This window comes from Triturus cristatus, chromosome 6, assembly GCF_964204655.1.
Source record: "Triturus cristatus chromosome 6, aTriCri1.1, whole genome shotgun sequence".
Classification (NCBI taxonomy): Eukaryota; Metazoa; Chordata; class Amphibia; order Caudata; family Salamandridae; genus Triturus; species Triturus cristatus.
The window spans coordinates 794,059,709-794,131,797 of NC_140589.1; positions in this window are offsets into that span (position 1 = coordinate 794,059,709).

A 72,089-nucleotide genomic window follows, 5' to 3' on the forward strand; every position below is an offset into this window, starting at 1 on the left:
TATTCAATTATTCAAAATTTCATAAAACAATGAATGAATGATGTAACGTATTAAGCGCACGAATGCCCGGAGGCGCCTTAGCGTTATGCAGAACAGAGAGGAGCCAACGGTGTTCTGGGTAGTGTTATAGAAGATCATTAGTTAAAAAGCCAGGTTTAAGTTGCTTTCTGAAGACAGAGAGTGGAGGTGCTATTTTCAGTTGAGGTGGCAAGCGGTTCCCATGAAGAGCAGTGGCTCTGAAAAAGCCTCTCACCCCCCCATGTGGCGAGTTTATAGGGTGCAACTTTATGAGTTTGGCTGTTCTGGAGCGTACAGTTCTACCTGGTATATACCACACAAGGATTTTCCTAAAGTAGGCTGGGGCTTCCCCATGGAGTGTTTTGTAGGCTAGGCAGAGTGCATTCAACTAATGTTACAGCATGGGATGACAGAGCAATTTTTTTAATAGAAAGTTGTAAATTAGAGAAAGCATTTAGAGGAATATTATTTGGAAATGAATCAAGGATTGAATTATGTAAAATTTCATATTTATAAATATCTGACAGCTGCAACTTAAATCTTTGCTTTAATTCATCAAAAGTTTAAAAGGTATTGTTATGATAAATGTCTTTTAAATAAAAAATGCCAGCCTTAATCTAGGATTGCCAACATTTTGAGTGACAAGCTAGCATTAACACGTGCTTATACATTAACGACACATTTAAGGTAAGTGACATAGGGAATTGGAAAATCGATTCTAAATCTTGTAATGTTAATTTTGTAGACGTTAGTATTACTGATCTTCATATCAAAGCAGCAGAGGGAGCCATGGTGAGCAATGCAGGTAAAGGAAATGGTTGTATCAAACTTTGTTCAATACAAAGCCATGAAGGTGAATTAGTAGACCCTGTATGCTGGAACCATAACATGTTTGTTTTAAAATAAACGCTTTATGATAATCAAGGAAATCTGGTAAACTAAATCACCATTGCCATTTTTTTTTTTTATAACTTAAACTAGGAGATTTGCTATTCAAAATAACTTTGGAAAGAAATGTGTTCATATTTTTCTAAACTTGAGAGGAAGTTGAATGGGTATCATAGAAAGAAGATAGAAAAAGTTTGGAGCAATAAACATTTTGACAGCTTCAACTTTTTCCCACCTGCATAAAATGTAGGGCGGAACATTTTTAAAAAGTATCAATAATATGAGCAAAATACAATCACAATTTAAGGACATGGATGGATTTATGGTGTGCGTAAGTAATATTCTAAAATGTTTAAGTTTATCTTTTCACCAGATTGTGCCTTTATTTGGGAGCATATCTGGGGTACAAGGAACATGTAGAGGAAAAAATTCAGTTTTATTAGTGAGTAACGTAAATCCTGAAATCTGAGTGTTAGCATACATTGAATTTAATAATAGCGTAATGAAAGATTCAGAATAACCAATACATAGGAGTACATCATCAGCATAAGCTGACATTTTAATAGGAACATTATTTATAACGAGGCCCTCAATTTCTATCCAATTTCTGGTGGCGATTGATAAAGGTTCAATAGCAAGAAGAAAAAGTAAAGGTGATATGAGGCAACCTTGTCTGGTACCCCTAAAAAGGAAAATATTATTAGAAATTCAACCATTAATTCTAAAGTTTGGCAGACGAAACAGAATTCAGAGCTCAAATCATATGAATAAACAAAGTGCTAAAGTTAAATGCAGATAAGTTACGGAAAAGACACTACCAATGGTGTTTATCAAAATGCCAGGACATCGTCTGGTAGAGGTAGTGATGATCCAACTTCAATCCCTTGAAATAATTATTTTACATTATTTATAGAATGTCTATTTTTCATAAAACAACATTGGTCAATATCCATGATAGTAGGAAGCACAGAGGCCAACCTGGTTTCAAGATTTTTTGCATAAAGCTTGCAGTCTTGATTAATTAAAGAAATGGGGTGATGATTTGAATCAATAGTGGGAGCTTTGTTAGGTTTTAGGAGAACTATAATCAAAGCTTCAGTAAAGGACCCAAAAGTTGATCCTCTGCTATTAAAGTAAGTAATTAGTTTGAGTAAATAAGGTAGAAGAAGAGAAAAACATTTTTATAGCAATTCAGCATGGATACCATCTAGACCTGGAGATTTAATAGCTGAATGTACTTCAACTAAAGTGAATATATATCCAATTTATTTCTAACTGACGGAGACATTTTTGGTACACCACCCCTCTCTAAAAAGTTATCAATATGCAACATATCATTAGGAGGAGGTTTATTATATAGAGTTGATTAATAATTTATAAATTCAACTATTTCATTCTAGTATTAAGCAATTTGACCATTAGAATTATGGATAGCATTAATTTGATTTTTATCATGCTTAATACGATGATAATTAGCCAAAAACCTTCAGATCTATTAGCACTAAAATAAAATTTAGTGTTGTTATTAGAAATTTGTATGCCCGCCCTGTAGCTTAATATGGAGTTTAATTCAAAACAAAGTTTTTGTAATTGTATCTTATATTTAATGTGGTTAGATGTGATAAAGAGATGTTCATGCGTTGCTATTTGCTTATCTAATTATTTAATTCTAGAGTTAAAAGATTTAATATTATGTGCATAATATATATAGTCACCCCTCTGACATATGGCTTGAATGCATCCCATCGATTAACAATTGAAGTAGAACCTTCAGCGTTAAAATAAAAATAGTCATGTATTGCCAACAACATTTTTGTTTAGTTTTTTCATTAAGGACAACATCGATATTCATGTACCATCGACCTTGAGATTGTTGAGAGGAGTTAGACACAAAACGCGTTAATCATGACCATGATCGGAAATATCAATATTTTGGATAATAGGATCAAGAATTTAATGTATTAATTAGTGGGATATTATTAAATAATTAATTCGAGAATAAGAATTATGAGGATTAGAAAAAAAAGTAAAATCTAGTGACTGGTACAAACACCAAATATCTTTCAATTTGCTAGTTCTAAAAAGGATTTAAGAGTGAAGTAAGATTATGGAGGATGATATTAAGCTTTGGAAGTTCTATCCAATAAAGAAGTTTAAATTCGCCTCCAATGACGAGTGGAGCATCACCCAATTTTAGCACCTCTGATGTACAAAGAGACCAAAAATTGGGGTCATCATTTTTTGGGACTATACACAATATTCAGGTTCAAAACGGTATTATCGATTTAAATTTTAACTATGAGAAAATGACCATCAGAATGAGAGCATTTGTTTAATATTTCAAAATGTATTTTTTTTTGCAAAAAGAATAGCAACTTCATTTTTACTGTTGACTGCAGGAGAATAAATATTATTATCAACTCATTTTTTCATGTAAGATAAAACAGTATCATCTATATGGGTCTCCTGAAAGAAACATATATCTACTTTATGTCTAACTAAATAATCTAAAACCTTAATATGTTTAACAGGGTGTCGTAAACCTTTAACTTTAAAAGAAACGATTTTAATAACTTTAATATTAGTCATCATCATAGAAGAGTGAAGACAGTAAAAAAGAAAGAGCCAGGTAAGCTGAAAGAATAAAAAGTAGATCTAACACTAAGGGCCCGATTACGATGTGGTTAAGAAAGCATTCCCAACTAGGGCCCGATTACGATGCAGTTAGGAAGGCCTACTAACAGCATTTGCTCCTTCCGAATCAGATCGGGAACATGTCTTCCTGACCGAGGGCCAGGTTATGATGCGGTTAGGAACATAAGCTCCCATAGAAGTCAATGGAGTCCAACCAAATTGTATCTGGAAGCATCCAGATGCATTATACTCGGTCGGTAGGACTCTCCCGACCCAAGTCGGTCGGAAACCATTTCCAAACTGATTAGATCAGGGAGATTTCCTAACCACATCGTAATCGGGCCCTAAGTGAGAAGAGAAAAATGAAAGACGAAGACAAATGCAAAAAAGACAACATATAAACATAAATAGTACTCTTGAATTGCACAAACGCAAGACAAGAATGACCTGACCATGAATGCCCTTATAATAAACTCTACTAAATAGGCTAGTTATAAAGAAATTAAAACACAGTGTTCAAGCACCAGTCTCATGTGTTTCCATGGAGAGCTCTGAATATTGATCTAAGAAGAGACAAAATCATGAAGATGCTGAAAGGACTTCGAGAAGCCATCTTTCCAAATTCGCATAGTAGAGGGATCAAACATGCCATATTTAAAACCATAGCTTCTGAGTCTTGGCTAAAGATCAGTGAACTCTTCACCCACAGTCTCCTTGGCAAAGTGTTGATGGATGAAAATGTTATTCCCAGTAACCATTAAAGAAGGAATCTCTCTTGCTGCCTTCCGTATCAACACTTGATGGTGATGATGCAGAATTTAAATATTATTAGGCAAGGTTTGTTCTGGCTTGGACTACAAGGTGAAGGAATTTTATGCACCATGTCAAACTCAAATTTGTATTTACAATTTTTGAGGTGAAAAGCCAGGTAATACATTTTCCAAGTACTGCCTGCAGTCATTACCTTTTACACCTTCTGGCAAATTAAGTAGTCACAATTTGTACTGTGGATTAAGATTTCAATTAAGAAATTAATGACTCAATTGCACTATTTTTGCTGCTATAGGCGTGAGACTGTCAATTTTGGCCTTATTATCGTGAATTTTTATAGCATTGTCAGGTACTTTCATAAAAGAATAGTCATGTCTTTGCATATATTTTTGATTTCTGATGCAATATCTGTGTTGGAGCCAACTGCTTATATTTTGTAAAGTAATTTAGATAAAAAAGGCTCATTAGATTCCACTCATTTTAACTTGACGGGTGGAGGTGAAGTATTTTGTTTACGTTTGTACTAATAATTGAAGAATTAGGCAAGTAGGAATACAAGATTTTCCAATATGAGGCTGTGAAACAGCTAAAATCTGTTGTGGCAGTGGCCTAGGCCTAGGCCTCAGCCGCACCCTTACCTCAGAGTGACTCTGCCCTTCTGACAGCAAACTTAGCAGTACCTGATGTGAGACACTGGTGAAAGGCTCGATGGGGAAATCTCCTTGGAACAGCAAAATCAAGCGTTGGTCGTGCCAAGCTACCACAGACTGAAACAAGCGGTAAGACGAGCCAAAATGCAGCATAAATTGTTGATGAAAGACAGGCGCCATGGTGAATCAGTGGGAGGGGGCCATCTTGATTTGCACCTTTGCGTGACTCCAAGTCAAGATTCATCTTGCAGATTTTTTTAAACTAATATCCATCTGAGGTGGTAGAAATAAAAGGAAGGACAAGTCGATAGAGTTAAATCAGCATAATGGAAATGTGAAGCTTTTGTTAGGACCTCACATGTCAAAGGCATATCCAGCAAAAGTGGCACCATCATGTCATGCAAGACCACTTGGGAAAAAGGAATAGGTTAGTCAGTCATAAAATCTCTATTCAGCTATAAATAAGCCATAAAATCACACAACAATACATACTGGTAATACATGAAAAACATATTACCAAAAAGAAAACAACAATAATATTCGCTTACACAGATCCAGATAAAAAATTGCCCGATCCATAAAATTTATGATTTTTAAAAACAAGATGAATAAAGCTAATAACTGCCATACAAACATTTTCAAAATGAAACTACTAAATAAAAGTAATTTGCGTTTATGCTTCCTAATGTTAAAATCTTGAAAAAGTGGAGCAAGGAATCTTTTTCTCGGAGAGCTGTACAATGTGCAACATAACATAGTAAGTAAAGGAATTTGTTTAGACACCTGATCACAAGTGCAAGCAGGAAGATCGGGAAATCAGGTGCTGAAATGCAAAAAGCAAATACAAGGAATTCAGCCTAAGGCGTGTTAAATAAAACCTGTTCTGGGCATTGTGTGTAAACAATAGAACATACCAACACAGAGTGTTCCCTCATCCCTAGTTGAGTGTTTTCCATTAGCCTTCATTTAGCCTTCATAAAACAAATGCTTTACTCTTGATTTCCATAACCCCCTATTAAGTTCAGGGTGTGCAGACAACTCTAGGACCTCCAGGGTTGCTAAGGTTTGTATAGCATAGTCAGGGCCACTGGAATTATGCAGCAGGAGAGGACCAAATTATGCAGTAAGGAAAGTCAAATTATGCAGCATAATGTGGCACATTATGAAGTTTTACTTCATTTTTTTGTCATTTTTAAACTTAGTAACGCTGACTGGGCACTGGTTGCACCTCATTAGTACCAGTTGAACACCCAAATATCGCAATAATCAACAGAAAGGTGACCAGTCACGCTTTGCAAAGGGCCTTCCACTGCGCTGCAACACATTTTGTTGCATTTTTGTAACTTTTAAACCATTTGAGATAGAAACCAATTATTTTTGTTAAAATTTGCAGATTATACGGCAGAGGCTGGATTATGTGGCAAATGCTTCAAACCTATAATTATGTAAAAATCACCGCTGTCACAATCGCACAGTTCCGGTGGGCTGAACATAGTTAAGCCAGGGGATAACTTTCATAATATGCAAAGACATGCAATACTTGATAACTACCTTGGCGAATTCTGTTTCGGGTCTATCCCAAATTTACACATTCAACAAAATTGGTCAAACTTTGATGAAGTCAGTTATATAAGGTAGGCCTATCTCAGAATGGCAAATGGAGTTAGGGCATAATTTCAGTACAGCTCATAGGCACTGGTGTAACAAAACTCGAGGGCGCCTCCCTGCAAGGCACGTGGAGGGGCCCCCTCCGGTCTCAATCAGCAGCTCTGCAGCCAGGGTGCTGTGCTGAGGGGCCCCCCTTGAGCTTGGGGGGCCCCCCCAAACTGCGGGGTCTGTGGGGGCCTGTTACGCTGGTGCTCATAGGCGACATAAAAGGTAATTCTCAACCTTCTGGTGGGCCTATGAAATGACAAAGCCTTGGAACATGAATAGGTCGAACTATGCACAAGGTGGGAGAATTGATGTCTATCAACATTATGTTAGGAATACTAGGGGAAATATGGGAAAGACTAATGTTACACGAGGTGACTGTGGGGCCTGCTCACTTCAAAACAAGGAAAATCACAGAAAGTGCTACAATGTTAATGAAGGATTCGAAAATATGGAGACCAGGATAGTGCAGGCCATACATAATGAAGGACATATTATCACGGCAAGGATGCACTAGAGACAGGTTTTGCTCTAGCTAGCATGAATAATTCTATTTCAAATTCAAAATGCAAGTTTTGATTGTGCTCTATAGAAGACAAGGCCCAGGCAGTGCAGCCGATCTGTCTTCAAGTTGACAGTAGTTAAGGTAGAGGGGCGTTGTTTGGAAGACCCCTGGGTTTTTTTTGGGGGGGGCGGGGTGGGGGGATGGGAGTGGGGGTTAGAGGAGAAGGGTAGAGAAACTACTCAGAGGTAAATGGAAGTTGCACTAATGGAACGAATTTCCAGACCCCTTCTGTAGTTTCAAACCTCTTCCTAGAGCCATAAATGACCCAGGCGAGCTCTGCAGCTTGGCATGTTTACTAAATGTCACATATGATTAAAGTCAAGTCCATCAGAAATGATGCCACGTTTGACCTGCCTCCACTTTCTTATCATAGTTTAACACAATGCTCACGCTCCTCTCTATTATTAGAACGCTGCTCACGAAAAAATGTCATGCACAATATATTTTTCATAAGTATCTTCTGATTAATAATAACAGGTGGATGATCAAAAATGTAAACAGCCATGAATCTAACCTGTAGGGACAAGTACATTTAGTTTGAAGCGGATTACAGCGTTTTAATAAAAAATAATAATTCTTCGCCCTGCACTGGTCATGATAATATTGCAATGCAAATATCACAGAAAGGTCGTCTGTATTCAGATGCATGGAAGTCAATCATAAATATGTGTATTTATACAAATGACCCAGAACTCTCAAGCAAGTTCATTCACCTCAGTCACCCTGGAGTGAACCAATCCTGGAAAGACAAGTGATGTAACATTCCTTTAATGATTTTTTACTTTCATCGCAGGTTTACCCTCTGATAATCCCATGGTAGGATTATCCTTTAACAGGATCAGAGATGCGGTTGGTATTAGGGACATCACTGCCAAAACACACACTGTTGTTTTATGAAAGACATGGCAGTGCACACAGCTAGGGGAGAATCGCCAAAGCAATACAACCTTTAATGCAGGACACAAATGAAATTGTTTTCAGGGGCCTCACCTTTTTTTGCGGCACTCTTTCTCGCCAAATTAATTTCACCTGTGAAATCTATGTTGTATGCTAATTTAGCACAACAAAAACAAACGTCACTAGATCAAAATTAAAATCATAACTAATATCAAATACATAATAAAAGCGAAAGCTCATCAGCTGCACATGTGATATTTCCACTCTAAAATTGTGCCTCTCTAAAATGACAATGTTTACTTTTTTTCTGTTTGGCTTTTGTACATAGCTCAACTGTATTCAATGCGTATGTATTTTCTTTTAAATTATACTTAACTAGTTTCTAATTATTGAATATGTTTGTTGTACTATCAAATATTTTTGCTGTATTTAGTCAAACAATCAATCGATCAGCGGTCTTGTAGAGCACGGTTTGTTACCAGTGGGGTCTCCAGGCACAGGTGGGTGGAGTGAGCCTTGCTTGAAGGGCGGTGGTGGTCGAAGAGCCAGATCTTGTGCTGCTTCCTGAAGTCCCTCAGAGATGGGGAGCTGCGAAGGTGGAGGGGGAGGTTGTTTCAGGCCTTGGCAGCAAGGTGGGAAAAGGAATGGACTCCACGGTGGCTACGGCGGAGGAGGAGATGTGGGATAAGCGAGGGTGGAGGGTCAGAGCTCTCTAGTTGGTTGGTTGGATGTAGGCGGGTCTGAACCTGTGGAGGTGAGGGGTGTTGCTTGTTCTTCTGGGGAGGTCGAGAATGAGTTTTGCTACCAATTTCTGGATGGTCTGGAGGTGGCTTAGGAGTGGTTTGGTGGTTCCAGCATAGAGAGCGTTTCCATTGTCAAGTCGACTGCCAAATAGGACCTGGCTGACTGTCTTCTAGACTAAGACAGGAATCCATCGGCAGATCTTTCAGAGCATGCGGAGGGTGAGGAAGCAGGCAGAGGAGAAGGCATTGATCTGTTGCTTCATGGTCAGATGGGTGTCAAAGATGATTCCAAGGTTGCGTGCGTGATCGGTGGCGGGTTGCAGAGGGCCAAAATGTATCAGCCCAGGGGGAGGGCTTCTTCCAAAGATGATGACTTCTGTCTTTTCTGAATTGAGTTAGAGGCAGTTGGTCTTCATCCAGGAGGCGATGTCGGTCATGGTGTTTTGGAAGTTGGTTTTAGTGGTGTCGATGTCTTCTGTCAGGGATAGGACAAGCTGAGTGTCATCGAAGTAGGAGATGATGTTGAGTCTGTGGGTGCGTGCGACATCTGCCAGTGGCGTCATGTAGGTGTTGAAGAGGGTGGGGCTGAAGGTGGATCCCTGGGAGGCACCAGATATGTACATGGGTGCGGAGATGAACAGTGGAAGGTGGATTCTCTGGGTTCGGCCAGGGAGGAAGGAGTGAATCCAGTTGATTGTGTTGCCATGGATCCAGAGGTGGTGGAGTCTGGTGACTAGGTTGTGGTGGGAGATGGTGTCAAATGCAGCTGATAGGTTGAGGAGGATGAAGGCCGTTGTTCGTCCTCGGTCAAGAAGGCGTCTGATGTAATCGGTTGCTGCAATCAGGGCGGTCTCGGTGCTGTGATTGGGTCAGAAACCGGATTGAGGTCGAGCAGGTTGTTTCCTTCTAGGTGGCCCATGATCTGGCGATTGGTTGTCTTTTCCAAGACTTTGGTGGATAAGGGTAGAAGTGAGATTGGTCAGTAGTTTTTGAGTTCATTGGGGTTGGCCGAGAGTTTCTTCAGGAGGGGCTTAACCTCGGTGTGCTTCCGGGTGTCAGGTATGATGGCTGATGTGATGGAGGTGTTGAGGAGCACCGCGAGGGGGTGTACAATTACTTCTCTTCCTATATTGTAGATGTGGTGCAGGCAGGAATCTGAGGTGGATCAGGAGTGTATGGAGTTCATGATGGAGATGGTATCTTTGGTAGAGAGCTGCTTACAGTCGGTGGGAGTGGGAGGTGTTGGTTTGTGAGCAGAGGGGGTTGGGATCAGTGGGTTGGGATCAAAGTTGCTGTAGATGTTGGGGATTTTGTGATGAAAGTAGTCGGCAAGAATGATGCAGAGGACTTGGGAGGGGTGATTGTGTTCTCTGCAGTGGAGGAACAGGAGTATTCTTTGATGATGCAAGTGTTGAGGGCTTCTGTCTTGATTTCTCTGAGACTGTGATTTTAACTGTTGAGGGTGGATCTGTAGAAGGAGAGGTTGGTGGGGGTCTTGTTGGAATGCCAGTGTCTCTAGCTACTTGGAGTGTCACTTGAGGATCAGTAGCTCAGGGGTGAATCATCTGGTGTGCTTGCCGGGTCTGGTGGTGGTGGACTTCTTCAGAGGGGAAATGGTGGCAGCTGTTGCAGGGATCCAGCAGGAGAAATTTTGAACCTCTCGTTCAGGGGGGGTCGAGAGGACGGGTCTAGCTTGTTTGATGGTGGTGTTCCAGAGGGGTTCGGTGACCTTGCCCCGATTGCAACGAGGGTCGGTCTCTCGAGGGCTATTGATGGTGAAGTGGACAATGCTGTGGTCGGTCCAAGTCAGCTCAGTGGTGTGGGAAAATTTGACTCTGTTGAAGGTGGATAAAATGGGGTCCAGAGTGTGTCCTGCTCTCTACGTAGGGGTGGAGACCAGTTGTGAGAGGCAGATGATGCTCGTGTTCTCAAGAGGCGTAATGGAGTTAGTGTTGTCAGGGTGTTCTAGGTGGAAGTTCAGGTTCCCCAGGAGGATTTAGCAGTTAGAATCGATGTCCTGGGGGGCGATGAAGCCTGGAAAGGAGCTGCAGAAGCGGGGCTAGGAGGTCTGTAGGCAAGGGTGCCTCTAATGGTAGAAATTGCGTCAGGCTTGATCAGGATGATGAGGTGTTCCATGATAAGTGTAATGTCATCATTGGAGGTAGTGCAGTTGAGGAAGTCCTTTGTCGATGATTGCGATGCCTCTGCCACATCTGTCGGGGCAGTTGTAGTGGATCATCTTGTATCCTGGAGGTGTCGGGTGCTGATGAGGGGCTGAGCCATGTTTTGGTTCTCAACATTACATCTGGGTCGAGAGTGGTTATGGTGTCCCAGATTTCCGTGGCATGCTTCAAAGGGATCTCACATTGAGGAGGGTGCAATGGAGCTGGATGTTTGTTGGGTGGTGCTCAAGGGGGTGCTCACATCGCAGGAGAAGTGGCAGTGGTGGTAGGAGGAGGGTCCTTCTGTGGTGCATGGAGAGGTGGCATTGCAGTTGGTGTCATGGGTCTTGAGTTCAAGGTTTAGGATCTCGTCAAGCAGTACCAGAGGCGGGCTGTAGATCCAGGGGCCCTGGCCATGGGTGCGGTCCAAGCACAATTGGGCCCAGACGGGCTTGCCTTTCGCACGACAGCAGCGCGGCCATGCTCCTGCCCCCATTAGGTTGCCCAGGGAGTGGGTTGGGTCAGTCTGGGCAGCAGGAGGGTAGGACGGGAAGTGGTGAACCGGTGAGAACCGGTAGAGAATAGGCAATGGCAAGGGCGAGCAGTGGCAAGGGGAGCAGGCGTCCTCAGAAAAAGAAATATCCAGGAATAATCAGGGAATGGAATTGTACAACACACACTAAATTTACACAATAAATGCCCAAAATGTGCAGGCCCCCCTTGTTTGGGTGGGGTGTTGCTGCACAGTGGGTTACCCACGGTACCCACCTGCATTTCCCTGCACTGCCTGGCAGGCAACGAATGCAGGGAAATGCAAAGCATCACATTTTAACATTGCGTACGGTGCTGCAGCCAGCAGCACTGTCCGCAATGTTAAATGCCCTGGATGCGCCCGCCAGTATGGCGGATGCATCCTAATTGCAGTGGTGGGACGGCCACATGTCTGGCGGGCGGTCCCAAACACCGCCACGATGGCGGGCGGACTCAGGTCCGCCTGCCATCGTAATGAGCCCCTTAGTCAGGAAACACAAGAAGAACAGCAAACCGATGACATGCAACGATCTCACCCCATCAGTCTGTCCCCCCAAAAAATAATGTTTAAATCTCTATCGCTTGTTTCCTCTTCTCCGGCAGTCATTTTCTACATTGTAGTATTTTTCCCACTGAGCGCCTCTCTGCAGAGGAAGCTTCCCTCCACGTTCATAACATTGTCCTTTTCATTCAGATCTTGGCAGGCACTCAGTATTTTGAAGGACAAGTAAGGTCCATCTTTCTCTCTTGCTCACATTTTCGATTTATCTAGGATTTAATTTTCAGCGCGGCTGACTTTTAACCCTTTATCTGTCATGCAGAACGAAACCCATACTTGTCTCGACAATGAACAAAACACAAACATTTATTCTTATTTAAAATACATTTTTCTACACACCAACCCATTTATCCCCACGCAAACCCGTATTAATGTTTGCATTACATCTGTTATTACTAACATGCACTAAAGCAGCATTAGTCCTCTGTTTTTTCATTAGTCAGAAGGCTTTTGCAGCCTACTTCAGTAATTTAGTTCGCGCTTGCGCAGAAGCATTTTCCCATGTTAAATTTTCTCTTTTATTATTTCACTGCAAATGGTTAGTAAATGTTACTGAGGGTTCAATCCGAGCAGGTTTTATTTTACATGAAAAACCCTGCCCCATCAATCCCCCCTTTGATGGTGTTTTAAGCCATCACCAAAATACCCACCAATACAGGTTATCATTTCTTAAAAGGCAGATGTTCTCTTACGCTTAATCATAATTCCATCTAGATCCTTCATGACTTCATAATAATTCCCTTTCATATCTTCTAATTCTATTTCTTCTCTCTTTCTTTTTCTTGTTCTATGTTTATTATCTGCAGTATATCTTTTGCATCGAAAACATTTATAAATTAAGAAAATCACTAGTATTGCTATAGCCACTGCAACAATAGGTATTAGGATTCTTCCTAGAACACTATTACCAAAAGTAGAAAACCAATTACTCACTGAGGAAAAACTCTTACCAAATTTCTCCCAAGTACCATCAACCTTCAATTCAGACAAATCTTGATAAAGATTTGTAATATTCTTAATATACCCTTCAAGACTTTAACTCTTGTCAGGGATATAAGTGCAATATTGTTGTATTTTCAACATATTGCAGACTTCATCCTCTTTAGCCAAAATTACATCAAGTGCAAGTCGATTTTGCAAAACCATAGACCTCATTGCAACCATTTCAGTATCAACCATTAAGAATCCTCCAGCAGTGTCTGTTAATAAACAATCAACAACTGTGGACAATTTTCTAATTCTGTGTGAATTCAGAATAACTCCAACTGAAGGTATCAGTGCTCCAAAAATATCTCCTGCTATTTCTGAAAAACTCACTCTCCTATTGCGTATTAGTCTATTATTTACTTCATTGATCCTATGATCCTTATCAACATGGTATATCTTTGGAAAGACCATACCAAGATAACAAAATCCATACCAATGTGCAGGCAACCTGTAATAAGCATTCTTACCACACACATAGTAAATTCCTGGAAAAACAGATCAGTTCTTCCTTTTATTCCCCACCTCATGTGATTAAAAATGTATGATCACATTCACTAGAACCAATTAAATAATTATTGAAATCAGTCTTTTGTCTAAGTGAACAAAGCTTCCCTCTAAAATACCAATCTAGAGACATTGCAGAATAAGTCTCGCCTTATTTATAATCTCCTTCTCTAAAAGCCCATGGAGGTACATAAGACTTTTGCTCAGCAGCTTTTCTCTGGAATTCCTGTCTTCTACCTTCTACCATGATAATAAATTCTATCTCTTCAAACCATAGGCTACATGTAAGATTGTGTCTATGTGCATATACTGTGCCATTGTTTGTGTAGTATGACAATTTTTTCCTATGTATTCTGCATTTCTAGCACTATTTATTTTATTCATATTCTTCCTAACAGGAACTTCTGTAAACACTAAGGGGTATATTCACAAGAATGTGTGATACCTACCGCAAGAGTAGCTTAACGCAACTCTCAACATCGCAGCCCATCGTGGGAAAATAACCCCGTGACAACGTGGAATTCACAAGGCGGTACCATGCGATAGTCTGCCTAAACCACGGACAATGTCCTCAATACAACCACCTTGATGGAGATAAAAACACAAACCACAACACAAAAAAACCTGCGATGGGCCAAAGCGCGATGAGGAAATCAGCAATAAGCAGTGCCAGGCCTGCAACACTCACCTTGCAGGCGGGAAAAATCACCATAAAAGTAGAAAAAACACCCAAACACAAACTGACCAACACCCAAGCACCATGGAGGCAGCCGGAGCAGGCGCAGAGGACAAGCGCAACACCACAAGCACCCTGGACGACCAGCCCGGGACCTCGGGGACAGGGAAGGGCAAGGACAAGAAGAAGAGGAAGACGAAGTTCAGTCCGTAGACGAACAGGATCATATGCACGAAGGTGATGGAACACCATGGACAAGGTGAATGACGTTGGAGAGCACAAGAGGACAATGGATGAGGTCAAGAGGCAATGGAATGACATCAAGAGAAAGACCAAGGAGAAACTCACAGCCAACCAGAAGGCAGCAATGCAGACGGGATGTGGGGGCCCAGTGCCACAGCTTGTGCTGGATGACATAGAGGAGCTGGTGTCGACAGTCATCAGTGTGGATACTGTGGCCGGACTCGGGGGACCGGACACTGCTCGACAGGACACAACACAACCGCAACAGGGTGAGTGACCACCAGGTACTGGGGGTTGGGTGGAGATGGCCACGAAGGCACACATGCACAAACAAGCAGAGCACAGTGCACACCCTCAATGACTCTGGGTCATCGCCCAGATCTGTAGACTGTCACAATGTACAATGCCATGCTGTCTGAATGTCAAAATGTACCATGCGGCTACATATGTAGACACATTTCAACACACCATCTCCCCCTCACATTGCAGGGCCACCTTCCACAACCCTGCAGAGCAGTCCCAGCCACTCTTCACTGATGAGGAGGAGGACAACCCCAGAACCGATGCACAAGCCCTCCTAGACATCATTGACACCATCCGCGACTCACCTCCAGGATCAGGGCTGACCAGCTGCATCAAGGAGACCCCACCCACCACACAAACTACACAGCAGGAGGCCCCCACGGCCCCAGCAGTGTCCCAAGACCCCCAGGAACAACACAAAGCCTTCCAATGCCGTGTGCTGGAAGCCCAGTGGGAGATGGCCGGGCAGGTGCGGTGGAGTTTGATCTCCAGGCCACCAAACTGGACGCCATCCATGGGTGTCTAGGCTCGCTCCATGGTCTCCAACGAGCCCTGACTGACATCCCTTGAGTCCTGACGTGGAGAGAAGAACACTTGTCCACTCAAAGGGGCACCAGCGATACCAGCCATGAGCTGGCACACATGCGAAGGCTTATGGAGGACATGGTGCGGATGGAGATGGAAAGGATGGCAGCCACCGCTGTACATCAGCGAAATGTAGCTGGGATCTACCATGCCCTGCAGATCATCATCATGGCATTGCTGCTACAAGGCGTGGTGCAGAGGGATGCTGCTGACCCCACACCATCCACATTTCCGCCCCCTGGTGTGCGATTGCCTCACAGTGCGGCAGACGCATTCACTCTGGCACCTGATGTGTCAGTGGCACACAGTGCCTCAGCCGATACTGCAACACCCACAGGGGGGGCAGAGCACACATCCAGGGACAAGAACATGGATGGGTTTGTGATCAGGAGGCACTAGCATTCATTTCCGCGACCTCGCCTGTTTCTGCTTGTTGCTGCACATGGCCTCATGACCGTCCACTGACCCCAGATACACTCCGATGCACTCACCTTGGACAGCGACATGGACTGCCATATCCTGTTTGATGACCAATGACAAGGTGACCAGACTGCGTACTGTACCCTTCCTCTTCCACAGTACCTTTCATCCCCAGATAGACTCTGGCTGGCCCTCCACGGGCCCATATTGTGTAGTGTGCTCGGCATTACCCTGTACCGCTCCAGCTGCAGAACTGCACTTGATGCGCAATAAACATCCAGTGACACACTTCTGTGTCATATCTTTCATCATTCATGTATGAATGTGTGGATGAATGTAGGGACAGTGATTTCCCTTGCGTCAATGATGCTCATCCTGTGGGATGCCAGTAAGAAGGTGCTGCATTGCATATTGTGTACCGGGTCCCATGAACACTACAACAAAGACATATGCATCAGTCACTTCCATGTCCGGACATGGACTGAACCACGCCCAGATCTCACGAGTCATTGTTGCAAGCCCTGTGCTGGTATGGCGTACAGCAGGCCAGACCACTCCTCTTACGCCACAAGGGGGCCCTCATTGCTACCCATCGCAGGCATAAACGCTGGTGGTGTGCCCGTCACTGGTCTAGTTGTCCGCATGTCACCGGCACTCCCTGAGGGCAGGTTTGCACACACACCACACCCATCTGGCCCAGGCGTCACAGGCTATGTGACTCCGCCAACATAAGGGGCCGACGACATCACATTCCCCTCTGCCGGTGTTGACTGGGTGACAGACGCTCCATGGTTCTCAATCATAAATGGCGGCCGACAGCCTTCGCTCCAGGCATTCAACACTTGCAGCTCTCTGAGAGTGGAACGGTGGGCAATTACCACCTATCTCACAGCCGGCCGCTGCGTGGAGGACTCTCCACCTGCTATCCGTCGCACTCAACACGTGACTGAGGGGTGCCCGAGGTCACTGCGCACTTCGTCGATTTTTGCCATCGGGATCCTGCAGGAGGCGGGAGCAACTGTAAAGCGGATCGCGCACCTCGCCCTTCCATTATCGGATGGCGGAATCCGGAGTTGGTGCACCATGTGTTCGGAGGTTTTATGGTCTGCACATCCTGCACATATGTTCCTTGGCCTGGCCCTCCTTTGTGACATTGTGTAGTCTTTATTGATCCTGATCCTTGGGCTATCTGCAGGTCTGTGAAAGGTTTATCTTAGGAAGCAGAGAGCATTTTGCAAGGAGGTCCTATGTTTCGGCAGTGAGCTTTGAGCTGGACGCCTGACTTTAAAATGTCGCCTGCTTGTGACACATCTAGCTAGGAAAAAAAAAAACGGGCCCCTTGTCCACACTGTTAATAAACAGTGAAACAGGACTGCACTCAATCTGACTGTCTCTAAAATGGCGCCTGCCTGAGACATTCTATAAATTTGACTGTCATTTGAAGTGCCTGGTCTATGTCAATGAATCAGGTCTAGGTCAATGATATCTTAAGGGAAAGGTAATAAGAGGGACTAAACTGCAGAGCTTGAGTGAGGGATTCCTGGGTAGCTCAGTGTTTTTGATCATATATTAGTTTAAATCTACCCCCAACAGTCGGGGGCTGGCTGGATTGAGCGTTAGATTTAAAGAAAGTGAGAGAATGGTAAAGAGGAAATAAAGTTAAAAAAATATATATATATATATATATATTTAATATGGCCATTGATCTTGAACCTGCTGGCCACAATACCTACTCTATTGTCTACCCACCCAATCTCTCTAAAAACGCTACAAAGAAGTTCAAGCACAGGCTTTTGTTAAATCATCCCGAGACTCTTGTGTTAGACACATACTTCTGCACTAACAAAGGCATTATTTCCAACGACCTTATCTTCCACACGAAAAAACGTGCCCAATGGAGAAATACCTTCTTCGCTAAGCTCTGAATTTCCACTACGAAGAAATCCCAGCATGCTCACAAACTGACGGTTACTGCCTCGGACCTTTGCCCAGCGAATGTCACCATTACTATCTACAACAATGGTAATATTCTCATACAAGCCTCTAACGAAAATCTGGAGATCATTGACAGGCTCTTCCCTACCATCAAGAAATCAGTAAATAATAAGATTAGCACATTTACTGCTTTCTCGCATACTCATGATTTAGAGGCCTCCCTTACTCCTCTCCAAAACTCCACATCAAACTTGCACAATCTGACATATGTCGTCCCTGTCATTATGTCCAGCCACCCAGACACGCCCGACCCAAGTATGCATGGGCCCCCTTGCCTAGGTGCTACTGGGTTGTACTTAGCCTCTATCCTCAACAGTGCAGAAATGACCAGTAATCCCTACCACTTAGTCCGTTTGGGCGAGTCCACTCCTGGACCGCCCAGACCAGAAGAGACAAGGTTAGGCTGTGCTACCAATCCCATCATATCTGACGCACCACTGCCACCCCTGGCGTCCTCGCGGGATGGCTCTGAAGGGGATGCCACCAACATCGCTCCCCTCTCCCCCCCTCATTCAAAGCGGATCGCTTAGACCCCCTTCACCCACTGTCCTCCTCGATATCTGAGGGAACCTTTCCACCTGCTACTCTCACCCCGCCCATCCACTCACAGCACACAGTGTCCTCTCCCCAACTTCTTGAAGAAGCCCCCAACCGGCTGTCTAGCCCCTATACCACTCCTCTCACGGACGCGGATCCCACATTAAACTTCCTGGTTCAACCTCCCACATTGATGCTTTCCCAAAGCAAATGGAGAACGTGGCTTTGCATTCAGAACCTACGGGCAGATCGCCCTCTATAACTGATCATACACCTTTACCTAATGTTGATATCCCCAACCATTTGGAGTCCATGCACTATGACTTCACGGGCGGATCACCCTCCATAAGTGATCACTCGCCCACACCCACTTCCTACTTTTCCAATTCAGTCTGGAACACGCAATTTAAGGAGTTAGCCAATGGCCTATCCCATCTCAAGGACGAAATGCATAACCTTTCCACTATCTCTAAAAAACTTCTTATCGTACACAGAGCCACCAATGACACCGTGAATCCAATCAGTCTCCAATTGAGTAACTCCATCCACACGAAGGCTCACACTGAGAACTCTACTCAGTATAACCAAATCAACGTCCAACCCACTAGATACATATCCAAGTCCACACTCCCCAAAAACACTAACTCGGGTTGTTTACCTTCCCCTTTGTGGCCTAGGAGGTCATGTGATAAACTATCCGACAGAGACATTGACGACCTCCTTACTTCTTATGACCGGGATTCTGACAATTGTAAGTCCCAATATGACACTGTTCAAACCATTGTAACTAATCCCCTCAGAGAACCAACTATCAACAACAGATCTGGAAATAGTGATAACCTCACAAATATCAACTTAGAACAGAATACCTTAAACCACTCTATTTACAAGTTGAAGTGTGGGCTTATTAACTGCAGATCTGCTAGCAAACATGCTACTGATATATTTAACCTCATTTTAGAGAATGATTTAGACATCAGGGTTCTCACAGAAACTTGGTTAAATAGATTCTCCTCACCCATCCTCGACTTATTTGCTCCTCCTTCACATGACCTAATCCGAATAGATAGAATTGGGAAAACTAAGGGGAGGGGTAGCCTGCATTTATCAGAACTCAATTTCAGTCAAGCAAGCGGAGGCCATCGGGCTATCCTCTTGTGATTACCTTTGCATTAATATCTCTGATGCCAAGTGCATCACCAGCAAGCTACATATATTCTACCACCCTCCAGGCGATAACTTGACCTGTATGGACGAGATAATGGAGATCATGGCATTCAATGTCAATTCACAAGTCCCTCATATTTTCTTGGGTGACTTTAACCTCCATTGGAACAACGCAAATGATCATATTGTAGGCTGTCTTAAAGAGTTTCTGTCAGAACAGGAGCTATATCAATTCTGTGACAGCCCAACTCATATCAAGGGAGAGACTCTGTACCTCATTATTGCAAAATCAAACATCGTCCTACTTGAATCCATCACCCCATGCGATTGGTCTGATCACTATTGCATTCTCTTCTACATCAACAGTGAAGCTACTCAAAAAAGGGGCCAACCCGCAAAAATTAGGCAATGGAAAAGGAACTTACAAAATATCAACCCCATCACCTTGGTAAATCGCTGTAACTCCGCTCTGACCCGCATGGGAGACATGACTGATGTACATGACCTCACAACCTTCTACAGTTCTTCGTTACTCGAAATCCTGGACTCTACTGCGCCCCTCCAGGAAAAAAACGTCTCCACTAAGATTTCCAAATCTTGGTTCAACGAGGGCCTGAATTTGGAGCGTAGACATCTAAGAGTTGCAGAGCGTCTATGGAAATCGGCTCCTACCACTGAAAACCTTGAGCTCCTTAGAAAGCTAAGGAATTCTTACAATAGAAAGATTCTTAAGGCAAAGGCAGACTTTTTCAGAACTCAGCTGAATCAAGCTATCAACCGTCCAAAAAACCTCTTTGAAATCGTCAACCTTCAATCATGCAATACAACTAACTCTAGGGAATTAAACGACCTGGCCACACCTACCTGTGATGTGCTTGCCAATTTCTTCCACGAAAAGACTAATAACATCGAGCTTGACTTACATTCCAGGATGTCGCTGCCACAATCTATGGCCCAAGATCCTAACTGTGGCGATCTATTCAAAGCTCATTTTAATAATCCAGGGGAAATGACTAAAAACAATGCCTCATGGCACACCTTTTCGCCAATCTCTCAGCAAAGCATCGACAACACGCTTCAAGCAATCAACCCTTCCAATCATTTCTCTGACCCCCTGCCTCCTTCACTGTTCAAAACTTTAAAAACATCGATCCTACCATTATGGGCTAAAATTGTAAATGCTTCCCTGAGTCAAGGTGTCATTCTGGACTGCCTTAAAATAGGGCAGGTCACACCCATTCTAAAGAAAGCAGATGCCACTCCATCTGATCTAAACAACTACTGTCCAATAACCAACATCTCCACTCTGGCGAAACTTTTAGAGAAATGTGTACAAATTCAACTTTGCAACCACATTGAACACTACAACCTCTTAGACAGTCACCAATCGGGCTTCCGCCAAGGACACAGTAGAGAATCTGCTCTCACATATATTATGGATGACATACTAAAAATGCTTGACCACAATGAATCATGTTTATTGATACTTCTTGATCTGTCCTCCGCCTTCGATACGGTTAAGCATGACAACCTTCTGTCCCTATTGGAAAGTAGGATGGGTCTCTCAGGCACAGTGTTGCAATGGTTCTCCTCCTTCTTGAATAACAGAACTCAAAGAATCAAGATGAAGAATTCACTCTCGCTACCCTCTATGGTCACCCTTGGTGTTCCTCAGGGATCTGCCCTATCTCCCATTCTTTTCAACCTCCTAATGGAGCCTTTGGCGAACGCTCTAAATTCAACGAACATCCTATATCACCTGTACGCGGATGACACCCAGCTGTATCTGAAAATCACCTCTCCAGAAGACCTCATTGCCCTCAACACTACTCTACTGAACACGCAAAACTGGCTCACAAACAACCACCTCATGCTGAATACTAAAAAAAATGAATTCATTCTCATCTCGCCACCGAGCCACTCACCAAAGCTAGACCTATGGCTAAAACACCTAACCTCCTTCGATTGTGTCCCCTCATCAATCCCTAGGAATCACTATAGACAAACATCTGAATATGCAGTTGCACATTTCTATCGCCACCAAGGGTGCTAATCACAAGTTGAGTATATTAAGGAAACTCAAACCCTTCCTCCCTCAGGCTGATCTAAAAATGGTAGTTCAAGCCTTAGTGTTGCCAAGATTAGATTACGGAAGCACCACCCTCTGTGGTCTTCCTAAATACAAGCTGGCGCCACTAAGAGCAGCACTAAATGCCGCGGCCAGACTGGTAGCAGGAACAAAAAGAAATACTCACATCTCGCCAACCTTGAAAGCCCTGAATTGGTTACCTTACGAGGCAAGAATACATCTTAAAGTGGCTTGCATGACACACAAAGCAATTCACAACAACACACCCAGCTACATGGTTTTAAAGTTAGGAAGGTCTGGAGGTTGTAGACAACTGCGAAGTGTGAACACTTTCCTTCTGAAACCTCAATCCTTCCACAAGAAGAGAACCGGCTGTAGAGCCTTTTCAGGGATTGCACCTAAGATTTGGAACTCCTTACCTCCAGTAGTGCGTGGAATCACTTCCCTTACCGCGTTCAAAAAAGAAGTAAAAATACATCTAATGAAGAAATACTTGCCTTAATTTTTCAACTCTAGGATGTCACTGAGTCATCTTTATGACCCGAATGTCTTTACCTATCTCTGGGGATTGAACGAGTCTATATATTTTATTTTAAGGCTATTAGCACAGCTCATACTGCCCATCAACTGTATGTTATGTAACGTTTAGCTGGCGGTGGATCCCTTTTGGTTTTCCTATACACTGTGAATAGATTGTGGTATTAATATGTATGTTTGCTAGCACAATTGTCTAATGTTTACTGTCTATTGTACAGCGTCCTGTAGTTTCAAGGTCCTCTATGTTTGTTATTCATATATTTTGCAATTTCTTATGTACGAATTGACACTTTTGAATATGTGCATACCAACTCATCCATTGATGTTCGTGATTGTAAAGCGCTCTGATACCCTCGTGGGTCACGTTCGCGCTATATAAAACTTTATAAATAAATAAAGGCCACACGAGTTGTTGCGCACAGGGTTAGTGGCACCCGAGGCCTTGCGCCCATCATGAGACTACCACCACGTGGTGCTGACTGGCGTTGCACAGGGTTAGTGGCACCCGAGGCCTTGTGCCGGCATGGGCCTACCACTACGTGGCGCTGACTGGCGTTGAACAGGGTTAGTGGCACCCGGAGCAATGCGGCCAGCACAGGCACCCCACCACAGGACGGTGACTTTGGGTTCACTGAGTCAGTGGCACCTTAAGCTGCTGAGTGGGTGTGCAGCCTGCGATGACGCCCCTTCCCGGCAGTCTGGACAGCTCAGGTTTTGTGTGCCCTGCTGTACCGCAGTGTAGGTCAGAGCCTGTGGGCAGCGATGACCTACCACCACATGGCATCGCTTCCGGGTTCCCAGAGTTAGTGGCACCCATTGGGCTAAGCAGGTGTGCAGCCTGCGATGATGCCGGGTGCACTGGTATGTCCTATGCCATGGAGTAATCAAGACCCAGCACCAAACGTGAGACCTGGTGGCCTGCGGAGCGGGGCTGCCTAGTGTTGAGGGAGCCATGTCTGTGGGCCCCGGGCCTGTGGCTTGCAGCGGCACGTGGTGGGACCTCCTGTCTACGCGCCAGTGGTGGAATGTGAGCAGTTAGGTCTGGGTGTGCATGGGTGGGCATGCTCCAATGGGCAGCGGGAGGGGCTGGGGTGCCTCTGCCTGGGTGCGCATGGGCGCAGGCGATGGTATCTTGTGCAATTGTGTGTACTGTGCCAATCGTGTATCTGGACTCTGTTTCAGATGACGGCTCTGTCTCAGATGTGTGACCTGGTGTACTGCTATACATACCGGCAAGTGGTTGGAGACACACCAGTGGCAGCAGGTGAGCAGTGTGGCCTGGGTGCGCAGGGGCGGCACTCTCTCTCTCTCTCCCCCTCTCTTCTAATCTCTCTCTCCCCCTCTCTTCTTATCTCTCTCTCTCCCTCTCTTCCTCTCTCTCTCCTTCGCTCTCTCTCTGACCTTTGATGTGTGCAGGACACACCTTCTCATCGTGATTTTCGTCTTGCAGGCTGTGACCTTAGGATTGTCCCGAGGGGAGCCGCCATGTGTGTTCATTTCATTTCAGTGTTCATGTTAATAAAGTTTCATTTGTTGCTTCGAAAGTGAATGTGTGATTCTCATTTTTGTGACGATACATGCATGTCACCAGTTGTGATTGTGCAACAACAAGCGGATTATTTTGGACGTGTTTAGGTGTAGCTGATGTGGCATGTCTTTTGTCGGGGGGTGCCGGGGAATGGGGGTCCTGGGTGTGGTGGCGGCAGGTGTTGTTGCCCTTTCGGCCCTCTGGGCTGCATGTTCAGTTGCCCAGGTGCATCTGTTGCCCTTCCGATGTGGCTGTGGGCTGTGCTCCCTTTTGTGGTGCAGGCTGTGGCCCGACTCTGCACCAGGTCAGAGCAGGTGTTATTTTCCTGCTGCTAACGCGCCTTATCCCCTGTTTTGTGCTCTTATCGCAGTTTTGTCTGGTCGTTGTGAATGTTGTGGAGTGGTGTTGTCGCGGCTTTTGGTACGGGAACGCATCTCTGCATCTCATTAGTGATAGTTGCGGGGGTCATCGGTGGCGATGTTTTTTGCGGCTGCAATCGCGGGTAAACTGGTGATGTGGGCTGTTTGCACCGGCTTGTGAATGGGGAGGTAAATTTATCACGACTTTGACTGCGCTAAAGTGCCATTAAATCGGAGATAGATCCTTGTGACTATTCCCCTAAATCCACATTCGAATAAAAGTATTGCAATCTCCCTATATTGTTAAAGAGACTTGTTAGTACACTACAAGACACACGATACTTTAAAGGTAGTTGATGGTAAGTCACCCCCTCAGATACAGATGATGGTAAATGCATGCACACATAACAATCTCTCGCATCCATTGTATCCACATACTCATACAATAATTTTGTGAATACATTTAATGAAAAATCATTAATTGATTTATCAAGATGATAGATACTGTCATCTTCCATTACTATATTAGTATTTGGATTTTCTTTATGATTTTTAATATCTACTTTTTCATTCAACACACCATTGGTATTGGTATTATTCTGATGATTAGTTACCATTAAGACAGGCACAATAACAATTAGTATTAACCATAATATCATTTGTAATAGAATAATAAATAAGGACGCATTAATACATCTATGTTAAAAACTACGATGTTGTTGTCCTGTCATTTCTAGTGTAAAACTAATAAATAAAGAAAAAACTCAAAAATCTAATCTATAAAAATCTAATCTATAAAATGTAATCTAAAATTTTGTAGGATCTATCCAAAATAGTGTATCCAGTGTATCTTAACACTTTATGACTTTCTTCCTTACCCCTCTTTTTCTTTTTTTTTATATCTAGTTTCTTTTCAATCCTTAAATGAATATTCACATTTTCTACTTTCTTTGCACCTACATTTTACACAGTTCTTTTTAAGGTGGTTCAAAACTGTCTCCTTCACTTTGCCTTGTACCAACTTCTTGTTCGATCCAAACCGAATCTTTAACTTCTTCTAGTACTATATATGTCCATTCCGGAGCAGTATACTTTTTATTTGGAACCCTTAATCTTTTTGTCTTTCTAACCATTTCTTCTTCTGATTCACTTTGTTCAACTTGATCTGTTACTTCTGTTATTGTCTCTGGTGATTTCTGTTTCAGAGTCTATTTCAGTCTTTTCACTCCTTTAGGCCAAACATAATTTTTCCTCGCTCTTTTAGCATGTACTGCTTCTTCTGCTTTGTTGTCAAGATCGCAAGTCCTTTTACTAAGTTCTTTTTCTTGTTGCTGTACTTGCTCTTGATTTTCATTCAACACTTCTCCATTGTCATTTTCAACAGTAGTCTTAACAGACCCAGTAGCTGGTGCCCACTTTATTTGACTTTTCCTCTGTCCAAGCACGTGTTTCACAATTTTGGACTCTGCAACTTCAGACCCTGATGTTTCACGTTCTATAGCTTCTGGCTCTTCTTTTCTTGCCACCAGTCGCTGTTCTTCTTCTTGTCTTTCAAGTGGACTTGGGACTCTTCTTGTATGACTTGCGTATATCCAATTCGGCAAGCCACCACACTTTACTGCTGTCGTCATTACCAGTATGATCTGATAAGGCCCGTGCCATCTACGTTCCAAACACGATTTTCTCACATGTTTCTTCACCAGGATCCACTCACCTGGACTTAAATCATGTGCTTGCTCTTGCTGTGTTGTGGTTGCGATTTCTCCTACCTGATAAGACACAGAACGCACCACATCAGCCAATCTTTTGCATTAATCAAGCACTAGATCATCAGTAAAATTCATTAGTTGATTTGCTGGTACAATCTGCTGTCTCATTGCACTTCCCATGAATATTTTGTGTGGGGATAATCCAGTCTTTTTTTATCAGGAATGCTTCTTCAACTCATCAACACCAGGGGTAAAACATCTGCCCATTTCAGCGTTGTTGATGCACATACTTTAGACAGTCTAGATTTAATAGTGCCATTAATTTGTTCGACCTCACCTGAGGCTTCTGGTCGATAGGCACAATGCAGCTTCTGTTCAATTTGTAATGTTGCGCAAATCATTCCAGTTATTTCATTATCAAAATGAGTACCTCTATCTGTTTCTAAAGAGACTGGATCTCCAAATCTAAGAATAATCTCTCTCAAAAGCAGTTTAGCAACAGTTAAACTATCACTCATTCTTGTTGGATATGCTTCTACCCAACGAGAAAACAAACAAACAACAACAACACATATTTTAGTTCATTACAAGGAGGGAGCTCGATTAAATCAGCTTGCAACCTCGTGAAAGGTCCAGCCGCTTTTCCAATTCTGCCCTAACTAAAAATAGTTTTCCTCCCTGGATTCTGCTGCTGGCAAGTTGCACACCTTTAACACAGACTCTCTGCAATGACCCTAAACTTAGGGTTATACCATGACTGTTGGAAGAGTCTGATCATAGCATCTCTTCCTACATGTGTAATTCCGTGGTAAACCCTAGCCATCTGTGACAGCAAACTTTCTGGCATCACTACTCTGTCATCTGTATACACCCACATTTCATCTTCAGGCCTCTATCCACAACCTGATTTTATCCAGAGTTCTTTTTCTTCCTCAATAGCTTCTTCCTGCAACTGTCTAATTTCATCCCATGCTTCAATTGAAGAGAACATCAAATGACAATCTGTATTTTTCTTTTCTGATCCTTTGTTATTTGAAACTGAATTTTGTGCACAGAAATGTGCCCCTTGATCTGCGTATCTCTTCCCACTAGTCACATAATCATTTCCTGATTTATGTGCTGGACATTTGACTACTGCAATCTCTTTTAGCAATTGTAGTGCATTCAACAAATCTTTTACATCTTTATAATTTCTTATAGGCGATCCTGAAGAAGTCCGAAATGCCCGTTGCTTCCACAATTGACCAAAATCATGCACCACTCCAAAACCATATTGACTGTCCGTAAATATGTTTATTCTAACATTTTTGCCAATTATACAGGCCCTGGTCAAAGCAACCAAACTCAGAAATTTGGGCCGAACTAATACCTCTTATACAAGATGCTTCAAGAACCATGGCCACTGTACATACAGCATATGTAGCACGCAAAACACCTCTTTCATCCCTCAAACAGGAACCATCCACGAACATAACACAATCTGACTCTGACAGCAGTGCATCTTTTATGTCAGGCCATGGTTTCATGCTCAACTCTGTCGCATCCAAACAATCTTGATCTGCTTCATCTTTCACTTCTTCACAACTTGAACTCGGCAACAATGTTGCTGGGTTCAATGTAGTACATCTTATCACTGTCACATTTTCAGCACCAAAGATCACTCTTTCATATCTAGTCAAACAACTACTTGTCATATGCTGGGTCTTGGTGTGCGTCAATATAATCTCAACAGAATGTGGCACATACACTCTCAGTGGAGGTCCCATTACAATCGATTCGCTCTGCTCCAAACTCACACAAGTAGCAGCCACTGCTTTCATGCAACCTGGCAACGCTGCAGCCACTGAATCCAAAGTAGCAGAGAAATATGCCACTGGATGACGTGCCATTCCATGTGTCTGTGTTAAAACTGAAAGCACACACCCATCTCTCTTACAACAGAACAATGCAAACTCTTTACCATAATCTGGCATTCTGACAAAACTCTAATTTTGCTGGTGACACTTTATGCCCACCTTCTGCCAAAATGATTCAATAAAGCAATTGTATCTGTCACACATGCCTCTCGTGTTTTTGATGCCACTAGTAGCTCATCAATATACTGGACCAAAACTGCCACGTATTACCAAGAGCTCCCGGTAAGACCAAAACAACAACATGTTATTTATTGCCTACCTTCCACATAACCTTATTCTATCGCAGGTTGTGAGCAACAGGGTGCTCTGTTGAAAAGCTCCCGTCAGTGTAGACCTACTAATAAGGGATGAGTGTGTATCCAGCAGTCCGGTTCGGACATTGCTAAGTACGTGCTCACTTTATAATTTTTATCTCCACATGCCCTCCACTACGAGATTTTTTTCCTGACAAAAAAACTCGCTAATTGCTGGCACTGCGTGTGTGTGAATATGGGTGCACTTGTCTGTTGCACGAACTATGGGTTAGGTGGCAATTTCCGTTTTTGCACATAGACAAGTTCAAACATATACTGCAACAACTTAGTTGCTTCTACCCACTATTTGGGTTTGTGTGTCTTGTTTGTGTCTGCATGTTTGGCTCCTCAATGAATTTACTATTGGAGTAAATCTCGCACTGTGTAGAAACATGGACATCAGTAATCTATGCCAACAAAAACTAGCCAGATTCTTATAGAGGACCTTGAGCACCTCAACCTTAGAGTAGTGAATGGCAAGAAGACATGTGACAACCCTCCAGCAATCACTCACTACGCATCAACCAAAAATTCGATACTATATTATGCTTTTGTGTCCTTAACCCTGTTCAATGAAATTGCCACATTTAGCATGGGCGATAAAGGGGACAGCGACCATCGGCCCCAGGAACTAATTCTCCTCACAAATATGCCTACGTTTTCTAAAACGAACGTCCCACAAGGATTGAATTTCACAATCAATTATAGGAAAATAAAATTCGCCCAAGCATCTCAAGTGAGCTTCTTGCAAACAGCAACATTTTTATTTGAAGCACAGGAAGGGGGCAACGAAAAAGAGAAATGGGTGAACTTTACTACTTCAATGGCGGAGTCTCTTGCGGCCCCAATTAAACCAAGAATACAGCCGTGCAACAGCAGCACAAATAATAAATCAAGATATCCATAAAAAACCTATCAATCGTATGTTGGGGCAACTTTGACGAAATCCAACTGACACCACAAGCCTAGCCGCATTACGATCACAGAAAGTACACCTAAAGCAAGTCACATGGGCAGCCAAGAGAGCCTCTGAGGATGCGCTATGGGCAAAATTTCACGCCAATATCACACAGAGCAACAGCTCAAGATTTTGGGGGACAATAACCCGTTTTATTCGCCCTGCACATGAGGGATTATCATCCAATACATCAGAAGAGGACTGGGCAACCTACCTTGGGAATCGTTTCCATTAAGACGAGACCTCACTTCGTACAGGAGCCAGGTTGGACACAACTCAGAGAAAAACTACACTTGTGTACCAACCCGACGAGGAAAGAATAACTGCACCGGAAGGGGAAGAAGGCACAATTCCGGGAGCTACACCTCCAATCGACCAACTTAAAACAATCAAACGACAAATTGGGAAGGGAAGAAGAGAAGGGGCACCTTGCCCCAACGGAATCCCGCCAGTGCTATATAAACAAGAAACACACTACTGGGCAAAAGCACCCCGCCTTCTCTTCACTGAAATAAGGCAGACAGGCCTACTACCCAGGTCCTGGAGTGCTTCGATAATCTCGCCAATATTCAAATCAGGACATAAAGCCCTGCCAAAGAATTACTGTTTAGTTGCTCTTCTTTTGGATAATGAGGCAAAAGAAATTGCAGGAACTCTTCTGGACGAACTACAGAAATGGGCAGAAGATAACTCGATTATTCCTCTTAATCAGACCAAGTTCACAAAGTCTGTTGGAACTGTAACAAATATTGCGACGATGGCTCTGCTTATTGATAATGCAGAGTATACAAGAATGCCACTACACTAATACTACATTGACTACAGGGCTACCTTCGACCACGTAAACCGTAACAAATTATGGGCAAAACTGGCCAACTGGCGCATTCCACAGCCATTGCTCAACTTGCTCATTAACTTGCACGTCGACACCTGGATCCCAATAAAACTGGGCGACCGGTCAACCGTTTGGAAACTGATACCAACAACGAAAGGACTCAAGTAAGGCTGTGTGCTACCACCAACTCTACTCACTATAATAACCAATGGCCTGCTCGACGATACACCAACTCAAATATTAATCAATCACCAGAGTTTCCAATCTTTTATAATTCCCTAGTGTATGTTTCCTATCACTATTCATATGTTTGTGGTGTATCAATTTAAAAGTGTCAAAAAACGATCAGACCACCAGTTCTACCCCAAAAATGAATAGAAAAAGGTGAGGAGGGAGAGAGAGCACCTCACGGTAGTAACACCAAGGTTTTTTTTTTGCTGGTTGGTACTCACCAGTATACCCACTTATCACCATCGGTTGCTCTTACTCCATGTGAAAAACAAAGAAATTATAATATATAATTTCAGTGTATAAAAGTGGTGAAAATAATAATAGTGCCAAGTGTTTTTATATAAATGTGTCCAACAAACCCAGTGAGAACATAAAAATTTTTTTGTTAATTCTCACCATTAAAAAAAACGTGGTGCTTACTAGCTTGTCGTGACTTTATTGAATACTGCAAGCTCCCACAATAAAAATGGTTTCAATCAAACCATACCCAGTTCTATAATCCCAACATGTTTCGTTGCCGACCCATCACGCAACTTCTTCAGGGCTAAGGGGTTCCAAATCACCTTCACAAATGGTACACCTACAACCTCAGAGGGTTGCGAAGTCTTCTCATACCCGCAACCGTCTTCAAAGTGGAACACGTGTCTTCAATTCACGTGCCCCTGGGGTGACTACCAAATAACTCATCCCCCGTGCCGCGTCCCTCCGGCGTGTGTGCAGCTTCCTCCAAGTCTACTCAATCTGTTCCTTGCAGACCGTGTCCCACTACTAAATGCTAGCAATTCACACGCCCCTAGTTTAGGGACCCTATTGTTACCATGTCTACTCTATGCAGACGATTTAGTCTTGATTAACCAGACGAAGGTGGGTCTGCAACATCTTCTTACTACCACATTTGAATACTCCGAAGCTAACAGTCTTAACATCAACCTGGAGAAAACCAAGACCATGACAATTAAAAGGAACTCAAAGAAATCACCGACCTGGTTCCGGGGGCACACCCTCATAGATTCTGCACCAGACTATAAATATCTAGGAGTGGTCATCGACAAAGGCAGCCACTTTACTGCTCAAAGGGACTCAATGAGGAGGAAGGGAACAGCCCTGGTAGTTTCAATAAGAACCCTCAATTCCAAATTGAGCGGCCAATCACTCCTACCTATAGCTGAAGTAATTTGGTCAAAACGCCTACCCACAATAGCTTATGGGTGTGAGGCACAGAGGGGCAGGGATTCCAAGCTACTAGACAGGACGGTCGCAACAGCATACAGAATAATCTTTGGTTTGCCAAAATTTGTCTCTCCAGTATTCTTGGCTGGAAGGTGGGGATCTCTAAATATGGTGTGTGGTCCTTCCACAAGGAAGAAAAAACCATACAGTCAACGAACTCGGTGGGATATTGGGTTGCCCTCTATACTCTAATCAAAGCCAGAAGTATTTTCTGATTGTTCAGGGTCATGGCAGTCCCCTAACTGAATTGCCTGAAGTATCTTACACTTAGTGTATGGCAAGGCCCAAGGAGGAATAAAGGAATCAGACTACTTTGCTATGATAAAAGATAGAACTGTTCTTGAAATTTCTGCCCCTTTTAATATTAAGTTACTTCCCCTTTCCAATAGCTCTCATGTTGCTGATGCTGCTGAAAGTGGGTGAATATGACTATGATATAATCATATAGCGAGAATTACGTCTACAGATTATTGACAATAAAACTGGTAATTGTATGCCGAGTTAAAATGGTGTGGTGAAGGGCCCAATATGATGTGCAGAAAAAATTATTGGGTACATTTTCTCTGTTTGTATTTTTGGGAAAATAATCCAATTTATGAAACTTTAGCTCTTTTCCTATTTGATGATTTCAAAATGCCAATGGACCATGTTACTGGTGCTATTCTGACTTTTTAAAGTTGTTTCATCTTAAATGTACATTTGTTTTGACATTTGGTATGATTTTGAAACTATTTCAGCAGCTAAAGGCCTATGGTATTTCCATTCTTGCTTATATCAATAATTAATTGAGCACATTGTTACAAATAAATACATCTATTTTGCAACCAAGTAAATTGTGAAAAATAATGAATAAATGAAAATACATGCAGCAGGTTCTACACACATTAGGGAAAATCTATTCTATATGTAACTTAAGAAAGACCGATTTCCCAAGAATATCCCAATGACACATCCCACATATAAAAATGAAGGTCTTTGCTGTATCCACAAGAAAGCAGACAATAGGAAACTTTCCTATCCCTGTACCGTTCAAAGTGTGACAACAAGGTTTGCTTACCATAATTATTGAGTGGCCAGATACGAAACCATGTTCGAAGTATTTCTAGACTCATTTGTGTCTTTAAAACGAATGAGCTAGTACTTTGTGAAGATCTTACTGTTTGCATCAAGCACCCACATTGGGAACAGAAATTATTATAGTTTACAGCATCTGTAAACTGCTTATACATCTCTGCATTAATATCACTGCCAGCTTTTTAATTAATTTCTGACTCAAGTGCGGCATTTTGTGAGGCATTGAGGCATTGAGCCCAGGGGTTTAATGTAGGAAAGATAAACAGTCGCCATTTTGGTGTACAAATCCGTTATACTCTCTAAAACTGTCTCAAAATGTTATATTAACTATGTCCTGTAAATTTACAACATCTTCAATGCTGGAATCAGTCTGTTTTGCACTAGACTGAAAGGCCAGTATTTGCTCAACGTTATATGCAAGTATACATTGTATCATCACATACACTGGGAAGAAATATACCTAACTGAGGCCTTAATTCTTTATGAAATCCTGGTAAAAGGAAGCTTAATTGGGATCAAGTACTTTTCAGATAATTCTTTGTCTTGTTAATGAAAAATTCCTGTCAGAGCTTGAACTGTTTAAAATAGGAGTATTGTATTCAAACTAACCACTCCATGGTAGATAATAGGCTGACTATCATAGGAAGACGTTATCAGGAGGTAATATGAAGCTAATGCACCTCCAGATAGCTGGCAGGGCCGGACTGGCTGTAGCTGGCACCGGGCATTTCCCCGGTGGGCCGCCAGGGTCGGAGCCGGTTTTGGGGCCCTGGGGGGCCGTTTTTGTTACAGGGCCATTTTTGCAGCATAGCTGCACTATCGGCCCCTGTAGCAAAATCATCCAAAACCTGGCAAACAGCTCATCCGCACCCCCAAACCCCCGGGGCGGCCAAGCACTTTCCCAAGGCAGGTTTTGGTTCCCAGTCCGGCCCTGATAGCTGGCTTTCAGAAATGCCCCACCCAAACTAAACACTTCTCAGTATGGGCCCCTTGAAATCAAAACTATACCTGAATGTCTCCCAATGAAAATGAAAAAGAGAACAAGGTATTTCCTGATCTGCCATCACCTCCTGACACCGCTGTACTAAAGTACATTCACTGCACCTCCTCGACAGGGCAACCCCATTCCACATATTGGCTCTTTCCACAGATAGGCACTTTCCTCTGACTGTTTTGAAGTTTACCTCTATTGAGAATGCAATGTTTTCTCTATTTATTTAATAATGTGTCAGCCTTTTAGTGGTCTGTGCTCCTTATTTTCTAATACTGAGAAACTGTATAACTGTGGATACTAATCGTATACTTCTACTTTGGTTATGATTTCCTAATAAGCACATTTTCAGGTAGAATCTAAGCATTCCCCACTGCCATGGTAGTATTTCCTACTGAGCTTTCACCCTCCCAAAGTGGGTACTCTACTGGTGGAAGCAGCCTCATCAGAGAAAAGATCTCGGCCAACATTGCAGAATACTTTTTGTACTACAGATTTTCGTTTTTTACCCATATTTAAAAAAGGATAAAGATTTGGAAGTAGACGATTTTCATATTTGTATTCATCTGCCAAAATAGTAAAAAATGGAGGATTAGAAATAGTAATTAAAATGGAATCTTGGGAAGCAATCATTGATATTACAACTTAACTTATAGGTAAAGCAAAGTGATTCAGATCAGAATCTTGTCTATTGAATTTGATAACCAGACACAAGAAAATAAAATCTACATGAAAATTCATAGACTGGTGCTTGTAAATGGATAAATGTCTGAATTTTGATGGGATTGGAAGTCATCTATGGCTCTAAACACCACAGATGGGATGCCTGAATGACTTATTGGCAATGGAAGATACTGGAGACACTGCTCTGAGAAACATGAGGAGACGACAACATGAGAAGTACATAGAATCGGGTTGTGTGCATAATGACATGGACTGAGAGTAAATCAGATGACAGACCACATAGGTGCAGACAAGGATTTACTCTCACACTCAACATGGAGAATAAGATAGCAATGGTTGAGAATTAAGACCTATTACTACATGTAGACTCAGACATGAAACATTATTGGAAGAGAATATTTAACTTTTACGTCCATGCTCCACAATGTAACAGCTTCTTTCATTAAGTTCTTAGCTTACAAGTCGCAAATGCATGTGGTTTCTGTTGAGTCTTTTCCATTTGTAATATTGTTACATTTTCTTTGCAATTGTACTGTATAACATATATTTAATTACTGTTATGTGGAATGTGCTCATTGGCAATGAAAATTTAATTCCTGAAGAGCAAGTCCCCAATTAATGAAACTTTCTGTACAAGTAGGTGTGTCTTATTCTAGTCTTAAGTGGGAATTACACCTGTATATCCAACCCTGATTCACAAATCATTCTTAGGTCTTGGCTAGACAGAGCATGTTCTGCCTCGAAGAGACTGTTGTATTCAATATGTGGGCTTCAGCCCACCCATAGGCTTCCCATTTGCTGGCTCCATCGTTACTCTCATATTCTTCCTCCACATTTTACCATGACATGCATGCTTTATGCCTCTTCCTGTGTTCAGCCCTCCCCAAGAGCATGGAACAATTACTGCTATCCAACCACTGCTCCTATTTTAGTAACTGTTTTAGGAACTACTTTTTTCTTTATTTAAGAGCACTTCACACAAGCGCCTGTGCTTTCACTCGCTATGAAATTCGTTTCTGTAACCAGGCCTGTAAATCTTGTACTTATCTTGTCACATTTGCTGTGCATTCAAAGACCGATGTCAAATGTCAGACGCTGTTTTCCGAGGGTGCCTGTTTACTTTTCTTTCTCTGACAATTTTTTAAAATTTATGTCCAAGTGTCGCTTGCTTGTCTCCTCACCCCGTCCCGCATTGCTGCTTGACCCATCTCCCCACTCCCTCCCTCATCGCTGCTTGCTTATAAACCTATTGAAGAGTATTGGCTGCTGTGCTATATAGCTTTTTTTTTCTTTAAATCGTTATGACGTGGCCAACGCTGGCCGCACCATGGCGCTTTTTTACTTTAACCAATCTTGCTTGTTAATATATAGTGGAATCTCAGTCCTAGGGACATTGTCGTGCTTTACATTTAGCAGCAATTACAGGATGTGTGTAGAATCACAAGATGTTGAGCAACATCAGACTCCCACACTCAAACTATTTTTAATAGCAGGAATCGGCCCAATGGAATACTTTACAATCACCATCTGTCACATTGAAAACAGTCACCTTCATTTTTTTTCAGGATGTGCCCAGAATAACACATTGTTTGGCCAATGCCAGGACTCAAACTAGGGTCTACAGTTCCAAAGTCAGCAGCCACACCATAAAGCTACATCTTCTGCCCTCCATCACTCCCCCTATTCTTCATTTTGTCCTTCACTTCTCCCCGCCCTCCTGTTTCTTTGATCCCACCCGGACCCTCTTTCTAGTTTAAACTGCATTTGTGTCCCTTCATTGCTTCTTTTGTGCTCATAGAACACACTGTGGAGCAGACTGTGGTAACGTTTATCAAAATCTTGTAGTACATTTCTTTACTTGTTCGTCCTCAGAGACCGTACTGCCTTGAAGTTTCAATTAAATTAACGTGCAATGTAGTGCTTGTGCACAGTGAGTGCCGAAATTATATACTAGTAAAGAAGCTACACTCTGTCATCCCGTGACTGCCGCATTTAATTCTTGTGTTGCTTCAATTGCTTTAATAAAATTGTTGTTTTAGTTTAATGTTTAGTTTGTCTTTGTCCCTTATAGCTGATTGATGTGCCATTCGTAACAAATGAATGCGGTCGGTAATACTACGCAAGAACTGTCGCCAACGTGGCTGGGATTGTGTGCCTAAGGTAACTAATACACCTTCGAGCAGTTCTTGCTGACAGTGCTAACTAGAGATGCACAGTTGTGTAAATGTACTGTGTAAAAAGATCAGACCTTCAGCTCCAAATGGCTGTGCATTATGGGGCTGCACTGAGACTTCCCTCTGCCACTTATGAGACGGCTTCTAAAAGCAGTTTCCTGCTGACTGCATTTTCACACTTTATCTATCTGTTACTTTACAGCGCTGTGATTCTGCCGACGAGGGATTTAGCTGACTCTCTGATGTAACACGTTTTATTAGTTGAAGTGCTGTCACCACTGTTAGCTGCACTTTATGAGGGAATTACTGCTTGGATAAACTGTGGAAACAGACACCTGGTGTACTATTATTAAAGTATATTACAGCTGCCCAGTCTGCTGTTGAAAGTCAACTTTTCTTACTACCAAATGACTTACTCTCTATACTAGTATGTTATTATTGAATGCCAAACACCCAGCCTCGTGACAGGAGCACGTGGATAGACACAAAGCAATTTCTCCACTACTATTGTGCCAGCACTGAACCATTAAGTGCTGCAATTAGTTGGCATTTCACCTCCCTCTAATCTACCCCATCTCAATCCAATCCACCCCACTCCAATACAATCCACCCACCTCCAATCTACCTCACTCCAATCCATCTCATCCCAATCCACCTTACTCCAGTACAATTCACCCCACTCCAGTACAATCCAACCCACCCCCTTCAATGCAGTCACCCTACTCTTTTTTTTTTTTTTGGTATATGTTTATTGAGAAGTACATGTCAGTTTATAAACAATACATAAAAAAGGGAGTATAAACAAATCAAATTATGCCCACACAATAAATTACTATGAAATGTTACCTTCTCAGATTTTTAAATATAAAAAGGATAATACAGATATCAAAAGATACAATAGTTGAGGTATTCATAAAACCTGGAAAGGAAGAAATAGGAAAGGTGGACTAGGGAGAAGATGATAAAGATAGTATACAGTATGTAGTAAACCATGTATTATAGATAGTTGGAAGATAGTAGCGATAATATCATACAAATATATTATTTCAAGTCAAGATATTCCCACTAACTCAACAATTTCAAATAGGTGAACAGTAAGTCCTAATTCAAATAACAGTGTTCGTGGCTACAGCATCAACAGGCCTAATGATAACATCAACAGCATGAATATAAATAATGATGGTAATGAATTAATAAGGAAATGAAAACAGAAGTAATTCACTTATTGTAGTTCTTAACTAGAAGAAAAATCTGAAATATTACCAGAAATAGAACATTTATTAGCTAGAAAGGGGTTCCAAATTTGGATGAAAGTTGCAACATTGTCCTGCAATCTATAAATGAGTTTTTCATATGATGCTATTTTATACATTTCAATAAGCCATTCGTCATATGTAGGGCATTGTAGTGTTCTCCAATGTCTTAATATACAAATTTTTCCTACAGTGAGTGCAATAGCTATCAATCGTCTTGTATGGTTTGTGAGATTTGGGAGATCAGTAACATCATGTAATAGAACTAATTTTTCTGTTAAAGGAATGGACACTTGTATAGCTCTGTGTAGAGAGGCAGTTATGGAAGACCAATATTCCTTCAAAATTGGGCATCGGAATAAAATGTGTAGTATATCGCAGTCCTCCTCTGGGCACCTCCAACAGGTAGATCGGTGTAGTAAACCTGCTGACTTGAGTTTTTGTGGTGACCAGTACCAGTTATGAAGAAGTTTGAAAAGAGTAAATTTCATTCTGGCCTCTCTGATACCCTTATCCATGTTCATAATAATATCCTCCCATTCCTCATCGGAATAAGCTACAGTAATTAACCCTTGCCATTTGACATGGAGCTGTGCAAGTAATGGGTATGAGTGTAATTTATGCACTATGAGATTATAAAATCCAGAGACTGCGCCTTTGAATTTCCCCCAAATTTGTAAGTATTGTAATACTGGGGAATCCTCAACTATCCAAGGAAATGGTCCTAGTCTACGAAATAGGGCTTGTTTTAGTTGTAAGTATTTCCCCTCTTGGGAGGCAGGGAGTTGAAATTCTATCTTAAGCATTTCAAAAGTTTTAAGCTCACCTTCTAAAGTGAGGCAGTCACCCTACTCTAACTCAAAGTACATCACTCCAATCCACCTCACCCTAAACCCACCTCATTCTAATCCACCCCTATCTAATCCAATACAATACAATCCACTGCACTCCAATCCAATCCACCTACTCCAATCCACTACACTTCAATCCACCTCACTCCAATCCACCCCATCCCAATCCACCACTTACTAATCCACCCGACCGCACTCCAGTCCACTCCACCCCACTGCAGTCCAATCCAACCCACTCAAATGCAGTCACCTCACTCCAGCCCAATCTGATCCAGCCCACCCCACCCAACTCACTCCAATCCAATCCATCCCCCTCCAGTCCAGTGCAATCCACCCCCTCCAGTCAAATTCATCCCACTCTAGTGCAGCCTAATCCACCCCATTCCAATTAACTGCAATCCACGCCAACCAACTCTATACCAAACCACCAACCCCAATCCTATCACTCCAATCCATTCATGCCAAACCAATCTAATTCACCCATTCTGGTCCACCCCAGTCAAATCTACCTCACCCCATTTCAGTCCACCCCACTCCAGTCGACCCCATCCAGCCCACCCACTCTAATCCCCCAATCTGCTCAATCCACCCCATTCCACCCCAATCCACCCACCCTACCCGTCTCTACTACAATCCGATCCACCCCACAACTACAATCCACTCCAACCCGCTCCACCCTATTCCATCCCCTCCACTCTACTCCTCATCACTCTATCACACTGCACTCTACAACACTCTCTGCGACTGAACCGCTTTTTTCTACTCAAAAACACTTACTCCCCCTATTCCACTCTATGGCACTCTATTCCCCCACTCCACTCTATGACACTCCATCCGGCTAACTTTTAGCCATGGTGAACAGCAGCCACACTGGTGTTCAACATGGGAAAAAGCATTGCCGAAGACGATAGTTCTTGTACAGGCGAGACCTATTGGCTTCGCCAATGCTTGTTTACGAGGACTGTCCATGTGCAAGACATTCTTATAGTTTCATGAGTAGGCAGGTCTAAATCCTGGAACTTTTTAAACTAGATTTCACCTAAGCCTTGGGTAAGATTCATCTGCACATGCAAATGCTTTGCAATCAGTAGTAGTTAGTTTAGTGTCCAAGTGCTTCTTGTCAAAGGATGTTTGTAGCAGCTAGAATCATGAATGCTTTAGATTAAAACTCGATTATCAGCAATAACTCTCTGACACAGAGTAAAAAGGTTTGTAGTAACAAGTATACACATAATTAAATAAATGAAAGGTATGCCAGTAATGTTTAAAGGAAAATAACGCTCTTCACTCAACATTTAAAGCCCTTGTGCTGCATCTCAATTTCAAGTTGCAGGTAGCACCTCAAATGACACTTCTCTCATTTGGTTTTACTTGCACTGACAGAACTCAATTAGGTACCATGTATAATCGTTTAAAGATAAGTGTTAGAATAGAAATTGGATTTCTGGTTGACTGGTATGTGAACTCTAGTCAAGCAGCAACCACCCACAATCCTATTCAGGGCAAGGCACAAGCAAACCCCAAATAAACCTGGTAGCTTGTCACAGAGTAGTCAGGTTTAACTTGAAGGCAATGTGTAAAGTATTTCTGCAACACTTCAAACAGTAAACAGTAAAAACACCACAAACAATTGCCCCACACCAGGTCTAGAAAAATATAGTGAGTTGCAATAAATAAAACAATACCACAATGACAAAAATCTAATCAGTGCAGAAGGTGATATTACATTCTAAAGTGTTAGGTAGAAATAGAACCAAAAAGCACAAAGTATCAACAAGGGAAACTAGTCGCGCCGGACTGGTACAAAGCCACAAGTTCTGGCCCACCGCGATGGAGTGTGTGCCGGCTAAAAGGACCCAGTTAGGCCAGCTGAAGAAAGTACCTTAAATCCTGGCTGCGGAGCGTTGTGTGGATCCGGGTCGAGGAAGCGCTGCACAGCTGAGGCAATGAGGTCCTGTTGCGTTGTCGTCGAGGATCCCGTCGACGGGGCTTATGATGTCAAGTCTTGACATAGGGGATGCGGCACACAGCTGGCAAAGCATCGGTTCCAAAGAGCTGCAATGTGCAATGCGGAGGCTGGCATCATTGGTTTCAAAGACTGCGAGGGTGATGCAGCCTTCTGCGCTAGGTCTAATGCACACAGCAGCTACGATGTGTCCATTCTGCTTGAGGATGTGCAGCTCAGCTGAGGTGATGGGTCAGTACGGCTCGGGGATGCGCTGCTCAGAAGAGAATTTGTGTTGGTTTTGCGGGTTCTGCTGGCCCACTTCAAAGGGTCCAGGACTGGGGTGGCACCACTTGGCAGGTAGACTCACAGATGGCATTGTCCAGGTGCAGATGCACAGTTGAGGGAAGCCTGTTAGGTCCCTGAGGCTTCAGATCAGGATGCCAGCCAACTAGCCCTTGTAGTCACTGGGATCATGAGATGCAGGCAAGAGAAAGCAGGCAGAATGTCAGCACAGCAAAGCAGAGTAGCAGTCCAGCAGAGTGGCAGTCCTTTCAGCAACACAGATGTTCTTCTTCCTGGCAGAGTATCCCACAGGTCCAGATGTGTACTGAAGTGGTGGTGTCTGAGGTCTGATACTTATACTCAGTGGGAACTTTGAAGTGGGGGGGGGTTCAAAAACATGCTTTTGAAATGCACAGATGTCTGCCCTTCCTGCTGTGGCTCCAAACTTACGACAGGGCGTTATGCAGCCCTTTGTTTCTGAAAGAGGACACAGCCTATTCGTGTGTAAGTGAGGCTGTGCCCAGCTCCTCTCTCCCATCCTGCCACAGATGACCTATTGAGGCACACATAAGCTCCCATTGTATGTGGCTATCAAGGAGGAATACACAAAGCCCAACTGCCAACTACACCCATTCATGTGATCAGAGACAGGTTACAGGCACAAATGGCTAATGCAAGAAAATGTCAATTTTCTAAAAGTGGCATCTTTAGAATTGTAAATCCGACTTCACCATAAATTGGGATTTTAAATTAGGATTCCAGAAACACCAAACTTGAATCAGGCGTATATTCCCATTCAGAAATTACATCTTTAAAATGTAATAAGGTAATTCCAATGTCATCTTATGGGAGATATAGGCCGTACTGTCGTTTTCACTACAAGGACATGTCAAAGTTAAAAGTACATGTCCAACTTTTTAAATACACTGCACCCTGTCCTTGGACTGTCCAGGGCCTACTTTAGGGGTAACTTGTATGTATTGAAAAGGAATGTTTGGGCCTGGCAAAAGATTTATTTTTCCCGGTCAAAATGACAAGTTAAACTGAACACACAGGCTCTGCAATGGCAGGCCTGAGACATGTTTTGTTTTTTTACTTCAGAAAAGTTTATTAGGTTTTTATGAATACAGGAAATACAGGTAAGAAAATATAGATTAAGCATTCCATTCTAAGGGTGATACCAATAAACTGTGTGAAAAACAACAGTATATCTCACATCAATGAGTGGCACAATCAGTGTTACGGGCCCACTAGTAGCATTTCATTTACAGGCTCTAGACACATGAAGTACACTTTACTAGGGACTTACACCTAAATTAAATATGCCAATTGGGTATAAGACAACAGAAACAAATTCAATAAAAATGGGAGGAGAAAGCAAAAAGTGTGAGGGGCACCCTGCGGAGAGGGCCATTTCCAGCAATAAGCAAATTATATCAGTTAAACCTCTGTATAATTTATTTACATCAAATACACCCTGTGAAGTTTGCACATCTCGTGTTATGTCAATTTCACATCATTTTGTGAGAATTCACATATGGCCAATTTCGCATCGGTTTTGCTTGCAGGAGGCTGTATTTGAGCTGAATACGGTTCACGGTAGATATTTTCACTTTCCTGCTTGTATCTCATGTGACCCTTTAAAGCAAGGTGTGACATTACGTTAAACTTCCCCCAAAAAAAGGCTGCAAGTGAATTTGGTGAAACATCTCAACATTTTTGTAGAATTTCAGAATATATTTCCGGTTTTGCACAATCCTAATTGTCAGTAACTTGAGGTCATTTGATAGAACGACACCAACGTTCTTTCCATGTAAGCTATCTCTGCATAGCTCGTTTTCTTCTCTTCCAGCACTGTATAGTTGCAATCAATATGAGGAAACTGACTAAAGGTCACTGGAGAATCTTCGGAGCATCCTCACGAGGCTTATTTCATTGGACGCTGACCCTGCGATTCTCTGCATGTCGGTGATGTGGCCTCTGCCTTGCTCCCCAGGGCTCTCTTCCCCAGACCCCATGGAACTGGCTTATGCCTGTTATCTCTGCATCAATGGATCCATTCACGCAGCAAGCACAATGAGCATAATCCAGCTTCAGGTAAAAAACAGCACAATAATATCATGCACCCTGTTATTTCATGTCATTGCACACAGCAGTCAGCATCAGTCAGTTGCCAAGGCACAAGCTGTAGCTGCAAACTCTAATTACAGCTTCGACTTGTCTGGAGAAAATTAGCTTAATTCGAATTGTATTCAAACACATTTTATAGAAAAGGACCTGAAATAGGAAGGAGTTCTATTGGTGCTAGGGCTGGAAGAAGATAAACTGTCCACTTAGTTCGACATTAATCCAAATGCCTGATTTAAGGCAGTTTTTTTTACAGGCAAGTCAATAGAACTGAAATGCACTCAAATAAAATGAACCTCAGCCAAAATCAGTCTACATAAATCAAGACATCAAAAAACGCCTTTCATCCCAGCTGCATTCAGATTGGAAACTGTATCATATATACAGTATGTAAAGCAACGCTCCTGTTGCAACTAATGATGGAATTGTTTTTACGGACAGAAATATTATTTTGTTAGTTGCCATTATCTTAAAATCCTGGATAAATTAAAAGGGTCGTCCCTTGAATGATGTAAAAGTACCTCAAAACCCCGGCTTGTAAATTGAGAAATGTTGCTAAGTTTTTTGCTTAACCCTTTCGCTGCGGCGGGAATTCCGCCGCAGCGCTGGGGGGGGGGGTTTGGGGGCGGCGCGGTGGCGCGGTGCTCATGACGGAACCACTCCGTCATGAGCCGCGGTTGAGCTGTGCTCATGACGGAGTGGTTCCATCATGACTCCGCCCACTGCGCTAATCGCCCGCACAGGCGGGGAATTAGCGCCGCGTGGGCGGCGCGGCCGCCCACGGCCGCAGCATGACGGAACCACTCCGTCATGAGCACACGGCGACCGTGGCTCATGACGGAGTGGTTCCGTCATGAGTGGGGAAGGGGTTAAAGGACGCTCGTTCGAACACAATATACCTCAGGGTCAGATTCTCAAACTGCACCTTGTAGTTCATTTGATCATACTTACAAAACAAACTACAAAATGTAGTGCACAAACTACATGCAGATCTTTATGACTCTGCACGCCCTATACTTATGTGTGTGGACAGTAGCGGCTCGTGGAGGGAGTTCGGTGGGGCAGTGAGGCGGGGCGGGGGAGGGGCAGGGTGGGGAAACGTAATGCAAAATGCGATGCAGCGTGCGCAAAGGAATTTGTTTTATTAATTTAAATGTGTACTTACCTCCGTTCATCCATATTCAGGTGTTTACATTTCCCTACCCTGCCCCTCCCCCGCCCCACCTCACTGCCTCACCGAACTCCCTCCACGAGCCGCTACTGTGTGTGGAGTTGTTCCTCCGGCTTGCTGAGTCTCCATGTACAGAAAACACCACACACAGAAGAACAGGGAGTGTGGAACTGTAAAACTCTGCATGTTGTTTATGAATACTGAAAATTGGTAAACTTACCATAAAGTGTAAGTTTACCTTTGAGAATGACGCCCACAGTGTTTGAGCACATACTAGTTGACACAAAACCCAATTCTAGAATGCATACTGCTGTTGATTGTTAATGATGCAGGGCAGGGTACAGAGGACAGGTTGTTTTATCTTCACCGATGGCCCCTTTAAAACATTTTAAAGGGAAAATCAAATAGGATAAGTAATAGGATTGTAATAAAATACAAAAGCATGGTTTCAAGGGATGAACAAAAACTAGAGTACAAACTTGGCATTCAATAGTTGATGACATAAGGGGGCACTCATAGAATATGTGCATCCATGACACATTTCTGGCACTGGCGCAATGGCGGTCATTTCTGACATATGAGGACCCTCATAACCACATTTTGATAAAAATGGCATCATATCCTTAGGAACATCAGGTTTCTTTGGCTTGGCACACCATGAAAGAATATGAATATTTAATGAGTGCCATTTCCGAGCCTATGCGTTTTAGCAAAGTTACGTGAAAAGTGTACTTCAAATGCATGATTTCACACTATTCTTTTTCAATTGTACCTGGGGTAGGAGAGAAACCAAGGTAGGAGTGGCCTATAGGGCAATCAAGCAGTGCCCTATGGGCTGATCTGATCAGTGTGTCGGCCAGTTTTATTAGAAGGTTTTAGGCCTGCTCTTTAGCCAGCTTGGTTAGTTTTTACTGTTGATTTCTCAGCTATTAACACACACATTGCCTCCAGCAAACACAAATCCAAGCAGTCTCCCATATTGCAACGAACTGGGTTATTAGTTGTGTAGCCTGCACAAGTAATAGATCCACAATTGCACTTACTGGGAACCAAGCTCCCCATTGTAGTGCTTTGCTCTCTCAGGGTAGCGAGGCAGAGCAGTCCAATGCCTACAAATAGGAGGTGGTGTGGCTAGTAATCCCCACGCACTGGCATGCAATAATACTCAATAAATGATTGTCAACTTAGTACTTTTTCTTTAGAAAAAGAAGTACTTTTATTGCACACATACTACTAAATACTATGCAATAATTTACAAATATGTACATTAGGAGATGGAAAATACCATATAAGACATTGTATATTCACCTATGACCCCTAAAGGGGTCTCACAAATATATCAAGTGAGCCAATTGGTTTTGTCTAGGCTTTAGGAGCAACAAACCACAGAGGAAACCATCATTGTGTACTCAAATGCAATTATCAAAAACAATGCTCCAGCGTGAATGCCATTATTAATCCTGATGAAACATATATACTGTAAGCAGAAATCATTGACATCATATGGTGAAACAATAAAGTATTTAAAATGAGTAAAAGGTGTGTTCTGTGTGCTTTTGATACATTTTTCACCAACAAACGGCAGTTACAAAGCAGCCCCTAGAGGTAATGATACTGCATTTCAATCATATTATTGGCCCCGAAAGAGCACTTCCACATATGTGCTTTTTTGACAACCTTCTGGCTTTTCAGGCCATTATAAATGCTATCATACACATAGCCCCTAAAAGCCACAGCATTCCCAGCGGAAATCAAAAGATTCGGCGTTAGGTATGCTTAAATATGGGAGGAAAATGTTTTGGAGTCCCCACCAACTTAGGATGGGGACTCCTCAAAACTGTCTGTGGGAAAAGCTGGGCCTTCCTGATCTCGCTAGTGGTGGACCCACCATCCTAAATCTGCCACAAGGGGAAAACGACCACAAATAGTACCACAAAGGCTAGGCAAGCAGGGCATTATGGGGCGCTCCTTCGAGAGCAGTGAATATTGAGGTATTGTCTGTTTCTGTGGGCAGGCACGTCTGTTGGTGGCTGCCCCCTCCTCAGTCATGGGCAGTGTGGTGGGCAAGCACCAGGAGAGAGTGTGGCGACACTCTTCCCTCGCTCTACATACCATTGATGGTCCGGGGATGGGGTCCCGGCTCCCTAAAATGAAAACATGCCTGTGCCTTTGAAATGAGAATAATGATAGCAATAACTTATGTCCCCGTCACAGAAGTATCTAACCCCTAGACTTTACTAATAGAAAGCCCTTACTACCAGCAATACGAACACAGACTAAGCCCCCTAATAATTTTAGAGACACTTGTGTTGGTAGACTACATCTCTCCAGACACAAATGCCAACCCAAATTCCAAAAACTATGGAGGAATGTCTATGACATCACCTTGGCACAGGATACCAAAACAAACAACGCAGTGGAAGGATGACACAATGCCTTTCAATCCACAATAGGCAGAACCCAACCTACAATCTATAAATGTATAGAAAACCTACAAAAAGTGCAAAGCTACTAACAACTACAAATGAAGCAATCCGTAACCGTAATGGCACCTAAAATAAGGATACAAACCAAAAGAATGTACAACATGATACAATTAAAGTAAAACTCTTCAAAAACAAATAAGGACTAGATTACTTTAAAAAAGTAGCCAAAAGTATATTATAAAATAAAGGCTAAATGCATTAAGCATCAGTAACAGCCCACAGATTAAGGTGACACTAGACAACATCATGATTAAAAGATGACCCTATGAGAAGGCAGACTGATTCACAATGACCAGAACTGTGAACACTAACTGAGGACTACTACTTTTACTGGAAGAACTGATAACTAGGACAAGCCAGATCGTATTAATTTAACTACGCCTTGAGAAAGCCCCGGCTTGCGGACCACATGGGGCGAAATACGTGTTGGCTGAGCTGTTTAGAAGTAGCTTTTCTTTGTCACATATACAATTAAAGATGTATAAAATGTACCAAATGGTGTCTAATCTATATGACCAACTTTGGAAGACTTCACAATAAAAGATCTCTCTCACAAAACAAGATACATAGATATGATACTACCACTTGCTCAGGATTACTTTCACAAGTTTATAAAATAAATGGGTTAGGGGTTCTTCCTATTCCTGGAGCAACCGGAAACAGAACAAACCTAATTGAAATTTTAGGCAAGGCATAAACCAGACCCAAATACCCCTTGAACCTTTTGCTTTTAAAAAGGACTTACCTGTTCTGATGAACAGCAGCAACTTCCCGCAACCTGAGTCTAGGAAAATAGACTACAACTTTGAAAAATAGACTACAAAATAGAAGGTAATTGTAATAAAAAAATGACTGCTAAATGAAACAAAAAAATTACTTACTCCCCATAGAAATGATTAGGAACATAAGTAAAAAAGGGCCCCCTGTTGCCTCTGGACCAGGGGATGCATGCAGGGGAGCACATTTTGTGCCTCCCTGTATGCATGCACCTCCAATTCCTGCCCGGCATGGACTGCTCGACATGGTGCCATACATGCTGTGCAGGAAAATGCTTTAGTGGTCCCACGGTGGTGCCTTTCTAAGGCTCACATATGAGCCTAAGAACGGCACCGCCATGGGACCACCACAGCACTACCCACAGACCAGGAATGTACTCCTAATCGGGCAGGCTGTGTGCAGATGAGTTTAACGGTCTCCCAATGGGACGCAGGCGTGGCGGCTGCTGAGAGACTGCCAAAGGTGAAATCAGACTTTACGTTTTTTAAAATAGTATATGAATGTTTTTTTAAACTAAAACTATATGTGGTAAAAAATTAAAAATAAAAATTAAAGAAACTCTGGAAAAATAAAGAAAAATTGAAAAATGGATTACAGATCTTTACTCTATTTAAATATGTAAATAATAATGTTAATTATTAAAAATGTACAACTAACTACTAAGTTAATTATCTTTCTAAACATCAACTATACTAATTCAGTGACATAAAGTACTTCTACTACATAGAAATAAATGTTAACAAAGGAATTTAACACTAAAAAGGATAAATTAAATATTCCCATGGCAACGTAAATCATTTTGGAGAAAATGTTGGACACTAGGGGGCCTATTAAGAGTCTGGCAGTCGGAGGACCACCAGACTCGTGTTGGTGTATCCAGCCAATCCCGCACCGGTGGTCCGACCGCCCGACTACAACTCGGGCAGACTTACGAGTCCATGCTGTGCAGGAGCTTTGTAGTGTGGTCCCATTGAGGTGCCCCTTTAAATGGTGGCACCGCCTTTAACAGAGGCACCGCCATAGGACTTTCATGCAGCTCGCCTAGATGACAACTGTGTAGTCGTAACAGGGCATGTGAGTGGCTTGAGTTTTGTCGGAGCGATGGCGCACGGTTTGCACTGCCGTGCCACCGCTCCAAAGAAAACCCTTAATTGGGGCCTAATGGGATGACATTTACTATTCTCACTCCAATCTAAACAATTTTGGGGAAGGTGTGGGGCACTAAAGAGACAACATTTACTATTTCCACTCCAATCTAAACCATTTTGGGGAACGTATCGGACAATAATATCCTCACACTTACTATTCCCACTTGAATCTAAACCAATTTGAGGAAGCTGGTGGACACTAAAGGGGTGACATTTTCTATTCAAACTCCAGTCTAAACTACTTTCAGGAAGGTGTTGGAGAATAAAGAGGCTACATTTACTATTCCCACTCCTATCTAAACCATTTTGGGGAAGGTGTTAAACACTAAAGATACGGCATTTACTATTCCCACTCCAATCTAAACCATTTTAGAAAAGTTGCCAGACACTAACAGGTTTATATACACATTCAAAATAGGGTAGTGGCTGGGAGAATTGGCGCACACACAATACTGGTACAAAGTAATGCTATAAATATAGCAAGGTCCATATACTTTGGTCCGTGCTCAGGAGGAGGGAGAGCCACCAAATCTTCCTCAATTGGAAAGGAAACTTCTCCTCAATGTTTCTATGGAGACTATGAGCACTCAATAAGCCAAGAAATTGTTATATTTATAACATCCACTGTCCTTTATTCGAACATCCAGGCTTTTCACATTGTCTTTTCTCAATAAGGCTCCTTGTCACCAATAAAGCTCCTTGCCATCAATACAACTCCTTGCCTTGCCAACGCGTGTTTCGACTGTTTTAAATTAAAACAAGACTTCATCAGGGCTGAAACATTCGATAATGGCATCGTAAGGAATGAGGACAAATCATGTTGTTTGAAACAGGGAGGGATATAAAGTTCATCCCATCACCAGAGTATTTCACCTGAATAGTGCCATGCACGTCCCTTTCATATTTAAGGATCATTGTGAATCTTGTAAAGAAAACTATCCAAGAGAAAATATAAGCAGAAGATGAAGAGGATGAGAGATCAGGAAAGTTATTAAATCCAAATCGTGTGTGTTCAGTCACCTTTGGTACCATTAATTCCAAACAGTGGGAAAACACAGTCTAATAAACTTTTGAGATCAATCTGGGTGATAACATATAGATGCTAAGATGGCCGCCACAGAGGATAGGCGAAGTCTTATTTTAATTTAAAACAGATGAAACACGTGTTGGCAAGGCAAGGAGTTGTATTGATGGCAAGAAGCCTTATTGATAAATGGCAATGTGAAAACCCTTGATGTTTGAATAAAGTACAGTGGATATTATAAATAAAACAATTTCTTGTCTTATTGAGCGCTCGGAGACTCCAATGAAGTTTATATACACAATCAATACTCAATAGAGCCACATATTGTTTTATGTATAAAATAAAATTAAAAGGTCTTAGAATGCACAATAACCCAAACTAAAACCCTATATATTTAAAATGAAACCTCAACATATAAACATATAAAATAAAGTGTGAATCACTATTTAAAAATAATATATTCCTAAATTTTGAAACATAACATAAAAAACAAATCAGAATCGAAAGTTAAAATTCATTGAATATATAAAAAATATAACAAATTGCTTAATTATATAATAAATATAAATTACATTCCAATACAATATCTTTATTTTGGCTTAAAGGCCATGGAGCATTTTAAAATACAATACAAAAATATATTTAAAACTTCAAATACAACTGTGCATCAATTCAGTAAAAAAACAGCAAGTAGAGCTCAAGGAATCTAAGATTTACATTTTTAAACAATATGGTTTTAAAAACAGAATAAAATAAGAGGCAGTTTGATAGTCCCAATCCCTCAGCTAGACAGCAAATTCTGTCTAAGTCTTCACGTATGGAGCAGAAACTGTGAAATGGTAAAGACAATAAACTGCCTAGTATCACTTTGTAACACTATAACAGCTGTCAAAAAATTCCAAAACTCTAGATTGCAACATACTGGTAAGATCCACCACCATCTAAAACCTTGATCGATGGGGCAAAAAAAAACATGCTCAGATGATTCTACCACCTGTGGGCAAAATGGACAGAACTGCTCTCAGTCATGAATATGGCATTTCCATTTGAATGTAAATGAAGCAAGGGGCAGAGTTCCCATACGAAATTTAAGTGATAATGTCTTCACTTGGTAAGGTTCAATCTCATCCACAATCTCCTCCTCCTCCATTTTAAACTTGCAAAATAGATGCAGTGAGGGAACCAACCCTAGAATTGTGAAGGTGTGAATTATCAATAAAACGTCAGTAAGAACCTTTTAGATACGAATTGGACACTGAGGTGATATAAGTGGGAGAGGACTGGAGATGCTCCTACCCAATCTGGACCAAACATGCTTTCAGGGACCCAAGCCAGGCAATCTTACAGATACCAGGCTGCCCCCAAGACATCTTGTAAGGCCTCACAAAAGGGCATAAGCTCAGGAACTGCGCCGAGTTGCCCCCACTATAAAAGTGGTCTTAACCCAGCTATGTCATGAATCCGTCTCGAACCATGATCCAGCCGCAGGGGAACAAGCTGGGTACTAACAAGGAGATTAATTAGACATCTTAAGAAATTATTTTCTATCAGTTCTAAGGGTCTAGTATCATGAAAGCCCAAGAGCTCCCCACCATATAAAATGGCCCCTAGAGTCTAGGTTTTATACATTTCTAGGTACGGTGACACTGGGGAAATAAGGTGGAGTGATGGGCCCTCAAAATGCCCCCATAGTATTGCTCTAGCTTGAGCCTGCACATCTGGACATGGGGGGACCAAACAAAGTATTCTGTGAGTGTGACCCCTAGATAATTGAACTCAGGAACCCTATCCATTGGCACCCCATGAAGGGTTGGTTTATGGCAAGGAGTTAAACAGGGGTTGAAGACCACAAATTTAGTCTTGCTGGGGTTAGTCTCCAGTCCCTCTGCATGCAGAATGGCCCAAACCAATCCAGAAGCTTCTAGATCGGGTTTTAGATAACAAAAGGGTATTGTCCACAAACAGCGTGGCCGGAGTCCTAACTCCTGCAAGACTTGGGACATCACCCTCACATTTCTCAAGCTGGGATACCAGGTCATTGATGTACAGGAGAAAGAGGGTCATGGCCACCACACGCCCCTGTCTTACTCCCCCATTTACTGTAATGGGGTCAGTCAATTCGCCCTATGGCACACATCTAACTTGGTGGAATTGTTGGAATGTAATCTGACAATAGTTTAAAAGGTAGTCAGGAGCCCTCACATTTGACAAAACTCCCAAAGGGTGTTTCTAGGAACAAGGCCAAAAGCGGACCTGAAGTCTGCAAAATTTACATAGAGGTTGCCACCCTCCAGTTTTACAAATTTCCAAAATAGCAGTTGCATGCAGAAGACTTTGGTCAATTGTTCCAACACCATCTCTAAACTCAGCCTGCAGCGGCGTTAGACCATTTTAGTCAGACATCCACTCACTTAGCCTATTCAAGCTGATCCAACTAAGCAGCTTTTGAAAGCTTTCAAGAAGGTTGATTGGTCTATAGCTAGATGGTAGGGTTTTGGAACCCTTTTTAAAGATTGGGACAATTTCTGCCCTGGCCCAAGTAGGAGATGTAGGAGCTAAATTCAATATAGCACTCAAGAGCATGGAGACATAAGGGCACCATATATCGCTATAGGAATTAAACAAATCACCAGGCCCCTTGTCCAAACCAGAGGCTTTATTTGGAATAATCCAATCTAATGCTTTGCAAGTCTCAGAACTTGAAGTCTGGTGGGCCCAAAGTAATGCTGGCTTAATAAGAAATTTAGTTGGGAAGCCACCAAGAGATTTATTGCACAATACCCAGGGAGTGTGATTGGATGGCACTACTTGGATCAGGTCCTGGTCCTCAATGCCCGAGTATATCTGAAAGAAGTGCTCAACCGAGGCCGTGGCATAGAAATGAATGAGCCTGAGCACTAGAGTCGCCATCAGCAACAATCTGACAAAAGGAACAATAATCCTTGTTTTTGACAGCACTCAGCATAGAGCTACATTTGGAACACTCACAGACTCTCTTGGCACTAGAAATGTTAGCTTTATAAATTGATCTAGCCTACTGAATGGTATTTCTAGAGCCAGACAAATGGATCTAGAGAAGGCACTTCTTGCAACTCTACATGCTTTGGACTACCAGGGAGCCTCTTTTTCCATTTTGAGAATGGACTTTAAATCTACCAGGAGTTGTGAATACCACTCAACCTCACCATAATGTCTGGGGTGCCAAGGGGCATGATTACGTCTATTACTGCAGTCAAACCAGTAGACACAGCCTAAAAAATGTTCCTCAGGGCTGCTTAAGAGCCTAGCAAAGACCTCTACTTTAGCCTGCACCGATTATTGATTGGAGCCAGCCTTCTGGTTCATTTGTCCACAAAAGATTACTGCCCAGATATCCCAGTGTAAGCCCCAGGGCGTTGTGGTCACTATCCTGTCTGGGGTCTACAATCACATCTGCCAGTGGGTGCCATAGATAATGTCCAGAAGGATATAATCGATAAGGCTGGTGTACTGTGGACGGTGATATGTATGGGACCCATCTCTGTCAGATTTTGTTTTCCCATTGCACGCCGGAAAGCCATGACTAAGTGTTAAATGCATTTCTTTGTATAACAATGGGGGATTACCTCTTTACAGGAGAAGAGAAAGGGTAAGGACACCCCAGAATTAGTCCTCTTCACCTAAGGGGACATCCTGGGAGGCAGCAAATGGTTCAAATGTACAGTTGAAGTCGCCTGCCACTATCTTATGGAACAATTCTATTTATTGAGGTCCACCACGCACATAACACAGCTTTTCTGCCTACAACCAGTGGTTGGCAGCGAGCACAATAGCGGGCCACAGGTACCTAGCTATATGGCTACAACACAGAGTCCAGCAGAGATGCAGGGACCAATTATCAGTAAACGAATAGAGAAAGCAAGAAAATATAAACCTTGCACCTCCCTCCTCCGCACCAGAATCAAGTGTTCACTGTTCACCCTACTGAGTTACGCACCCCAGGGGCCCCTACAGGTGTCTCCTACTGTGGGGAGATCTTATGTCACTGTTGGTTCCCACAGGGGGAGCAAGCACAAGATCTGCAGATATTTGGGGCAGGTCACTTCCCTGAATTCCACGGAGAGAATATGGATTAAGGGGGCCCAGAGATCAGGATAGGGGGCTGCTCTATTCTCTACAGTGGGAGATTGTCTCTCCATGGCCAAGCAATAGCAAAGCTTATGGAGCCAGGAGGTCTGGTCCGGGATGCTCACAAAACCCTATCATGCGAGGGTCACTAGGCAAGCAGCATTTAATGCTAAGGCCATCTGGCTACCCCGTAGTGCGTGTAGTGGGAAGGTAAGGGGATTCCGCATCCCCTGCAAAGTGTATGTGGGAAAACATGGAGTGTGGTGTCAAATGCTAAGTCATTGTGAACCAGGCCCTGCTCACAGCATCTGGACAGTTTGGGGCACTGCCATAAGAGAAGCAAAAGAGAACCTGTCTGCCCGCAGCCTCTCCAACATTTGTCTGAGCGCCCCTTATTCCATCTGTGTATACGCGCTGGTGTGAGATACCAATAGGAGGCTAGTTTGCAGGCTGACTCCGTAAAAGCCATGTTGTGTGTTGTGTGGTGTATTCTATAATAGATATCATTCCATTGTTTTGAGGAGAGGGCACACACCAATTCTTCCTCACAGCGCAAATCGCCTTTTTTTTTTTACAGGCAGACCCACTATCAGAAAACAGAGCATTGAGTTCAGAGATAAGGTATTTATCGCCGTCCTTACTGACCAGCCACTTCTCAAAGATGGTAAGTGGGTGGGAGTGCCACAGCTGCAAATAATGAAACACATATGATGCAAGGAGAGAGTAATCCTGTTGAAGTTGATCAAAGGGGATAATCCCAGAAGGGTCGAAAAGGGAGCCCACTCGTTTGTACCCATTCTTGCACCAGTGGCTGGAGACTTCCGAGCTGCAATTAGGCGGGAAGTCAGAGTTGTCCACAATCGGTGACATCAGGGAGGGAAAGTCATCAGGCCCTGCATGAGGGCAACGCAGTCCCAGACCTTCATAGTTGTAGCCCTCATAAGTGAGGAATACAGCACCCAAGCTCTATGCTTGCGAGGCAGCCATACCTCCTGCCAAATATTCACACCTGCAACCGTCTGATCTATAAAGGTCCAGTACTTTTCTGAAAGAGGTCTATTCCACTCCATGAGCTAGCGAAGTTGCGTGGCCTGATAAGATCGAGTGAAAAGGGGGAACCCTAGGCCCCCCTCCTCCTTGGGCCATGAGACATGTTTATAATGGTCACTTTCTGCCCCAGATGAATTTATTGATAGCAGCCTACAAAGAGCGCAACACCGAGGGTGACGGAGTCAGCAGCAGAGTCTGGAAGATGTAGAGAATATGCTGGAGTCCCGTCATTTTAACTGCGGCTATGCGGCCCTAGCAGGACGAACGCAGACAGCTCCCAGAGGACAACGAGCGAGTGATCTGACCAAAGAGGGACCCATAGTTCACTGCTAACGTCTTTGCAATAGCAGAAGCAAGCTGAATGCCCAGGTATGGTATGACTTCCATCGTCCACGATAAAGGAAACAGGGTGCTGAGCGCCGCTTCATGAAGGGGAGCAACCGAGAGGTTTAGGATCTGAGATTTTGTAAGATTGACTTTGAACCCCGACACCTCTTTAAATATCTGCAGCTCATCCAGTAGGGATGTCAAGGACACCATGGGGTCCGTCACTGAGAGGATGACATCATCACCATATAAGCTGATGGTATGAGTGTCAGCACCAAACCAGATGCCAGAAATCTGCTAGCTGTCTCTAGTTTGCTACGCCATTAGCTCCATGTAGTGTGCAAAAAGGAGTGGCGAGGGAGGGCAACCCTGACGGGTGCCATGCGCTATCAGGAACAAAGCGGATGGCATTCCATTGACCCAAGCAGAGGCTCTCGGAGCGCTGTGGATGCAGCAGATCCATTTGATGAACTGGTCTCTAAAACCAAAGTGGCAGAGAGTTTCAAGCATGTAGGGCAAATAGATGCAGTCAAACACTTTCTCCGCATTGATGGAGAGAAAAATCGCCTCTTTTCGGGAGCGTCAAATGATATCAAGTAGATGCAGCAGCCTTTTAGTATTGTCCTCGCTTTGTCTCGTGGGGATAAAGCTGGCTTGGTCGGGATGGACCAGCACCTGTATAATTGGGTTCAACAGGCAACCAGGATCCCAGCAAAAAGTTTGGCATCTATGTTGAAAAGGGAGATGGGTCTGTATGACCCACAGCCTCAAGGATCCTTCAATGGCTGGAGTATCACCAATATGGATGCCTCCATCATCAAGTCCATCAGTGGACCCGAGTTGAGGAAAGAATTAAAGAGTCGGGTGAGAAGTAGCGCCTGACAGAATATTTTATAGAATTGGTCCGTGAACCCATCTGGCCCCAGTGCCTTGGCAGGTTTTAGATGTGCAATTGCTGGGAAACATCATTTAACCCGCATGCAAAACAATGCATGCAATTACAACGCGTTACAACGACTTGCTGTAGGGGGTAGAAGGTGTTGGATTTTAAATACAACACCTTTCTTACTGTTGCACAGACTGGAGTTGGAATAGTAAATTATACAATTCAACAGCCGCAGCCCGTGGAGGGAGTTCCGTGAGGCGGAAAGGCGGGGCAGGGGAGGAGCAGGGTGGGGGGTACTAAAAACCAGAATATGGATAATTGGAGGTAAGTAAACAATTAAATAAATAAAACGAATTTCGTTGTGCGACCTGCATCGCAAAATGCGATGCAGTGCGCGCTACGAAATTCGTTTTATTTATTTAATTGTTTACTTACCTCCAATTATCCATATTCCGGTTTTTAATACCCCCCACCCTACCCCTCCCCCGCCCCGCCTTTCCGCCCCACGAAACTCCCTCCACGGGCCGCGGCTGCAATTCAAACATCCAGCTCCCCCCTACAGCAAGTCGTTGTAATGCTATGCGATGTAACAACACTCTCATTGTAATGACCGTGTTGTAATGGCATACGTTCTATAAGCATGGTTTATAACGTGGCCTATACGCGATTGCCGCCACCACCTTACTTATTGGCTGGTCCAGCTGGGATGCATGCGCTGCCGGCAATTGAGTCAGGGGAATCCCCAGTAGGTCTTGGGTCACCCCGAGTGCCATCCTCGCTGGAATATCTACGTTAGAGAACTCTTTGAAGGCTGCAGCAATGTCCTCATTCTTATGCACTTCCTCTCTTCTTGCCGTCCCAATCGAGCTCACTGAGCCAGTCAGGGTCTTGCTGCAAAGCCAATGAGCCAGCATGCATCTGAAATAGTCACTGCTCACATAGAATTTGTGTCTGAACCCGAGAAGGACGTACTCTGCCCTATCCATGTCCAGATGTTTAAGGAGAAGCCTCTTGTGCTCCAAGTCTCGCCAGACCCTAGGAGCCCCATGCACTTATGGATCACCTCCAACTTGGAGACTGCTTGCTCCAAGAGCTGGAGCTTCTCCCGACAAACCCAATTTTGGGCTGCCACTATAGCAATGAATTCGCACCTTACTCCCAGCTTCAGTGCATCCCACACTGCAGATAATGGAGGCCCCTCTACATCTTTAGTGTGGAGGTAGTCCACCAGCGCTTTGCAGACAGCAGTAATCATGGAAGAGGATTGCAGCAACGAGTCATGCAATTGACACCGGGAGGCACAGGGTGTGCATTCCCCGACCTTAAGCTAGAAGAGATCATGGCATGGTCCAAAAGGGATCAGAGTTCTATGTTCGCCTCTCCAACTATAACCGTGAGTGTGGGGGACACAAGGAAATGATCAATACACACATACGATTTATGCGCTGCCAAGTAGAAAGTAAAGTTCCATCTCAGAGGGATGTAGGTGGTGCCAAATATCGCAGAACTCCCCGTCTGCCAGCCATCAAAGACCATCAGACGTGAAAGCTCCTGTTTGCGCAGAGCGCTGGCTGCACCGATCCAGAGTGGGGTCCCTGACCAGGTTAAAGTCCTCTCCTATCAATACTGCTGCATCCAGGGTCGTCAGGGTAGCAGCAAGCGCATTAATAATAAAAGGTTCCTGTCTCTCTTTCGGGGCATAGATGTTGGCCAGGGTAAAGTGAAGAGGGCCCCACTGTATGCTCAATACTAGGAGACTCCCCTTTACTTCAGCTATCATGGATATTAGCTTCCCATTACATTTCTGGGAAAAGAGAATAGCTATCTCATTCTTCTTAGTGGGACCCGTGACCCAGAGCTGGTGGGGGTCGCCTACACATGGTGTCTTGGGGACCAGGTGAGACTCTTGCAGCAAACATATATCCCCCCGATCATTCCAAGCAAGACAATATTGCTGCATGCTTCACAAGGCTGTTTAACCCCATGACATTAAGGCTAACGGGCCTATTAGGATGGCGGGCGGATTGCCCCCACCGGGCCGGCGGGGCCGATCCGGCGGCATCCACGCATAAATGACCCCCCACCATATTATGATGGCTGGGGGCTCCGCGGCGGACGGAAAGGCCGTCCGCCACATTTCTGCCCGTCGACGGGATCTAACATGGTGGCGGTGTCTGCAAGACACCGCCATCCATATTAGCATGCAGGCGGAGATGTGCCTTTCCATGGTGGCGTTGCCGCCATGGAAAGGCATGCGGTCTTTGCCGGTATTTGGGGGGGTGGGGCGGGTGCACATGTGGGGTACCTATGGTACCCCCCTGCATTGCCACAGACAAAGTGGCAGGCACCGCGCGATGCCTGTCACCTTGTGCATGCCAATGCACGACATGCATTCCCAGCATTGTGGTGGGCGGCGCTGTGAGCACCGCCCGCCACAATGCTGGGAATAGGGGATGCCACCGCCACGGTGGCGGTGGCATCTTAAATCCAGGTGGGGGACCGCCGCACCTCTTGCGGACGGTCCCGCATTCCGTTAGACCCCTTAGTATCTTGATTTCCTTAGGCATGGGTCACAGGGACGGTGACTTGCGCGGTGCACCACAGGTTAAAGCGTTATAGGAAATGTCAGCAGGCTTTGCAGCTAAGGAGTACAAGTTCTTTTATGCGGCAACAAGCTGCGCACAACTGGTGTGGAAGAGTGATAAGAAACAAAAAATCTCTTACCAAACCCAAAGCAACAACAATCAGTACAACATATGCTGACATCAGTCCATCATGATGAAAACACTGGTACGTGGCGTTGGCCGGTTGCAGCATAGACAGCCAGTCCAAATTCTCCCACAGGAGAGGGAAGAGGAAGAAATGACTGTATCTCCTGGACACCGCCAGCCCTGTGCCCTCCTGCCTAGCAATCCTCTGCTTTTTCAGGGAGTCTGCGGTGGCACCGGGGAGACAGCGAGGGTAGTGATCACTACCTGTCTTTCTTTGGCCATGGTGGCTGTGTCTGGTTTGTGTCTCCCGGAGGCTCCTTTCTTTTTATGCCAGCGATGACAGCTGCATCCTTTAGCATTCAGGGAACTGGACTTCCATTCCACAGCCACCTCTCCTTTAATGGCCACAATCTCGAGAGCCTCCCTGAGGGATCGCAATTGCTGCAGCCTGCAATCGTACCGGAAAAAGAGGCGAAATGTGTACCCCCAAGAATAAGATATTCCTTGATCAGTAAGGTGCGACATGATAGGGCTCAAGTCTCTGTGCTTTTGGAGGGTAATCACAGACAAGTCTGCACTGGAGCATGGCCCCTAAACTGAAAGGGATTGCTTTCCCTGGCCCGGCGAAGGATCGACTCCTTTAGCTGAAAGTCATGAACACACACAAGTATGTCCACAGAAGGGGTAATTTACAGATCAGGGCAAGTAGACTCTATGCACCCAATCAATGTGGATGTCTGTTACATCCGAGAACCCAAGGATGTGGTGTAACAAAGCCCCAATGTAGCCCCTCAGATCCTCAAGCTCCGTCTGGGCAGGTACCCCTTGGATTCGAATGTTGTTCTGGTGGGACCAGTTTTCCAGGTCTTCTGCGTGTGCCTGGAGCACAATGTGCTGCTCCTTCAGCGGAAAGATTTCATCTCCAGTTCCTCGTCTCTCCCTGATTTGTGGTCCTCCAGGGTGACCATTCTATCTCCCACTTCCTCTAAATCCCGATGCAGCTCTCTCAAGTCTGACAAAAGCTGAGCCTTCATCACCTTTAGATCCTTGCACAGAGGACTCCTCCTCGGTGTGGTCGCCTCTGCTGCCTCTCATTCACTGGGGCCCCACAGGCATGGGGCCCCATGCATTCTGCTCCATTGATGAGCTGTGTGGGTGGAACACACCACCTCCCTGTCCTCTCCCCCCTGCGATGGTCCGGTGTAGCCTACCTCCGGTCTCATGTCCTGGGCAACCAGGTCCACGCACTGCTAAGCCGCCTTGGCCTCACTCGCAGTCCATCCCGGGGCTGCCCACACAGCTGCCTCAGGGCGTGGCCGCCGGCATACTACCACGTGCAGTCCCAGCTATTGTTGGGCAGCAGCTACCATGCAGACCATACCTCAGGTGGCCACTCCTCCTCCTCGGCGTGGCTGCCACCCAGTCACGCGGCTGCCAGGCCTCAGCTTTTGCCCGCACCACATGATATCCTCAATCACTGGTGGGCCCCCACTGCAGTGAGGGAGACTCCCCCCGCTGGTATTATTCCCTTTCAGTAAGGAGGCGGCAAGACAGCACTGGTAGTTGCTGCTTTCTGACAAAGTAAGAGAGACCAGTAAATGCATCTTATCCAACCACCATCTTGGCCACGCCCCCTCCGACCATGATCTTGCCCTCGCCCCGTCACTATTTTAAAATGAACCTGGAGGGTGATCTGCCATATGGGTACGAATCTGGTCGATGACACTCAGCTCTGCGTCATTGCCTGTAGATCTGCTATACACATTGTAAATATAGAATACCCTGTCAGAGGGAAAAGAAAGGGAAGCACATTGTCCATCAGGGCTGCTCATGTCAATCACCTTGGACTTGGACTAGGGTGGTCTTATCCTAGACTGACACCCCCCCCCCCAGAGGATCTGCCCCTGCAGGAAGTTGTGCAGAGTATAGAAAAATGAACAAGTCCTGTGCAATGCTGCATAAGTACCAACCAGGTCATTTGGAACACGCATTTGTCAAATTAGTCAATAAATGATCCCCAGCTAGGGCAAGTCAGTTTAGAGACCAAGCCACCTACGTTCCATGAAACAAGTTTAGTATAGCTGGGCGGAGGATAAACAGCCTTGCCCAGGGTCATATACTCCTCAGCTGTGATAGGGGTGGATTTGGGGGCCACCATCCGCATAGTCCGAATATAATTAGGACTAGATGAAGGAGCCAGGCGTCAATCTAGGCCATCCAGATCTGCAAGGGGGGGAAATCTATTAGAAGTCAGAATAGAGGGACCAGCACCAACAATGGCCCTAGTGGGAATAGACCCGGGGTCCACCCTATCCCTTGGAACCAAATATCTATAAAAATAAAAAAAATGGGAATGAGTTTGATGCTGTCTCCTGACTGTCTGGCCCAAGCCCCACTCCTAATCAGTTGCTCGACCACTTCGGGACTGCTACAATTGATAACCACACAAACCCCTCTAAGATGTTTAGGTGAAGGGCAAACCCACCCCACCCTCCACATAAAGAGAATATCATTATATTCAGTGATTTTGAATTCTGTGTGATGGGTCAACCAATAACCAAGTAAGGGCAGCAGTCAAGGGGGAGATTCAACTGAGCAAGGGCTGAGTGTTGGGAACTGTATCTGCAAATTGGACCTCTAATACATCACCCTATTCATGGCCCCTGAACTGGGAGGTTGGCTCCCAGGGGCTCCTACCCTTCCTACTTCTGGTTGCGGAGGGCAAGTAGAACCAGAATCTTGGGATGTAAGACTTGGGCCTTCAATAACTGTTGGACTTGATGAATCCGCCCAGGGATTGCTAATATTGAGAGTGTTAGTCAGCTGAAAAAGGACAGGAGCCTGCCCCCCAGGGATAACATTAGTAAAATGTCTAATAGTAAGTACCGAGGAACAAATCTTGTTCATCAGGTGAGTAATAAATGTATGCACTGATGAAACAAATCGATCTAAAATACTGTCACAGTCAGTGTGCATAGAAATATCAGCCTCAGCATTGGGCCTAGTCGGTTGGATCCATGCCGATCTGCAATGAAAGGGGACCTGTATGCTCCTTGTGACCAGAACCTTGCCTCATTCTACCAGGCTGTTTGACGCAACCCCCTTGCTTCTGCCTGCACTTTCTTTTGGGGCAAGGTTCGTCATCCCTGGCGTGCGTAAGAACAGAAGCACTGGGGGATGGATTAATGGATGGAATACCAGGCTGGCCAACATCTCTGTCAGGGCTAGAGACCAAGGTATTTTGAGTAGCTGTGGGGATCAAGCCAGAGGGTAGACCTGGCCAGGGTGCCAGAAGGGAGCCAGGAGCTGTACCAAAATCCCAGGAAAGTCTCCTTTCGGCCAGTTCAATCTCCGTAGGCACAATACTGACAGCGCGAACCGGAAAGGAGTCCAGTGTGGAAGGGCCTAGTGGGTTAGCAATTGAAGTAACTTTGTCCAGAGGTGCTTTCCTTGCCCAACATGTCTCCCAGAAAGACAGGGATCATGGGATAGAGACATAAGAAAAGGACGGAGGGGTCCAAGCCAATAGGTACCAGCAAAGGGCCACCTGAAAGTCTGCAAGGAAGGAATAAGATAGCTCAATGCACAAGGACTTATGCTTTAGCTGGCAGGGGATGGGCGCAAATGGGCTCACCCTTGGCCCAGGCTTTGCCCAGGCCCGACCAGCACGCATCCATTGCAACGGGAGCCTGCAACGTGCTAAGAAGTGCTGAAAGGGGGTGTGGCCACTCTTTCCCCCGGTCTCATAGTGGCACCTCCTGGGGCTGTGATAACTGGGACCCAGAGTCCTTCCAGCAAAGTTTGTTGCCCCAATGCGGTGCTCTCCCAGGCAGCAGGAGCCCGTGATGTGCTAAGAAGTGCTGAAAGGGGGTGTGGCCGCTCCTTCCCACGGTCTCGCGGTGGCCCCTCCAGGCGCTGTGATTCCTGGTACATAGAGTCTCTCAAGCAAAGTTTGCTTTCCCAATGCAGTACATTTAATTTAATAAATATTCAAATATATACTCCCAACAGCAGATCTTATTCTAATAATATAAATATTAAAATTGTCAATATTACAATCTTATTAATAAAACTTAAATAAATAAACCTATAACATGTAAATATCCAAATTCATCTTTATTATGATATTATAAATAGTACATATTTATTCTATATCCATATTTACTTCTACATAATTTTGAATATTGTTTTGTAAAATTGTTTTATATTTTTAATTGAAACAACTTTAAAATTGAAAAAATATATAATTTTCAAAAACAATTTAACAATGCTTATATGAAATAAAAAATGTATAATAAAGCTACATTGACAGATGTTTACATTATTCATTTAAACATATTACAACTTTTATTTTTTCCCCAAAATGTCTATAATTAAAATAATTATTTAATTATTTAACATAAAATAGCACTTTTGCAATTGACTTTAATTAATCAATACATTACCATTAATTATTAAATATTATAAATAAAAATTAATAATTTAGCAAACAAAAGTCTTAATTTTACAATATTAATTTGAATATCATTTAAAAAATGGACATTACATTTAAATTAAAATAAGCACTGTGGATAAATCTCCTCACCCTTGTCCTCTAACAATCCAACACACCACTGCTATACATACATATTACACATCAATACAACTAAAAAGACCAATTATAAAATTAATAAATCATTTTACTAAAGACACAAACTGAAAAAAATTGCTGAACATATCAAATCAAATCCACTATAATAAAATACACATAAAATAGCACAAACAATATTGTATATAACAATATTTTCTTTAACAATGTTCTTACCTTCGACATTCCTGTCCACAACATTTTTGACATTCTAATATTTTTGACATGATATTTTGACAGCATTATATCATTTCGATATTTTGTCCTACACCAGGAAAATGCAGTGTCACAATTAAGGTAACTGTCCCACAGAATGACAGGAGAGAAGAGACACTAAACATAGAAAGTGCTGATTTATGGCTTTCTTAACCTTGAATTGACATATTTCAATGTAATATTTGGCTCCAAAAGTAATTGTATACATCCATCCCTAGAACGAAAATTGAAAGGGCCAGTATTATATATGGGCTAAAGTACACCCTGTCTTACATTAAAAGATGCTGCTGAGGAGGTTTGTGACTATATAGAGGAGCAAGGATGAAGGCTGAGTTCCTTAATTAGGTAATGAAACTCTGTGGTGAATTGTAACATCCATATAATGTATGGCAGGCGCTTTCCTTACATTACATGGTCACATTATAATATTTCCCACAAACACTTATATCCTTGGTCTAGTGCTCTTTCATATGAAAGAGATAGCGTATAAATAAAAGGAATGCAATTATAATCTCTAGTGCATAATTAAACATTCCAAAAACAGTTAGATATTTGTTGCAAAATTTGATATTAGAATCAGTTGAGTACAAGTCAGTTTTTAAAGACAGCTGTTACTGAGAATTTCATGGAAACATGCAGAGATATTGTCTCTCCTATAATTACCCAGAAATCGAACAGAGCATGTAGTGCTAAATAATTCCTTTGTGCTTATTACTGTTCATCTAGAAACACAGAGCAAACGAAGGAAAACAAGGAAGTTATTATAGTTGAACAGCTATTCCGTTCTTTAATACAGGCAACTACGTGTGTCACAAGTCACTTGTAAAAAAGAAAATAGAGACGTGCTTTTATACGTGGATTGCTGGCTCCCATGCATTATAAGTAAGTTACTGCAGTTTACATTCACAATGCATCAGTACAACAGCACATATCTAACGCCTTAAGAAAATTACGTTGAACTACTGTTGGCAAATAAGTTTAGACACTCTTCTTTCGCTATTCTCTACCTCTTTTTCAATTTTTGCTTCTCCAGCAATATGTATTTTGCCTAGTCAGTGTTGTGTTTTTCCCTCAGTGGCTAGAGATCTGCTGGAAAGTACCTAGCATGTCATCAATTGCTCATCAAACTGTCATAATCCATTTAGAAATGAAAATTGTTAAGGTTCTTTAATTATGCAATATTTACCCCCATCCCATCCAAATGGTCTGTTAAGTCATAATGTGACCACTTTTAATAATTAAAGAATTTATTTTTATAATCCCATGTATTGGTTCAAACAAGGCCTGCTAATCATCAGATTACCTAATATTATTTTGATACTACAGTTTAAAGAGGTTGCATCTTCATTTATGCTGCAATTTAGAGAATACATGCTATGGACACAACACTTTAAGTATAATTTACAACAGCAGAAGATAGCCAAAATGGCTGATATTGAAGTTCAGTCAAAATATTCAATGGTGGTTTTGGAAAATATCATTCAGGATTGGAAAATATCATTCAGGATTGGCCATAAAATTGCTTGTCCTGTACCTAAGAACTTGCTGTACAAGACAATTATAGAGCAGTGTTTGCGATGGACATAGCTTGTGGATTGTAACCTAGGAATTTCTGTAGTGGGGGGTTCTTTCAAGGTGCATTTAAAGGGGCTGACGGAGTGAGCTAATTTTGTAGATGGGGAGATAGTTCATTCATGTTTGATATTGAAGGTTCCATTATAGGCTGTTTGGAAGACATGTAATGGCAAACTCTGGAAAGGTGGGTACAGACAGATGTTCCAACATTCACCCAAAGAAGTAGACTACCACAACTTAACATTGATGCAGGTGTGGTTTTATTTTAAGTGGATTTGCTTTCTTATCACCGAGTTCAAAAGACAACAAGTGTGTTTGTCAACTGCAATCCTTTTTCATGTCTCTAGTCCCTATTAAGTGTGAGCTTCCCAAATTCCACACTACCCACCTGCTAGCATGGGATGTGATGATATCCCCTGGAGCACTGCTAGCGAACTGTAATAAACCCATATCTGCCCATGCCATGGAACCTCTGTCAAATGTGAACATAAACTCTTTGCAGCACAAATCCAACTACAATGGTGACTGCAACTTTTGGTGTCCAGCTACACTAATTGACACTCTACGAGCAGGCAAATGCTGAAATGATCTGCCAAGTTTTTTCTTCAGAAGATACTACTGGTGAATGCGATATGTTGGCCTACTACATTATTCATCTCCTTCTGGCAATGCTACTCCATCAAATCAACTCCATCTCCTCTGTACTTTCATGGACATAATATACCTACTATACATGGGGTAACATAAAATATAACAATATTTTCGCTTGCCACTGTTTCAGAATTTGAAAAAATGTACCTCTTGTGGAAACAAAAGCTCAAATTATCATCAGGTAGCTGTTCAATAAATTAGTCACTTTCAAGGTCCCTTGCAAACAGTTCTCTTTGCTCATTTCAGCCAGTTTAGTTATTTAACTTCGTCCTGAAGTCATTAGGTAATGGACTCTTTCAGTGCTTGCCTAAATCACCCCTTCCTTTTACACCATGTTCATATGATTGCTGGCAGAGTCTGCTGAGGTGAAAATGATGCCTTCTGGGTGAAGTTGTTTTTAGTCTGTGGATTAGTAGTTATTATAATGCTCTTACTTCAATACTGTTTTGAAAGTGACTTACCTTTTTAAACCTTTATGAAACGATTCAGCTTTTTTTTACAGTCTGAAGTCTACACAACAGTCTTGCTGACAATTTTTGCAGTTTTCCAACTTTTAAGTAATTCGAAAAAATGCATGGGAGTACAGTTTTCTACAGAGAATGCACTATTAGCAAGCAGGACTGTTGAGAATGGGGCTGCTTGTTAACCCTATCTACTCCAGATGCAATTGCCCATGGGCAGATTACATACAATCAATTTGACTTTATTTGGAATTTAAACCATAACAGTTCAACAAATAGGTAAAACAGTAAAATATAATGAAATATGTATAAAACACCAAATTTAACAAACGAATAACAGCTAGTAGCCGGCTATGTATAATACATTAAAAGCTTTTAAATTGGACCTACTACACTCCAACCAGGCTGCGCCGATACCACTTTCGCACGAATGACAACTATGACAGATGTGGGGCGGAAGGCACTGATTTACTCCACCTGGCGTGGGCATGCAATTCAATCCATGGATATTAGAAAAAGTTATCTGATGCCTTGTCACAGATGACGGGTTCACAGATACAACACACCCCACTTGTGGCACTGCTGGGATACAAGGAGTACGTAGAGCTGTCAGCCAGGCGATTCATCTCACTGAGGATGCTGTTGGCTACTTGGAGTGTGGCATGTAGATGGGGAAATTCAAAGACTGGTAAATTACTTTCTATATTGCCAGGAAAAAATGTCCACATACTCTGAACTGTTCCCCCCATCCTTTCATGCTGAAGGATATATGGGAGCCTTTAAAGACATATTTGATGCTCTACCCCCTAGGCACAGAGGACGCCGGCACTCCCGTCCACTCTTGAGACAGGTGGTCGGAATTGTACCATATGCGCCTGTGTGTGCACTCCTGGGACATCAAAGAATAGACATTTGGAGGATTGTGTCCTACATTGATATATTCTCCTAAATCTGTTTGCAAAGATGATGTAAAATGTACACAATCTGGGTGGGAGGCAAGCGGGCCGTACATTAATCTGTGAAAATGCACATGCTATTATTATCTGCTGCTGTAGACAAAATTGTACCTGTATGATAGTAAACTTTGGAAATGCCAATAAAAAATTCCACAAAAAAATAAATATCTATAAATAGAAAACATTATCTGCAGAAAAGAGATATAAATGGTAACGTTTATTTTTTCCACATTGGTCATTGCAGAGAATATAGAATCTTTGCATTTTCCTACACAACCTGAGCCACTGCATTTTTCAAGCTGACTTATATTAAATTGATTTTAATATATTGTTGCAAAAAACCCACCAAATATAAAATCATTCAGGAAATACATGAATGAAAACAATACTTGGTAGGCAATTCCATATAAAAAATAAAACACTTCATAATTCCAGAGGTGAAAAATATTTCCTTATGTCATCCAATACATTGCATATGAGATTTTAAAACAGACAGCAGACAGCAAAAAAGGGCCTTCAGCAGCTCCATCCCCCCTAAATTGGAAAAATAAAGGGGATTTTTGGGAGCATAAAAAATGCAACCACCTTTGGTACCATCTTCTAATTTAATTCTAAGAATAATTCCAGGATTGATTGATTGATTGAACGGTAATTTGTAATGCGCTACTTTGCCCGAAGGCGTCAAGGCGCAGATGATGGAAAACAACAATCAGCCACATCTAAAGAGAAAGAAAAAAGAAAAATTTAGGGGTAGGATTCAGAGAAAAGGAAGGTTTTAAGATGGCTCTATAGAATCAATGGTGGGTTGCCTTATCACATTAGCTCTAATACTCCAACTCCAATGGAGATACTCCACAACTGTGCAGACAATGGATTCTTTGGTCTCTACTCCAGCCTTAATGCTCCCACACACCCCCTAGCCACCAGTTGCTTACAAATAGGCAGAATCAAACTCGACCTAGGTTTAGTATAACCAGGGAAAAAATAAACAATGTTGTAGGTTCTCGCAAGAATAATGGCATATCAGGCAGGCCGTACCCTGATCCAATTAGATTTCCATTTTGCACAGAAAAGACTGCAGTGGGCAGTAGCGGCCCATCTGCCAAAGTGAGGAGGGAGGTGTGGAGTGGGGGGCTCAGGAACCAAAAAAATAAAAAATGAATAAATAAAAACCTTACCTGAACAATGGCGCTACATCACTCACTTCTGGTCTTCCAATGGGCACAGGCTCCCCGACTGCATGTCGGCCAAGCCTGATGCTGCATTAAAGCAGCGTCAGGATTGGTTTGAGTGCTGGCAACTTGCACTCCCAGGCAGACTCAGAGTCTGTGCCTGCTCTCTCCAGCCCCAACAATGCAGCTGGGGCTGCAGAGAACTTCACTGCACAAGAGGGTTTGGCCGGCCTGAGACGGCCAGCCAAACCTTCATGCACAGTGAAGGGCGTGCCCACCACATCCCCACCAACAGTGTCAGCCCTTGGACATGCCCCCAAGACTCGTCAGTATGTCCCATTTGGGCTGAATGGGGCCTGCTGAACGGTTTTGGTCCGCCTGAAGAGTTATTTAGGCAGTCTTCTCTGCTCGGCTGCACAGGCCTGTGTCACGCCCCTGACCCTAATTATGGGAGTAATTTTCTAACTTTCACGGAAGTCACAAAGCATTTGGGGAGAGTTCTTTCAAGTCTACAACCGTTGTAGGTTTCCAATAGTCCTCCCATGGCCAAAATATTCCAAAAGATACTTATGGATAATTCCCGCCACGGTGAAATTATGCATGCAAAAGTGAATTTGTACAATTCGCTTTTACATTAATTTTTTCACAGAGAGAAAATATTTCACTGTTGAGGATTCTATTCCCATTCTTCCCCATAAACGTGGGGGTGTACCTTGCCTTTTCCTACTATGAAAAAATATTTACACCTTTCTTTTGCAAGATTGTTTTAGCGTGTTTCCAATGTGAGAATACCACTTCAGACTGCTTTGTGATTGCTCACTGCAGCATCTGGTCCAATCCGCCTCTCCCCCACCTGGCCGTTTTGTAACAGTTGCATTGTTGTCCATGCTCCCTCATTTATTCCATCACCCAAAAAAAGAATATGTGCATTTTTATCAAGTTGCTGTTCTTCGCAGTTCATTCCAATTTGTACGTGCAAAAACAAATGTGAAGTTTCAATGGTACCTGCTCAGTGTTAGGTATTTCAAAGGGCCGGTAATAAAGCCGAAATGAAGGATATGTTTGTATGATGCTCTTAAAACATACTTCTTATTAGAAGACTTTTCCTCAATTCTCGAGTCCGAATATTTCAGTCACAGTTTCACCAGTGACTAAGATTAATAGCAAATGCATTTTCATCCACTATTTAACATTCACTTCATTAGTCTCCATTCTCATGTACAACATAAATGCATGAAAAATGGCAAAGGCTATAGCAGCACAAAAGCATTCCTCAATTGTCATTCTGCTCATGTTAACTTCAAGGCCTCTATGTCACAGTTTTGAAAGGGTATGGGAAAGGTTTGCATTTCAAAGTCAGTCACATTTCCTTTATTGTTATTTTTTTTTTAAAAGAAGACTGCCTTTATTCTGGATAATCCTGTTGCCAGAAGGCTTTGACACACATAAATAGTGTTGCTACCAGTATTCATGAGTTATTTGTATAAGACCTTTTTTGAACAGCAGGGAGAGAGGAAAGAGAGAGAAGGAGAGGGAGATAAAAAGAGAGAGAAGCGGTGAAAGAAATGGAGAGAGGAAGACACTGAAAGCACAGTAGTGAGTAAATGAGAGAGTGTATGTGTTCAGGTGCATGTGTGTATGTGTGTATGTGTCATGTGGGAAAGAAAGGGAGGAAGGGCAAAGTGAAAATGAGAAAGCGGCAATAACACACACACACACATATATATGCATACACACATATATATATATATATATACACATTCACAAAAGAAAGAAATGGTTACAAGGACGTTATAGTTAGGCTCACATTTCACTTGTACAAAACCAGAGAAATTCAGCAGTTAAAGTTACCTGAGCTAAGTCTTGCTCCCTGAAATGCACTACTTATGACCTCACATATGACATAATTTATGACATGGTCAGTGACATCACTGATGACATTTCAAATGACATCACTGATGACATCACTAATGGCATCATCCTGTGATTGTAAGTGTTTCGTAAATGGTTCTGAGACTTAAAGATATATACTAAGCTACAGCATAAGTTAAATTAGTATTCTTCTGTACTACTAATATGTCACACTGAGTAGCTGTATGACTGTCTGTATCATTGTGTGAGTAGATGTATGGCTGTATGGGTGTGTGAGTGGCTGTATGGATGTGTTACTAGGTATGTGAGTGGCTGTATCGATGAATGAGTGGTTGTGTGGGTGGCTGTATTAAAGAGTGAGTAGCTGTATGGGTGAGTGAGTGTTAGTGTTAGTTGCTGTATGGTTCAGTGAATGGGTGTGTGAGTGGCTTTATGAGTAACTGTATGGGTGTGTCAGTGGCTGTGTGAGTAACCAATGGGTGAGTGACTGCTATTGTCAGTAGCTACATGGGTGAGTATCTGTTACTGTTTGTGACTGTATGGATGAGTGAGAGGGTGTGTAACTAGCTGTATGGATGAGCGAGTGCTACAATGTATAGCTGTACAGATGAGTGATTGGATGTGGTAGTGCATGTAAGGATGTATGGATAGGTATGTAAGTGGTTGTGTGGGTGTGTGAGTCAGTGTGCAAGTGCATCTTTGGGTGAGTAAGTGGCTGTGCTGAGAGGTTGAATGGGTGCTCTGAATGGGCCAGAAGGCGATTTACTTCGAGGAAGTCCGTGAGCAGACGGTTGATTGTTTTCTCCAGGACTTTGGAGGGAAGGGGAGGAGAGAGATGGGTCAGTAGTTTTTGAATTCGTTGGGGTTGGCTGAGGGTTTCTTCAGTAGAGGTTTTACCTTGGCGTGCTTTCAAGCGTCTGGGACGGTAGTTGTGGTGATGGAGGTATTGAGAAGTACTGTGAGGGGGTCTCTGACAGCTTCTCTTGCTAGGATATAGATGTGGTGGGAGCAAGGGTCTGAGCGAGATCTGGAATGAATGGGCCTTGTGATAGAGGTGGTGTCTTCAGCCAAAAGCTGCTTCCAGTCAGTGATTTGGAAGGGGTGGGAGGAGTTAGTAAGGGAGCAGAGGTGGTTGAGTGCAGTGGATTGGAGGTCAAAGTTGCTGTAGGTCCTCTGCAGGTGGTGGTTTTCCAGGGGGTGATGGTGTCAGTGGCTGAAGAGATCCAGTTGACACATGCACAGTTTTCCAACTGATAATCTACAATATCTCTGTCATTTTGCAGTTTTCTCTTCTTAACAGCTTCTAATTTGTGCTAGTGTCCCTTCTTTTCTGCAGCATCAGTACACTCTTTTGTAAACTTCTGTTTTGAAGGAAATAGCCATTTCTCATAAAGATGGTATTAGTCTAAATAAGGAGCGTATGCATTTCTTAACCGAGTGTACTCTCTTACACAACGTGTGTTGGCACTAACTTTCTTTTCTTCAAAATCAATCAAAAACAAACCAGATAATGCTCTAACTCTCAACGATGCTACATATGGCATTCCTTCTTTAAATACAGTGCTTCCAATTTTTACAAAAGCTGCATATACATCTAAACCTTGTGATTTATGGACCGTTACAGCATCTGCTAGACAGAGTGGGAATTGCTGGCACCACACATATATGTCTTTCCCCCAGAGACTTTATTTTGGAAGGTGTAAGACTATCTCTAAAAAAACAAAGACTTCAAACATCAGGGTAACTTGTTGGTAGAAAAACTCAGGGCACGAAAATAACCAGAAGGTATATTACGAAAGACGAAAAAAAGAGTGAAAAACCCAAATTGGAAGCACTTTTGGAAACTTCCACACACCAAAAAAACAGCCCCACCCCTGGTATATGTAGCACCATACAATATGTCATCAAACCACATCAAAAAAATAATCAAACAAAACTGGTGGATCTTCAACACAGGCACAAGACACTGGGATCCCCCAATGTTTTCTCACAAAAGAGCGACAATCCTATGCAACACCTTAGTGCACACAAGACCTAGAGTAAATCATAGACCAGTCAAGACCATTAATACAGTAATAGGTCCTCCCCAAGTCACAGGAAACTGCCCGTGTGGATATTGCAGTGTGTCTCACCTCGCGAAAGCCACGAAAGATGTAGACCTAGGCCTACTCCCCCCTTGGGAACTACAGAAACTGACTAATTGCAATACAAAACAAGTTGTTTATTTGATTACCTGCCCATGTAATTTAAAATACATTGGGATGACTACTAAAAAAGTAAGCATAAGAATCAGTGACCATAGAAGCACCATACAC